This window comes from Gossypium arboreum, chromosome 5 (genome assembly GCF_025698485.1).
Source record: "Gossypium arboreum isolate Shixiya-1 chromosome 5, ASM2569848v2, whole genome shotgun sequence".
NCBI classification, from domain to species: domain Eukaryota; kingdom Viridiplantae; phylum Streptophyta; class Magnoliopsida; order Malvales; family Malvaceae; genus Gossypium; species Gossypium arboreum.
In genome coordinates, this window is record NC_069074.1 from 12,789,593 (window position 1) to 12,859,881 (window position 70,289).

General features: G+C 33.6%; 7 protein-coding genes, 1 long non-coding RNA gene, 1 other non-coding gene and 3 pseudogenes across 13 annotated transcripts; 4 read left to right on the forward strand and 8 right to left on the reverse strand.

Moving 5' to 3' along the window:
* Window positions 1-235: 235 nt before the first annotated feature.
* Window positions 236-1,452, reverse strand: LOC108451253 (bidirectional sugar transporter SWEET2a-like; annotated as a pseudogene).
* Window positions 1,453-2,696: 1,244 nt separating this feature from the next.
* LOC128292733 (uncharacterized) lies at window positions 2,697-4,979 on the reverse strand. Its single transcript, XR_008282654.1, has 3 exons — window positions 4,838-4,979; window positions 3,878-3,919; window positions 2,697-2,995 (listed from the first exon to the last, which is right to left on the reverse strand). It is a non-coding gene; the product is annotated as an uncharacterized LOC128292733 (long non-coding RNA).
* Window positions 4,980-16,215: 11,236 nt separating this feature from the next.
* On the reverse strand, window positions 16,216-16,990 carry LOC108452469 (uncharacterized). The gene has a single exon (XM_017750262.2). The coding sequence runs from the start codon at window positions 16,796-16,798 to the stop codon at window positions 16,397-16,399; it is 402 nt and encodes a 133-aa protein (XP_017605751.1). The 5' UTR covers window positions 16,799-16,990; the 3' UTR covers window positions 16,216-16,396.
* Window positions 16,991-21,883: 4,893 nt separating this feature from the next.
* Window positions 21,884-25,065, forward strand: LOC108489951 (pentatricopeptide repeat-containing protein At4g18975, chloroplastic-like). 5 transcript variants are annotated; one of them, XR_008283325.1, is made up of 8 exons: window positions 21,885-22,066; window positions 22,169-22,290; window positions 22,374-22,470; window positions 22,578-22,721; window positions 23,076-23,288; window positions 23,424-23,629; window positions 24,098-24,208; window positions 24,497-25,065. XR_008283325.1 is itself a non-coding variant. In XM_017794718.2 (7 exons), the coding sequence occupies exons 1-6, from the start codon at window positions 22,007-22,009 to the stop codon at window positions 23,616-23,618; spliced, it is 831 nt and encodes a 276-aa protein (XP_017650207.1). In that variant the 5' UTR covers window positions 21,885-22,006; the 3' UTR covers window positions 23,619-23,629; window positions 24,041-24,379. The 5 variants fall into 5 exon arrangements, 4 of the variants coding, with proteins under 4 accessions (XP_017650208.1, XP_017650207.1, XP_017650206.1 ...); XM_017794718.2 differs by lacking the exon at window positions 24,497-25,065 and having other exon boundaries at window positions 24,041-24,379; XM_017794717.2 differs by lacking the exon at window positions 24,497-25,065 and having other exon boundaries at window positions 24,098-24,379.
* LOC108489950 (alpha,alpha-trehalose-phosphate synthase [UDP-forming] 1-like) lies at window positions 24,456-30,698 on the reverse strand. The gene is made up of 18 exons (XM_017794714.2): window positions 30,354-30,698; window positions 29,874-30,267; window positions 29,669-29,766; window positions 29,178-29,566; window positions 28,976-29,090; window positions 28,748-28,849; window positions 28,430-28,580; window positions 28,106-28,194; window positions 27,784-27,832; window positions 27,572-27,672; window positions 27,294-27,481; window positions 26,899-27,016; window positions 26,570-26,746; window positions 26,353-26,475; window positions 26,179-26,266; window positions 25,925-26,055; window positions 25,743-25,841; window positions 24,456-24,984 (listed from the first exon to the last, which is right to left on the reverse strand). Exons 1-18 carry the CDS (start codon window positions 30,402-30,404, stop codon window positions 24,562-24,564), a joined length of 2,886 nt encoding a protein of 961 aa, XP_017650203.1. The 5' UTR covers window positions 30,405-30,698; the 3' UTR covers window positions 24,456-24,561.
* A 3,688-nt stretch (window positions 30,699-34,386) lies between these two features.
* On the forward strand, window positions 34,387-35,338 carry LOC108451947 (uncharacterized). Its single transcript, XM_017749663.2, has 2 exons — window positions 34,387-35,009; window positions 35,087-35,338. The coding sequence occupies exons 1-2, from the start codon at window positions 34,539-34,541 to the stop codon at window positions 35,249-35,251; spliced, it is 636 nt and encodes a 211-aa protein (XP_017605152.1). The 5' UTR covers window positions 34,387-34,538; the 3' UTR covers window positions 35,252-35,338.
* Window positions 35,339-37,376: 2,038 nt separating this feature from the next.
* LOC108450075 (GDSL esterase/lipase At1g29670) lies at window positions 37,377-39,388 on the forward strand. Its single transcript, XM_017747520.2, has 5 exons — window positions 37,377-37,785; window positions 37,979-38,103; window positions 38,205-38,450; window positions 38,546-38,801; window positions 38,904-39,388. Exons 1-5 carry the CDS (start codon window positions 37,542-37,544, stop codon window positions 39,125-39,127), a joined length of 1,095 nt encoding a protein of 364 aa, XP_017603009.1. The 5' UTR covers window positions 37,377-37,541; the 3' UTR covers window positions 39,128-39,388.
* A 185-nt stretch (window positions 39,389-39,573) lies between these two features.
* On the reverse strand, window positions 39,574-39,733 carry LOC128293408 (U1 spliceosomal RNA). Its single transcript, XR_008283590.1, has one exon. It is a non-coding gene; the product is annotated as a U1 spliceosomal RNA (small nuclear RNA).
* A 1,148-nt stretch (window positions 39,734-40,881) lies between these two features.
* LOC108451254 (UDP-galactose/UDP-glucose transporter 4-like) lies at window positions 40,882-42,025 on the forward strand (annotated as a pseudogene).
* Window positions 42,026-42,640: 615 nt separating this feature from the next.
* LOC108450293 (MACPF domain-containing protein CAD1) lies at window positions 42,641-47,368 on the reverse strand. The gene is made up of 6 exons (XM_017747852.2): window positions 46,831-47,368; window positions 45,567-45,805; window positions 45,079-45,274; window positions 44,729-44,912; window positions 44,458-44,612; window positions 42,641-43,533 (listed from the first exon to the last, which is right to left on the reverse strand). Exons 1-6 carry the CDS (start codon window positions 47,128-47,130, stop codon window positions 42,886-42,888), a joined length of 1,722 nt encoding a protein of 573 aa, XP_017603341.1. The 5' UTR covers window positions 47,131-47,368; the 3' UTR covers window positions 42,641-42,885.
* Window positions 47,369-47,493: 125 nt separating this feature from the next.
* On the reverse strand, window positions 47,494-54,900 carry LOC108451777 (probable LRR receptor-like serine/threonine-protein kinase At1g07650). Its single transcript, XM_053028548.1, has 24 exons — window positions 54,578-54,900; window positions 54,115-54,298; window positions 53,715-53,786; window positions 53,543-53,611; window positions 53,388-53,459; window positions 53,222-53,293; window positions 53,039-53,110; window positions 52,881-52,952; window positions 52,726-52,797; window positions 52,512-52,583; window positions 52,339-52,410; window positions 51,962-52,030; window positions 51,466-51,531; window positions 50,999-51,064; window positions 50,858-50,893; window positions 50,698-50,738; window positions 50,210-50,586; window positions 49,943-50,138; window positions 49,623-49,769; window positions 49,371-49,489; window positions 49,055-49,265; window positions 48,586-48,823; window positions 48,162-48,312; window positions 47,494-47,996 (listed from the first exon to the last, which is right to left on the reverse strand). Exons 1-24 carry the CDS (start codon window positions 54,717-54,719, stop codon window positions 47,637-47,639), a joined length of 3,048 nt encoding a protein of 1,015 aa, XP_052884508.1. The 5' UTR covers window positions 54,720-54,900; the 3' UTR covers window positions 47,494-47,636.
* A 3,809-nt stretch (window positions 54,901-58,709) lies between these two features.
* The window catches only part of LOC108451255 (probable LRR receptor-like serine/threonine-protein kinase At1g07650), a 13,598-nt pseudogene continuing 2,018 nt past the window's right edge, over window positions 58,710-70,289 (reverse strand).

Sequence of the window (70,289 nt, forward strand, 5' to 3'; positions counted from 1 at the left end):
CATTTTTATGATCTTCTAACCGGAAAATAATCAATAAAGTCATAATTGAAGTGACAATGTTATTGTTCTTATAGACTAAAGTTCGAGTCATGTATCGCCCTTCCCCTATCCGATATGAAAAAAAAGGATAAAAGAACAGGGAAAGTAAAAAACTTTCCAAGCCAAACTATCTGGGAAAGCAACCGAGTGGCGAATAATATATATATAACATTATATGCACAAGTTGAGCCCCGTTTCAGGGATCTATGAGGGGATGCTTCAACTCCTCCTGGGAAGCATCGTTAAAATAAGCATACAAGGCCAATTGGAGAGTCTCCAAACCTGTTCCAATTCCATTTGGAACCTGTATCCAAGGAAGAACAATACTCTGCTAGTTATTGCTGGAAGCCAAAATTGAGGTGATTCATTGAATCAGTTTGCACTGCAACAAAATTTAGAACGGAAAAAAGGGGAAGAGATTACATAGATGAAAGCATCATGCTTGAACATTCCATACACAAAGAAAGCTAGACTCATCAAGAACGTTGCAAGAGAGAGTGAAACGGCCTGTACTCAACGCTTCTGGTTTTGATCACCAGTTTCTGCCACAGAAATGTGCATAAAAGAACACAAATGAGAAGGAATTTCGCGATCCGAAGGTCGAAAAACTATCTATTATGAAACTTATGAGGAAATTAAGATTATAATCAGAGGAGAAGCAAACATGGAAATCAGAGATGCAACACTTAAGTAACCGACGAAAAGTTGTCGCGACGGAGAGTCCAAAAATCGCATACTCGCGAAAACTATGGAAGCAAATGTTGCAAAAACCGATATCAAGAGCCCCAACATCTCCAACTGCAACATTAGTGTTAAAAAGTCATACAGAAAGGTATTTCTTGTTGGATCATCATCGCTCCATAGCAATTTGTTAAAAGCTCTCAAATACCTTCATTGGCTTTTCAGCATATACAACAAAAACGCTTATATATATCAATTGGAAAATTGCTCCAATGGAATTGACCGTTGCCATGAGGATAATACCAGGAGATACAATGGGCATGCCATACCAGAGACATATCAAGCAGTTCAAGAGAGCATATATGTAGGGCATGCCTGAGAACATTTCGGTCGATTCATTTCTGATAATTCTCCTAAATGTTGGTCTGGGAAAGACACAGCAAGAAAGTTGGTGTAAATAAGCCCTGCAGTTCAGCTTTTTTTCATATGATCTTTGTTTCAGTCCAATAGAAGTTTGAAATAACTTACATAGGTGACAAGAACAGCACAAAAGCAAAGATGTTACCTGAAAAAAGAAAAGAACTCATTGAAATCAACTGATTTAGAGTTTTGTTCTGATATGAGAGTTGAAAAAGGAGTTTGAGATACGGGTAAAAAGAAAAACATACTACCTGCAATCCCAGCTGCATCACTGCAAACTACATAAACTGAAGATACCACTGTTGAAGACATTTACAAATATTAAAATCTCCCTTTCTCCCTTACCAAGCTTTTCGCCTCTTCTCTCTTCACCTTGTTGTTTTGCAAATAAATCCCAAGAGAAAGCCTGTAGATATATAAGACACCAGCGAATTAATCATTCCCAAAAAAGAAAAAAGAAAACTCCACGTGGATGGATTTTTGAACCACTAGCTTTCATTGTCCAGTTAATTACTTCTTTTTACTATTATTTTGGCTAATTGATTGTTTTATGTTGAGTCTGTTCACTGCATTCTTAATTATATAGGGGTGACACCTCAAATCAAGTGATGGAGAACTCATGTTATCATGTAAACTAAAAACCACAAAAACTGATAAAAGAAAGCGAAGTCTGTTTTGCCCGCAAAGAAGCATAGTTAAGAGCTACGTGCATATGGTGTAGAATGGATTAGAGTTTTATGGTGTAGGATTATAGACAGCTTCAAATGGTTATTTAACTCATCTGGATGTGACACAGTAAGAGTGAGATATTCGTACTTGTATATATTAGTGTAGGCAAAACGCTCTATACTTGCCTATTATTCGGTGGATATTCGAGTATATCCAATTCTCAACCTCAAAATTTAAAAAAAAAAAATCATAATTTACATTAGTGCTAAATTTAGAAAATAAGTAATTCATTTTTTAGCTCTTGATCATAATTAAATCAATGATCAACATCAAAACATTTGTTACAGGCCAATTTTGATCCACCAAACCCCAAACCCAAATTGAATCAAACTAATCCAAAACCCTTAACCCATCACACCCACTTAAACCCATTTACATCAAAACACAACAGAAGCCTAAATAAATAACCTAAACCCAACTACCCAAATCCAAAATTAAACCCTAGCCCAAACCTAAGAAGCCCAATTTCTGACCCAACTCTAGACTTAGGGTTTCAGAAAAAGTTGAATGTAGCACCCCGAACCCGGCCTAGACGGTATGACCGGATCCGACATGCCACATTGAAGCATTCAAAACATTTTATATTGTTGATCCAGAAAAAACTTACTTAGTGTTTTAAAAGATAATTCCATTATAGGTTAAAGTGAAAGGAGGCTGTGCACCAGGTAGGAAACCGGAAAAGAGGTGGTGAGTCCATCGGACTGCTTAAGTACCAAGCTCCCTTCGGATCCAATCCTAGACATGCATACGCCATTGCCACACCTTAACGTCATGGATATTTCTAGAAACCGATTTGATTAGGTCATTTTTAGGAAAAGTGATTAATTTTGGAAAATACTTACATTGCGGAAGCTTTACTTGTTGTCGTGTTATTTTGAAATCAATTGTTGTTTTTGAAAACGCCTAAAGCTATCCAATTTCAACAGTTAAAATAAGTATTACCTATCTTAGTAATACATATTAAAACCATAAAAAATAATTAAGCGGCCTTATTACATTTAAAAGCTCAAAAACTTCAAACGTAAATAAAAGGATGTCTAGTTCACCAGAAGAAAATCAAACTTTCAGAACGGGTGGCCACTCCGAATTCCCTCACAGCTCCAAGCCCACTATGGTTGGGGATTTCCTGCGTGGATGAAAATAAAAGGGGTGAGTTTGGGAAAACTCTGTGTGTAAGGAAAACCCATTCAAAGCCCAAGTCAGCTTAAGCCTATTGGGCCTAAGCCAATTCAGGTAATAGTGGTACTGGACCAGAGCCCTTTTCAAATTACAATAAACTGGGCCTTAGCCCGTTATTCAGATAACAGTATAGCCCATAGGCCCATTTCAAAATACATGCAACATCAATAACATATGCAAGCCCATTTGGGAGACTACTCAACCCACCAACCACTATACTCCACCGTACCAACCATACACTCCATGTGAGGATAGCTCAACCCACCCAAATTTAACACTCCACAGCTTGCGAGATTATCGCTCGATTAACGATGAATTGAGGCAAAGCCTCCAAGATATGGACAAGCCACTTTCAAGACTTCCTCCGTCAATATCCCATCCCATGCATCGATAATAATAACATGGCATGCAGTAAATAACAACAGTCAAACATGCATTTAAGTCGATTTAACCCTAGGGGTATTTCGGTAATTTATCTTCTAAGGGTAAAATTGTAAATTTTTTACTTTTAAAGGTATTTCAGTAATTTATCTATTTTAGGGTTTTTCATGCATATTCCTACATTTCACGTACTACAGAATCACTACCGAGGGTTCTTACCGAATTGGGTCCGTTGGCCCATCATTCCAATTTTGGCCCATTAGGCCCAAAAATATCGAGGCACGTAAATCATGCACTTTGCGGTCAAACATTGCAGCTTACCAAAACATTAATCGATTTACCTCACGAGCATTCGCACACTCGCAAATCTACAAAATATCAGTTTTCGGCATTTCGGCTTTTCGGCTTTTGCCAATCTAGACTAAGAAAGAGGGTGTTAGTTACACACCTGTTTGCGACGATATGCTAACGAGATCCACACACGAACCGCCTACAATTGGATTACTAACACGTTAATCTAACTATTCAAATACAAACTACGTATTAACCCCTTACAATATTCGGCCAACCACACCTACAGATCATAGTAAGCTTATAAGAAATCAATAAGCAACTCATTAACAAATTTTTGTCAATGTTTACCACATAATCATAATTTTACTGCAAGCTGTCTTCCTGAGCAGCAGTCATTAAATTATTTATAACTGGAGCTACGAAACTCCAAATCAAGTTCCATTAATTTTCCCTAAAAATAGACTCATATATCTTCTATCCATAAAATTTTCATAATTTTTGGTTTAGCCAATCAATACTAGATTTTTCTCAAAGTTTCCCATGTTTCACTGTTTGACTAATCTGACCACTCTTCATTACGAATCAAATTTCTCATTGTACAGAATTCAAAATATGTTATTGTTTAATTCATTAGAAACTAGACTCAATAAGATTTAATTACATCATTTATTCAGCTTCTAATTCATCTCCCACAATTTATGGTGATTTTCCAAAGTCACGTTATCGCTTTCTTGTCCCAAGCGATTTATTACCAAATCACTCTTTCACACATACCTTGCATGCATGTTATTTAAACATGTATATCACCAATCAATCATCACATATCTGTGATTTTACTTAAGAATAATCTCTATTTCATCATTTTAAAGCACAACATGTTAGCTGATTTTTTCCCTTTAACATCTAAGGCACATGCATGCTCATTTGTTTGGCTTAACTTCACATATCTTTCATTTTTCATCAAAAGAACATGAAACAACAATCATTTCCTTCATTTTAATTCATGACCAAATGCTCACATCACAACCAAAAATCAAAATATACTTCAAGAGTTAAGGTAGAATCAAGAAGAACTCATGAACCTCAAAATAGAAGCAAGGTACCAAGAACTTACCTTCAATTTTCCTCCTCCTAATGACCGAATACTCAAGAGCTTTCTCCTCTCCTTTCTCTTCTCTAACTTTCAGCTATGATGAACAAAGATGGACAAAACTTTGTTCTTTTCACCCTTTTCTTTTAATAAAACTTCATATTTCATCCATTTAATTCTTTAATACAAAAGACATGAAATTCTTATCATGAAACATTTACCTAACCCATTATCATGAAACATTTACCTAACCCATTATCATGGAACATTTACCTAACCTATTATCATGGAACATTTACCTAACCTATTATCAATTTGTATCAATTTGTACCATAAATTATGGATATCAAGTGTACATTTTGTCTACAACAACATGATGGCTGGCCACTTCATGTAAAATGGGAGGTTTGTCATGCAAATCCTCCTATTTTGCACTCCTATTTATTTGGCTACTTCAATTTAGCCTATAGCATTTTCAAACATTTTCACATAGGTCCTATTTCATAATTTCACTCCCTTTTCTTATGGAACAAAAATTAACTAAAATTACGGGTTCTATCTTAAGCTTGGGCCTTCTAGAGGCCCACTAACATAATTAAACCTATGCCAACATTCACGGATTCCCGAAAATTGGGGCGTTACAACTCTACCCTCCTTAAAGAATTTTCGTCCTCGAAATTTACCTAATCCAAACAGATGAGGTATTGTTGTTGCATCGTCTCTTCCGCTCCCAAACTCGAAGTTTCCTTCCTTAACTTGTTGAAAACGAGCGACCAAAGACTCATCGTTCAACTGTTTTTCCTTAATCTGATCCACCTAGGTTGGCCTCACTTGCAACTCACCAACAGACTTCCATCATCATCTGAGACTCAGACGAGCAAACATTGCTCTCGGATCGACATCTGACTCTACGACTTAGAGCATCGACTACCACATTAGCCTTGCTTGGGTGATACTCGATCGAGCAGTCATAATCCTTAAGCAACTCAATCCATCTCCTTTGCCTAAGGTTCACTCTTACGAGTCAACAAATACTTAAGACTCTTATGGTCGGTGTATATAATTCACCTTTCTCCGTACAAGTAATGTCTCCAAATCTTAAGTGCAAATATCACTGCTGCCAACTCTAAATCATGAGTCAAATAGTTTCCCTCATGAGGCTTAAACTATCGTGATGCATATGCAACCACCTTACCCTCTTGCATTAACACGCAACCCAAACCCACGTGTGATGCTTCACTGCATACGATAAAATCATTCCTGGACTCATTTGAATTAACACAAGTGCTTCAATCAGAACTTTCTTCAACTTCTCAAAAGCTTTCTGCTGCTTCTTAGTCTATACAAACGGTACTCCTTTCTTTATGAGTTTTGTCAAATGTGCTGCCATCACAGAAAAACTTTCCACAAACCTTCTGTAGTATCTTGCCAGTCCTAGGAAACTCCGTATTTCTGACACTGACCTAGGCGGCGTCCACTCCAAAATCACTTCAATTTTTCGAGGGTCCACCTTAATCTCTTCAGCAGAGACCACATGTCCTAAGAAGGTTACCTCCCTCAACCAAAATTCACACTTGCTGAACTTCGCAAAGAGTTCCTTCTCCCTTAATACTTATAGCACTATACGGAGATGCTCATCATGTTTCGTTTCAGTTTCAGAATATACCAGGATATCGTCAATAAAGACGACTACGAATTGATCCAAAAATGATTGGAACACACTATTCATCAGATCCATAAACGCTGCAGGAGCGTTCGTTAGTCCAAATGGCATAACCAGAAACTCGTAATGACCATACCGAGTCCTGAATGTCGTCTTTTGGATATTTGCCTCATTGACCCTTAACTGATGATATCCAGATCGAAGGTCGATCTTGGAAAATACAGAAGCTCCTCCAAGCTGGTCGAATAGATTGTCAATCCTTGGCAGTGGATACTTATTCTTAATCGTCAGTTTGTTCAACTGGCGATAATCAATACACATCCGCATCGTACCATCCTTCTTTTTCACGAATAGCACTGGTGCTCCCCATGGAGACACGCTTGGCCTAATGAAGCCCCTATCCAACAACTCTTGAATTTGAGCCTTTAACTCCACTAACCCCTTCGGTGCCATCTTATACGGTGCGATGGACACAGGCGCCGTTCCATGCAACAAATCTATTCCAAACTCAACTTCTCGGTTCGGAGGCAATCTTGGAAGCTCATCCGAAAAAATATCTTGGAACTCCTTTACGGTCCTCACCTTATCCACTGTCAGTCCCTCCTCTTCTGACTGACTTACAAATGCCAAATAGACCTCACAACCTTTTCGAATCCACTTTTCGGCCCTTAATGTCGACACCACATTGGACAAATAATCCCTTCGCTCACCTATCACCATAACCTCCTCATCCTTTGTGGTTCTTAACACTATTCGTTTAGCAACACAATCCAGAGTCGCCTTATGCTTAACAAGCCAATCCATTCCCAGAATGAGGTCAAACTCTCCGAACGGTAACTCCATCAGATCTCCAAGAAAAACCTTGCCTTGAGTTTCTAAGGGTACATCCCTATACAGTTTGTCTACCTTAACCGAGTGACCCAAATGACTTAGTACAGATACCCTACTTACAATCTCCTCAGAGCAGTCCAAGTCATCCATAATCTGTTCTGTGGCCTCCAACCAATATTTCGCCACATTCTGGGCTATACCAGACACGTCCTTAAAGTTCTCCATTCCGTTAGTCCCGAAGTCATTCAGAAATAGATCCCTGAATTTCGTTGCCCGAACTTACTCCGGCAACCCTTTCCAGAACACGAAGCATTGCCTGTGACAGGGCATCATCCTCGGCACCGCGGTCATGAGACTCTACCTCTATTGCCAGTGGTACCGGTGCATCCACCGCCGGCATATGTCTCGAAGACGAAGATCTCGCTCGAGCAATTCCTCGGCTTCGTCCACGGCCTCTTGTACTCATATCGTATTATCTGGATTACGAATTTTTATGCATCAATTAATATTCCAGTGTTTATTACAGATGTTTTATGAATCGACAAGAGTTCGAGTTTGTTTTCGCAGAATCGAAGTCTAGCTACGCTTTGATCTCTTATCGATTTTCCTATGGTTTCAGATCATCCTATCTAGAGTATCCTAGCAGATTTCAAGATGCAGATAAGTCGAAAAATATTCGAAGAGTTCGAGTAATACTTACGAGACTTGGTAGGAGATTCTAATGCCACCTTCTAAAGATCTAAATTTTGAAAATCGAGTTTTTCGCATTCTTTATAAAATTTTCGTTTTCGAAAATCTTTGTTTTTGTAAACTCATTCCACAGCCGAGTTGTTGCAATCTAGGCTCTGATACCACTAAATGTAGCACCCCAAACCCGACCCAGACGTTATGACCGGATCCGACATGCCACATTGAAGTGTTCAAAACATTATTGATCCAGAAAAAACTTACTTAGTGTTTTAAAAGATAATTCCATTATAGGTTAAAGTGAAAGAAAGCTGTGCACCAGGTAGGAAACCGGAAAAGAGGTGGTGAGTCCATCGGACTGCTTAAGTACCAAGCTCCCTTCGGATCCAATCCTAGACATGCATACTGCCATTGCCACACCTTAACGTCATGGATATTTCTAGGAAACCGATTTGATTAGGTCATTTTTAGGAAAAGTGATTAATTTTGGAAAATACTTACATTGCGGAAGCTTTGCTTGTTGTCGTGTTATTTTGAAATCAATTGTTGTTTTTGAAAACGCGCCCTAAAGCTATCCAATTTTAACAGTTAAAATAAGTATTACCTATCTTAGTAATACATATTAAAACCATAAAAAATAATTAAGCGGCCTTATTACATTTAAAAGCCCAAAACTTCAAACGTAAATAAAAGGATGTCCTGTTCACGGAAGAAAATCAAACTTTCGAGCGGGTGGCCACTCCAATTCCCTCACGACTCCAAGCCCACTATGGTTGGGGATTTCTTACGTGGATGAAAATAAAAGGGGTGAGTTTGGGGAAACTCTGTGTGTAAGGAAAACCCATTCAAAGCCCAAGTCAGCTCAAGCCTATTGGGCCTAAGCCCATTCGGTAATAGTGGTATTGGACCGAGCCCTTTTCGATTACAATAACCGGGCCTTAGCAGTTATTCAAATAATGATATGGCCCATAGGCCCGTTCAAAATACATGCAACATCAATAACATATGCAAGCCCATTTAGGAGACTACTCAACCCACCAACCACTATACTCCACCTGCACCACCATACACTCCATGTGGGGATAGCTCAACCCACCCAAATTTAACACTCCACGATTCTGACATTGCCGCTAGTTAACGATAATTGAGGCAAAGCCTCCAAGACGTGGACAAGCCACTTTCAAGACTTCCTCCGTCAATATCCCATCCCATGTATCGATAATAATAACATGGCATGCAGTAAATAACAACAATCAAACATGCATTTAAGTCAATTTAACCCTAGGGGTATTTGGTAATTTATCTCCTAGGGGTAAAACGTAAATTTTTCACTTTTAAAGGTATTTCAAGAATTTATCTATTTTAGGGTTTTCATGCATATTCCTACCTTTCACGTACTACGAATCACTACCGGGTTCTTACCGAATTGGGCCCGTTGGCCCATCATTCCAATTTTGGCCCATTAGGCCCAAAAATATCGAGGGCACAGAAATCATGCACTTTGCAGTCCAAACATTGCAGCTTACCAAAAACATTAATCGATTTATCTCACGAGCATTCGCACACTCGCAAATCTACAAAATATCGGTTTTCGGCATTTTGGCATTTCGGCTTTTCGGCTTTTGCCGATCTAGACTAAGAAAGAGGGTGTTAGTTACACACTTGTTTGCGACGATATGCTGACGAGATCCACACACGAACCGCCTACAATTGGATTACTAACACGTTAATCTAACTATTCAAATACAAACTACGTATTAACCCCTTACAATATTCGGCCAACTACACCTACAGATCATAGTAAGCTTATAAGAAATCAATAAGCAACTCATTAACAAATTTTTGTCAATGTTTACCACATAATCATAATTTCACTGCAAGCTGTCTTCCTGAGCAACAATCACTAAATTATTTATAACTGGAGCTATGAAACTCCAAATCAAGTTCCGTTAATTTTCCCTAAAAATAGACTCATATATCTTCTATCCATAAAATTTTCAGAATTTTTGGTTTAGCCAATCAATACCAGATTTTTCTCAAAGTTTCCCATATTTCACTGTTTGACTAATCTGACCACTCTTCATTACGAATCAAATTTCTTATTGTACAGAATTCAAAATATGTTCTTGTTTATTTCATTAGAAACTAGACTCGATAAGCTTTAATTACATAATTTATTCAGCTTCTAATTCATCTCCCACAATTTATGGTGATTTTCCAAATTCACGTTACTGCTACTGTCCCAAGCAGATTTATTACCAAATTACTCTTTCACACATACCTTGCATGCATGTTATTTAAACATGTATATCACCAATCAATCATCACATATCTATGATTTTACTTAAGAATAATCTCCATTTCATCATTTTAAAGCACAACATGTTAGCTGATTTTTTCCCTTTAACATCTAAGGCACATGCATGCTCATTTGTTTGGCTCAACTTCACATATCTTCCATTTTTCATCAAAAGAACATGAAACAACAACCATTTCCTTCATTTTAATTCATGACCAAATGCTCACAACACAACCAAAAATCAAAATATACTTCAAGAGTTAAGGTAGAATCAAGAAGAACTCATGAACCTCAAAATAGAAGCAAGGTACCAAGAACTTATCTTCAATTTTCCTCTTCCTAATGACCGAATACTCAAGAGCTTTCTCCTCTCCTTTCTCTTCTCTAACTTTCAGCTATGATGAACAAAGATGGACAAAACTTTGTTCTTTTCACCCCTTTTTCTTTTAATAAAACTTCATATTTCATCCATTTAATTCTTTAATACAAAAGACATGAAATTCTTATCATGAAACATTTACCTAACCCATTATCATGAAACATTTACCTAACCCATTATCATGGAACATTTACCTAACCTATTATCAATTTGTATCAATTTGTACCATAAATTATGGATATCAAGTGTACATTTTGTCTACAACAACATGATGGCTGGCCACTTCATGTAAAATGGGAGGTTTGTCATGCAAATCCTCCTATTTTGCACTCCTATTTATTTGGCCACTTCAATTTAGCCTATAGCATTTTTAAACATTTTCACATAGGCCCTATTTCATAATTTCACTCCCTTTTTCTTATGGAACAAAAATTAACTAAAATTACCGGGTTTTATCTTAAGCTTGGGCCTTCTAGAGGCCCACTAACATAATTAAACCTATGCTAACATTCACAGGATTCCCGAAAATTGGGGCGTTACACTGAAACCCTAGCCACCCTCTTCCCACTTGCCTCTGACGACTCTGCCACCACCACTCACCGCCACCTGCTCCACCACCACTTGCACCTGCAAAATCAGAGAAAGAAAAGACAGCAAATATTGAAAAAAATTAATGTAAAATGGCTATAAAAAGCCAAACAAAATATTGTAAAAGGGGGGCTGAATCTATTCGGATTTTTCTTTCATCAATACAAACAGTAGATTTCTAGAGTACAAAATCGATCTTCGCAATATCAAAACACCAGATTCAAGCACATAAACAAGACAACAAATAGCAAACACGAAAGGTTGTTGATTTTTCTTTTTTCTTTATTCTTTTCTTTCGAACCTACGCATATATTCATAAATATTTTATTTTTATTTGTATTCTATGTATATATATAAGATATATTAATAAGTTTAAAAAAAAAAAGAAAAAAGAAGCAAAAAAAAATACAGTGCCCGGTGGTGGTGACTGGCCGGAGTCTTCACCGGCGTGGGGGAGTCTCTACAGAGGAAGATGAGAGGAGAAGAGAATTTTTTTTTTAAAATAGGAGAAGAATGAATTTTTTTTTAAAAAAAATTGGATTTAAATAGCCCTTCAAAACGACATCGTTTTGGGGCTGCCTTTTAACCCCAAAATGACGTCGTTTTGATGCGACCCTATCCGACCCGACCCATATCCGCTTAGGATCCGCATTTTTTTGATGGAAGGGCTAATTGCACTTTTAGCCCTTCCGCTTTTTTATAGTTTTGAAATTCAATTTTTCATATTTTTAATTTTGCCCAGAAATTTTATTTTTGTTTCATTTTGGTCCCTCTGCTGCTGTGCGTTTCAGGCTGAATGGCTTATTGCCCGATCTAGTCCCTCTTGTTTGTTTGTGAGTGCAATTTAGTTCTTTCCCCTTTATTTCCTTTTAAATTTGCCCCAAAACTTTGTTATTAGTTCAATTTTAGTCCTTTCTTATTTATTTTTGTTTCTTTATTAAATATTATTATTTCTAATATTATTAATATTATCAATATTATTATTTTTTATATATTAATGTATATTTTCATTATATATGCATACGGTATTATTTTTAGTTACTTTAATTTCATATTATTATTATTAGTATTATAATATTATATTTATTATTAATATTAGTATATATATTTTATTATGTATGTATATATATAATTTTATATAGTATTATCGTTTCTATTATTATATTTATTATTTTCACTATTATTTTTTTATCATTATTATATGTATATACATATAGATGTTTTAAGTACTTATTATAAATATATTATTTTCTTACTATATTATTATGTATATTATTTTACTCATTTCTTTATTATTTTTATTTATTATTTTAATACTCTTATATTATGTATATTATTTTTTAATATTATATTTTTATATATTACGTATATATATATTTTAAAATATCATATTATTTATATACTTTATCATATAGGTGTATATCTTTATGTAATATTAGTATTGTAATTAATATTAGTATGTGTTTTCAACATTATTATTATGTATGTATATATTATGTAAATATTCTAATATTATATTATATATACGTTTTTATATATTACGTATATATATACCTTTTAATATTGTATTTTATATATCATGTATATATTTGAATACTATATTATTTTCTTCTTACATATTATATTTTTTATATAACTATATATTATGTATGTATTTTTAACATTATACTATGAATATGTTTTCATACTACGTATATACTTTGTAATACTATTATTATGTTCATATTTTAAATATATATACGTAGGTATGTAGGTAACATTATTAGTATTTTTAATATTACGCTTACGCCACTTCACTCGTTGTTATGTGTTTGTATATCGTTCGTCTCTATTTCGCGTTTAACGCTATTGTTATCATATTTAATATCGCATACATTGTTATTGTTTTTAAAATTATTATCATATTTATTTTGTTTCGATGTATTTCTAACTCTTTGATTTTTTGTTTCCCGCCCATTTATATCATTTTGCTGTTCACTACTTTAAAGATTTTTATTCATTTTTTATTAATTTCAATAAATAAAGCATTGAACCGATTTAACATTAAGTCATCGATTTCAGCGCTATGTTGGGTGAAATTCGTCAGCTTGTGTTAAAAACGGAACACCCTTCTAAACTTAAAACTAGAAATTCTCATTTTTTGATCGAATCACGATTAGATGTCAAATTGAATTCGTATTTTTGAAAATCAAGACAACACTTGTTTAATAAAGATACCAATTTTGGACGCCGCGAGGGTGCTAATACCTTCCTCGCACGTAACCGGCTCCCGAACCCTATTTTTCTCTGGATTTTCACGTAGACCCAAACTTAACCTTCATTTTTGTTCAATAATAAATTTTCTTTTCAAAAAAGATGATTTATTAAGTGTCTAATCACACCTAGAAAAAATATCAGTGGCGATTCCTTTTTTTTAATAAAATCGAAAGTCGATTTTTCAAATTTCCAATAAGTCACCTCAATTAGAGACAAAAACAAAATTTTTACGTCGCTACAACATTATTTAGTTCAAATTTATCTAGATAACTTATTTCCCTATATAATTCTCATCTTTCTTGATTAACTTTCTATTCTTGTTCTATGAAACTGGAAATCCTTTTTTATTTTTTTTTAAATGAATAACACTGAGTCTCCTTTTCATTGGATATAAATGGTAGGGTAGAGAATGATTAAATGAAGAAAAAAATGTGGAAGATAAAGAAGCAGAGATGGTATTTCCTGAGAGTGATAATCCTGGTTGTCATGCTTAAGGGACTGACTTGGAAAAGGAACAACTTTCTCACCTCAATGTATTGAAACAGTCGGTGCTTTCGCCTTCTTTTCTTCCTGGTTTCATAGTTCTTAATACTTTTTTCCTCCTATTTCTGGATTTAAGATCTAGCTTTTTCTGGAAAATGTGAATCCCAAGCAAATCCACACTTATTTATCCTGTGAGGATAACGGTAAGCCATAATCACAAAAATCTTCTAATGATACTATATATTTGAAAGTTGGTTACCCTGGTGATCTTTTTGTCTGAATCCGACTAACGTTTATGTTTTGTTATTAGGACTTGTGTAATAGCGTTTAAAAAAAAATTCCTTTAGCTCCAAAAGCACTTTTCAAAAAAAAGACAGTAATACTAAATATTTAAATTTTAAATTAAATTTTTTTAAATTATTTTTTAAAAATATTTTTCCGTAATACTTTTTAAAAAAATTATTAAACCAGCTCTTATTGTGGAATCAAAGGGCATTTTTCTTTTTTCTTTTTTAAAAAAAATGATTCATTATTCTTTCTTTCCTTCCTTTCCCAGATTTCATTGTTACCGTTATTCATCCGGTTGAAAAATGTCGTAAAGAAATGCTTTTAAAATTTGACAGTTTTACTTTAAAAATAAAATTTAACAGTTTTTATTAAATTACTGTAATAAATGATTTTGAGATGATAAAATGTTTATTTTAGATACATTGTAACATAAAAAATATGTATTTAATTATTATTTATATTAGTTAATATTATAATATATGAGATATATAAAATTTAAATTATAAAAATATTAAAATAAATTATTAAGTTATTAATATTATAATATAAGTAACATATGGATTATATATAAACTTTAATCGTTAATATATAAAATATATAAATTTAAATTATAATTAATTAGAATAAAAATTATAATTGACTAAAAGGTAAATATGATTATTTTCACTTGTTATTATTAATGCCATGTCAAGTTATTATTGTTGGTAAACTATACAAATGGTCGCTTAATTATGTTAGTGTTCCTGCTTTAGTTACCCAATTTTAATTTTTTTTTAATTTGGGCATTAACATTTGAATCCATTCCTGTTTTGGTCACCCTCCGTTAAATTAATAATGTGAAGCCTTTTTTTCAACTGGTATAATAATAAATTTAGTCATCAATACTTTCTAATCAAATTTATTGATAAAATTTGTAAACGTGAATGGTTAAATTTATTGAATTATTTAGAATCAGTATCAAATTGATAAACTGGTTAAAAAAAGGCTTCCTATTATCAATTTAACCGTAGGTGACCAAAACAGGAACACAAGTTTAGTTGAGTGACATAATTTATGATAACTAATTGTCAATATTGCAGTATATGAAATATAAATTTTAAATCTTTATTTAAATTTAATATAAGTTATTTGTAAAGTTTAATTTGAATATATAAATTATATTTATATTTTATAGTTAATATAAATGAAGAGTGAATTTATAATTTATCAGTTTTGAAAAGTTAAAATTAGAATTTTTAATTTTTGAGTTTACTTAAAAAGTGAAAAGCTGGTGTATTACCTATTTACTATTTCTTTGAAAAACACTTGAAATTCAACACTAATCACAGCCTAAACCCATTTTGGTAGTGCTAAATTTATAGGTTTTTAGTTGTAATTTATTCATTTTGTAGGCCACGGTGATCCTATTTATGGAGACAGAAGCAGGACAGGCAAAAATTGGATCTAACATTTAACATTTAGGCCGTTGCTCTGACATAGCAGGGAAATCCATAGAAATATTTGTTGGATTAATATCATGATTTAGATTTTCCTCACCTGGTTCTCGTGCTAGCGGTCTTCCAGCCCCCCTGAATGATGCTCGAAACACATGTAATGAATTGCAGTTAAAAGGTTATTATATTCCTGGCATTCATCGGTTACAATTTGGTTTCCATAACTTGAAGGTCATCATTAGCTGCTGTGGATCTTAACCAGAAAACGAGGCCTCATCATTAGCATCACGCAAAACTTTGTAATAAGAAAGCAGTCCATCTCTCAAGAAAATGCCAATCTCACTTCATTCACGTTTATGTAAATGGAGCTCCTGTGTGAATAAAATGGCAACAACAGAGGTTTTTGTTAACTGTTATGGTTCTTTAAAGTTGCAATTCCGGCTTAAAAATCTGAAACCCAAAGCTTTTTTTTTTTTCTTGATTAACATTCTGATATTTTGGAAGTTTAATATCCATTAAAAGAAAAACACTCCTAGCAATGTCGCAGAATTTTGCAGCTGAGAATAACTCCAGTTTTCCCTGTCTGCTGGTAACAAAGGAACTCCGTCTTTTTTTTTTTTAATTCTGAAATGAACACTACAAAAGGAATAATAGGAAGAAAAGATTTGAACAATGTTTATGCTTCTAAAAACCCAGTCATTCTAAGAACCGAATTTCGAACTTGACACAAATCCCTTCCTTTAAGCGTCCTTCCATTGCCACTACAAACCGAAAACGCCATTTTCCCAGCAACTCTGCTCTCCAATATCACATGCGGTGGCACTAATTCCCCTCCCTCCAATTCATCGGCTTCGCCGCCGTAATCAAAAACAGTAAAACAGTGCCGACGGCGGCGCGAAACGTTAACAGGAAGCGAACAGTCTGCCATCTTCTTCTCGGTACTGTTTTTCTCGAACTTACCGGAGTTCAGTCTTTTAGAGAATCCGAAGCACCCATCATCAGCCTCCTCGTAACGGCAGCTACGGAGATCGGAAAATATAACCTCCGACTCTTGGAATTCTTCTACCTCTTCAGCCATGAAGGATATTAGATTAAGATTGTAGTAATCTAGAAATGTAAACGAAGGGAATTAATTTATAGGAGAGGATATGACTCGTACTTAGCACAGCATCGACTTTTTCTTTTTTTAAGTTGTGGTGTTTGAGAAAAGATGGCGTCATCCAAAAGTCATTTACGCAGTCGCGTTTTTCTCTCTTTCTCTGTATTAATTGTTAAGACTTGTTGGGACAACAATTGAACGAAATTATAATTTTTATAATTATAAATCTCTTATAATTACAAAAATTGCGGCTTTTTTTTATGAGTTTAGTTGATTAAGTATAATTATATTGTAATTTTCTGGTAGTATAAATTATAATTATATAATTATATAATTTATATTTTTAAAATATTAATTATTATAAAATTATTAGTATGATAAAAAATTTAAAGCAAATAACAAAAACTAAAATCAAATCATTTATGTATTATGTTAGTTCAACGATTACTAATAAAAATAATAAAAAATAAACATCATATACAATTTTATCTAATTGTTTTAATATTCTATATTTGTAAGGTTATTTCCTATTTAATATTTAATATTTAACATAAGTTCTTTTTCGTCAAATGTTAGTCTTTTACTGAGTTTATCATCATCTGAATCTGAATATATATCATTAAGATTATCAATATCTTTTTCTTCATATACTCTTTGAAGTATGTATCATTCCAAATTCACCTATGAATGAAGCTATAATGTACACAACATGTTAGTGTAATGGGTCGTGGATCAAAGCCCATGACAAATGCACACATAGCGTTCTATGAAGATGTGAATTAACCGGATTCGTAGAACATATGGAAGCCTTAGAAAACTTTCTTTGTGAATTTTTCTTGTTGAGAATAAGGTTGACTTAAAAGGATTTGAAACTAAAGAATCGCCTAACATCGTGCGGCTTGCGATACTAAAATTCTAGCCTCGTAACACTAGTACGATCTAACCTTTTTTTATGCTATACAAAGGTGACATTCTTAATATAGGAAATATTCTTTAGAACAACAAATGTTCTCTCAACCCTGTTTTTAACCCTTGAATGTCTAAAATTAATGAGCTTGCAAGCCATCTATAATGCTTGTGATTAGCTCTAATCTCTTAAATAGTATCATACACTACGATATGGTACAAGAAAACATTTTCTACTTGCAAAATCAATATCTACCATATAATATTTGAGTTTACAGTATAAATAATATGTATCTTTAATCATAAAAGCTTATATTTATTTATTTTGAAGAGAGAATTATGCTAAATTTTGTAATATATAGCATGAACACATAAAAAGTAATATATATACCCTTTCTATAATATGTAAACTAAGTTAAAAATAATATAAGATCTATAATAAATATACCCTTTGTAAAAAGAAGTTTTTATACTTATAAATAATATATATTTTTGTCTTAATTTTAGAAAGTTATTTTTACAAATAAGTTATGATAAAACTATATCTTTTTACTAATAAGCATATTATTTTTATAAAATATAGCATTCACACATAAATAAATTATGTTTAAATTTATTTGCCATAACTTATTATAAATAAATAATTACAATACTTTTAACTGTAAATTATTTTTCATGACAAACTTTTAGTTCATAACTTTTTAAAAAATAGGATTTAAATAATATAAATTTTTGTTATGACTTTATAAAATACATATAAATTATTTTTATAATATAATTTTTAAGATTTTATAATATAATAATCTTTGGCTATAATCATCACAAACACTCATACATGTTCATGCTTATAATATAAAAATTATAATTTAAACTTGTATAAAAATATTTTTTAAAACTGAATTTAGATGTAATTACCGTGTAATTACTCAAATTCTCACCCTAAGATTTGAAAAGTGTAATTTGGGTGCTCCAATTACACTAAATTAAATGGAACCTACAAATTACAACGGTTACTTAAACATGTCACTCTTGTGTAATTAATTACAAGTAATTACACAAAAATTTGACTACCAGGCGACTTTCAAACACTACCTTGATAAAATTTAATTATTTAATTCATTTTTAAATATCATAAAAATAAAAACATTTAAAAATCTAAAATTTTATAAATTCATAATTTATTTTATAAAATTATAAAATAATTTTTAAAATTTATAATTATGCGAAAATGTTCTAAGAATTGGGAAGAAAAACATAAAACAGCCAAATTAAAAAAAAAAAACTCTTAAATCATAATCTAGAAAGAATCTAGATAAAATGGTGTCTAGATTTACCTAATCTAAAATGAGTACGGATATGTATTTGCCTAGATTCAATCTATTGTATTTAATAAATTTATAATTTTTATAATTTTATTTTTTTTTAAAGAACTAATGTTTACAGAAAAAAAATAGATATTTTCAGAGTTTTAGTTTTTGGAACTTTCTAATATTTTTAGAATTTTTATTCTTATTTTTGCATTTTTAAGATTTTAACGATTTTATAATTTTAAACTTTTTATATAGATAACATCATTTGATTAGATGAGGTTATATCAATTAGAGTAACATGATGGACAAAATGAAAATATAATAACTAAATTAACAAGTGTTAGGTATAGGGATAAGTACAAACTTTAAATATAAATCGTAAAAGCGGATATGAAAAATATCAAAACAAAATATAATAACTAGATAAAAATTTCTTGAAGTGCTATATTGAGGATTTATGTATAGTAGAAAAAGGTTGAAATGGGTATTAAAGCAAAACAATAAGCTTAATTAATTTTAATAAATATTTACAACTAACTTCTTAGAGTCAAATTTATTTTTATTTGAGGTCTTACTTTCAGGGGATTTGGGATTTACTTACATGTGTTAGGTGGTCGATATTCTCACGATTATATGTCTTGAACTAGTGAATAAAATTCCCTTCATGATGGCTGCTGGTAGAACTCTCTGGTATAGTTCGGGCTAGAATAAGTTGGGAGGTGGAGTTAGAAAGTTTTAAAGTTAGAATTAAACTATAAATTAAAAAATGTAATTTTATTATCGTATGAATTTAAAATTTAATTTTTTTAAAAATAGTGTATAATTTACTTAAAATTTAATTATAAATTTTAAGATAAAATTAATTTTATCATTTAATTAATTTAAAATTTTAAAAATTTTAAAAGGTTAAACCATGGTCATATTTGCGATCATGGTTAGTGCCTCTCTCTTGATGTGTATATTGAATTGAATCTTGAATAGAGATTTTATTAATTTAAATTAATTTAATTTTATATTTAATAATAAAAAATAATTTTATTTAAATATGATTGTAAAATTATATAAATATCAAATGTAAAAAGAATCATTAAAATTTTAATATTATTTTAAATAATAAAATTGAACTTTTGTCTAGAAAAAGTTCTGATTTATGACTAACTCAACCATGAGAAACACAATGTTGTCATCCTATTTTGTAAGCATTTAAATGCGCAAGAAAAATAGTCTGACACTGTCATGGTGTCAACATAATCTCCCAAATCCTAATCATACACAAGGAAGAAAAAGTATTTATTACTAAAATCATTTCATAATTTCTTTTTATTGTTAGTTGAATTAAGGTAGCAAGGTTAACTTGTTAAGGTTTTGGGAATTTTAAAATTACAAATTTAAATTTTACATAAGTAAATTATATGTAAGTTCAGAGTTTATATTTATTTTAATTTATGTTTAATCATGTGTGTCATGTGTAGATTATGGTTATCAGTTGAATTATACTTTATAAGATAATTAGATTCTATTTTATAATGATAAATTTTAATTCTAGTTATTTGTAATTATAATTTTATTTGTATTTGTAATTTCTAGACAAAAACAAATTTGCACATATTAATTGAAAAATAAAATAAATTTAATGTTAATTAAAATATTTTATAACTATTTATATTTTATTATTTCTAATTTAAAATTGTTGAAAATAAATATTTTATTTAATAAATCAACCTTAAGCTGTTAGTCTCTTTTCATCAAACCTTAAGGGAATGATATTTTTCCAAATATAATGGTACATTTGCTGGTAAAGTCATTCATACTCAATTTTGATATTGAGTAAATAGGTTTTATTTTTTAAATGGGTAAATTAATCCTTATTAATTTCAAAATGAGTGACTAAAGATAATTAATCACGATGTTAATGTTTTCTTTCAATAGTACATAATATTGCTTGGTACAATAACAAAATTAGCCCTTGATGTTTATGTATTTTGTGTAAATGATGATAGAATATACAAATGTAGGCTAAATTTGTTAAATCATGGTCAATTTTGATAGAATATGTAAATTTTGTAAGTTAAAATTATTATTATACCAATAAAATGTATAATTAACAGAAATATTAACATTGAGATTAATTGTTTTAGTTGTTCACTATTAAAATTAATAAATATTAAATTGTTCGATCTTTTAGATGATGAATTTGTTGAACAGATATATAGAAAAATCCTTTTACCATTTGTTATCAAATCTGGAGGTTTTTTAATCTTATTATTTAAAAATTTGGTTAAAATATGTTATAACTTTTGTATATTTAAAAATTTAGAATTTAGTTTTTGTATTTTTATTTTTCAAGAAATTAGTTTCTTTACTTTTTAGATTTTAAAATTCAGCATCATTGTTAAAACTATTAATTTTTCTTTAAATTCTTTCTTGTGATAAAATCAAGTGATTTTTTTACTCATTTAGTAGTCATGTATTTAAAAAAATTGACTCTCTAATAATTTTGAATTTAACAAATTAGATTTAAATTTTGAAATCTAAAAGTAGAAAGACTTATTTTTAAAAATGAAAGTATATAAATTAAATTCCAAAATTTCAAATAATATAGAGAGTTATGATATATTTTAAACTATTTTTTCCTATTTTAGTATCCAAAATATGATTTTCATCTCATTTTTTCACTTTAAAATTTATCAAATTACTTGTTACGTTGTTATTAACAACCTTTTATGTTGGATAAACCTAAACAAAAATTATAATTTAAGTACTAAAATAAGATAAAAAAAAGCTTGAGTGACAAAAATGTAAAAACGATTATAGTTGAGGGATTAAATTAAGAGTTAATGAAATAATAAGAATAAAAAAAGAATTCCTCCGACATTCATTTTAATCTCTCCGTGGAACTAGATAGTTTTTACTCCTTTTTTCTGACCAAAACTTCAAAGTGAATTCTCTTCAACAGGGAAGAAGTAAATCAATGGCTTATGGTTGTATTCATTCAAGAAGTTATCCATTATCTACATGGTCCAAAAACAAGGTTTGATAAATTGAAGCTTTCAGGTTTCATTTTCCTTTTCCAGGTTGCCATCTTATTTTTACGGAATATTTGTAATTGGAAAAAGTTGAATTTTTTTTCCAGGTTCAAGGAAACGAAGTAGCTTTTTCTTTAGGTTATGGGTTTTCAATTTGCAGAACTCCCAATGTTAAATGTTCACAAAAGCTGGGTGAACAATCACTGAGCATTTCCAGAGCTGTTGAGAAGTGGGTCTCCTTTAAAAGATTGAATTCAATTTATCAAAATCTTAAATTAGAAGCCCAAAGTTACTAAAATTTTGAGGGTGCAGGAAACCAGTGAAGAAATCTGGAAAGAACGAGCATCACTTGTGGAAGAAAAGAGATTCAGCTGGCTCAGGACAAAAGGCACTCAATCTTGTTAGAATTGTAAGTTTAATTTGCTCATTTGTTCTATATTGAGTATAGTTTTCAGTTATAATATGTATTTAGTATTTGAAGATAAAGCTATACACTGATTCTATATGTAAAAGCAGGTTTCTCAACTTCCCAGTGAAAAAGAGACTGTTTATGGAGCATTGGACAAATGGGTGGCTTGGGAGACTGAGTTTCCATTGATTGCAGCTGCAAAAGCTTTACGAATTTTGAGGAAGAGGAGCCAATGGCTGCGTGTTATTCAAGTATGTTGGTATTCTTGCTTTGTGTTTTCCAGCTTCTTAAATGCATTCATTGATGCAGGGAAGCTTTATATGTTCAATAATTTTCCATTAATATATTATATTAAAATAGCCCTGTATTATCATATTTGATTCTATAGAATACTCTCAATCGGTATTTTAAAGGAACCTTAATGCTATTCTTTGTGAATAGATACCTTTCTCACGCTGAAAGATTCATTGAATGGTTATTTGGTGTGCTTCTACTGATTCAACCTGTTTGTTCAAGATGCTATAATTTAAGCTGTGGCTGCTGGCTTGGTTATCCTCAGTATTTTCTTGGGTTAAATTAGATTTCATGAAGTCGCTAATACTCAGGTGGCAAAGTGGATGTTGAGCAAAGGCCAAGGAGCTACGATGGGTACATATGACACCCTTCTACTTGCTTTTGATATGGATAATAGAGTGGATGAGGCTGAATCATTGTGGAACATGGTTTTACATACACACAATCGTTCTATCTCAAAGCGATTGTTTTCTAGGATGATTTCTTTATTTGATCATCATAGCATGCCAGAGAAGATAATAGAGGTATGCCAATCACCATCCCGAATGCCATACAAAACCAATTCTGATGTTTTTACTTGATACCACTAATCTGTTTGTGAGAATTTGTATCAAATGAAGCACAATTATGTTGGTTCTGAGTTATTGGTTTTTTTTAAGGTATTTGCAGACATGGAGGAGTTATGTGTCAGACCAGATGAAAACACAGTCAGGAAAGTAGCTCGTGCCTTTCAGGAACTCGGCCAAGAAGACAAGCAGAAGTTGATTCTTAGAAGATACATAAGCAAATGGAAATATATCCACTTTAATGGCGAACGGGTTAGAGTGAAAAGACATACATCAGATGAAGAATGACGTTCAATTCAGTGAGTGCATTCTCTTGGCATCAATGGCATAATATGAGTTTGTATCTATTGCATTAGACCTTGCCAATCAGGTATTGCAGCAACAAGGCATCTTATTCACTTTCCTTGAGATAGGCAGCATACACTTGAATGCTATATGAATAGTTCATCATTTCTGGGGGTTGTTCCCTGTATATAACTGTAGCTTGCATGTTGCAAGCCTCTTTTTAATGTCTGGGGATATATATATGCTGTGAGAGGGCCGAAAAGGGTTTTTGCTGTTAATGTAGGACAGTGTTTTGGGATTTTGTCCTTATAAGACTCTTATGTCTTCAGAGTTCAGATCATCATTGGTTCAATTGAAATATTAAATAGTTTTTGAAGAAGTCTCTACTATGAATTATTAGTTATTTTCTTTGGGTGTCATCACAGTGTTTCTAGAGTGGCATAACACAAATTGATGACTGTGATGTGTGCTTGCAATGCCAGTGCACTAATGGTTGACAATGAAGGCTGTGGTGGTTGGCAACTCCTGGTGGCAGTTTGGCCTTAAAGAAGTATATACCATTGCATCTGGCCAATATGTGATTTTCAATGAAGGTATAATTGGTAACTGCAGTCTTTGAATTGGTTTTAGCTTTTAAAACTCTCTTCAAAATTTGCTTGCCATGCCTTCTCAAGGCCTAGCTAACAGTTTGGTTTGTTTTTAACTGTTCTTGCCATTGATACTGATGGGAAACAAGTCAAAAAGAAGAATTGAACTGAAATAAATTGATTGAGAAATCAAAAACTAAAATTTTATTTTGAAAAAGAAAATAAAACTTTCTGGAAAGCTTTACTTGTAATGTGAAGAATGATCAAATTTAAAAGAGATTAAATGAATTTCAGTGTGAGAAACATGAAAGGCCAGTTACATGATAGTACCACCAAGATGTCAATGGAAGTTGCTGCCTCTAATTTCCCTCCATTGTAGATCCATCAGTGTTCATACCGTTGATCCATGAATTTGTCAGCTCTGTTAAGAGTTTAACTACATCATCTGATGATCCAAGGAGATACCGAGCATTAGACCTTTTCCGAGCTACAGAGCAAGAAAAATAGTTGTCCCCCTGAAGATCAAGTACTGAAGAACCCTCTTGCAACGACATTCTATCTACCACCCTTGATTGAAAAACATCTGTGTTTACATGGTAACTTTTGCTTCTCCCAATAGTTGGCATAGGACGATGTTTCTTAAGGCGATCTTCCCTGGATAGACTTCTACTCGTCGATAACTTTGAAACAGATGTCCTGACTGGTGGTGTTACATGGGATCTGACAGGGGCTGGCACTTCTGAAGGAAGCTCTGGCTCAAAAAAGGTATAAATGTCTTCATCCTGAACCAATTGCAGAATGTTTAACTTCCAATTATTCACATTTAAGGGTGAAGAATGAGCATCTTTCTGTGTTCCTGAACATATGAGTTCCTTGCCTTATCGTTGGCTCTATATTTCAGAATTTATTCAAGCAATGCTAGAAAATTTTCAATTATAGGTCATAATAGCTAGTGGTGCTAAAACCCCTAAAGCTTTACGCGGTAGAGTGAAAAAAATTAGAAAAATGGATAATTGAAGGTGTAGAAAAACAGAAAGATAAAAAAAAATATATATATTTTTCCATAGTTGTACTAGATAGAAAAGATTAAAAATTTGAAAGAAATTTTTTTTTGGTAGAGTTGAAAAATGAGAGGATTGAAAATAGAACATTAGAAAAATGCATAATTTTGAATTATCATACACCTTTTTCTCATTTTTCTCCTCTGATTATTCCAATTTGGAAAGATTAATTTTTATGTATTGGAATGAAAAATGGATATTTTTATTTCTTTCTTTTCCTACCAAACCCATTCAAAATTTATTTTTTTTGTCTATTTTTCTACTCCCTCTTATCCTTCCACATTTTCACTCTACCGAACACACTTTAGAACTGTTAGGTGATCTTATTGCATATTCAGGTCTGTTCCCATTTGAACAAACAGTTTGGAATTGCAGCACAATAAGATATAGTTAATGCAGTGTCTTCAAACTAAATATTTCCATGCGGGGAATTCCTCAAAATAAAGGGAAACAGCTTAAAGTTGGTAATTGAAACACACCTTAGCTAGAAAGTGGCCAATACATAGGACATAATCAATGGGTTCCTTCATGCCTTTGTTATGAACAATTTCTCCAAGGATTCGGTCGATCGCTGCACCCTGATATATATTCATCGAAGCACGAGATAAGCCAGCCTGTGATGCTGAATGAATAGCAGAAGAGTAATACCACCAATGCATACCTTTGTAACACCGACAGATCGAACCTCAATGGACCGGCTGCCTTGGACAACGTCTAAAGATGCATTAGAGATTGGACCTGTCCAAAGATGCTGCAACAGATCCCTTGCTTGAAGTCTTCCAAACTCGACATCTAGAGTTTTAAGTTGTTAGACCAATAAACGCCAGAAACCAACATTTAGCTTAAATCTGATGTGATTATCATATGCCAAATAGAAGAGACAACATGAATTAGTTGAAGTTTATTGATGAGGACCTGCGTATTTATAGTTCCATATAAGTGAAGTTTCCCGGAGCTCGAAATGAGATCGAGGAGTTCTTTCAGTAAAATATTCGAATACATGCTAAGATCACAAATAAGCATCAGACTGTTTAGAACCTGCAGAACTCAGTACGCATTAATCTTTTATTTATCTAACTAACGTATAACCTTGACGCTATCCACCCATTCCATGTTTAAATTTTCCGGCATTGTCGTCATCCAATCTCCTTTCGTAGCCCGTAAGAACATTCCGTTTTCTGCTGCCAACCACATGCTGTAATCACCAAAGTTCTGCAGAGCAAATTATTAGTTCAACGATTTGAGAAAGAAAGGGAAAAGAGTAGATGAACTAGAGTCATATTTAGAAAAGTAAAAAGAAGCTTACATCATCCAGGACACTTCTATCACTTCCACTGAGGACAACAATTGTAGTCTTTGGATCATCACAAAGCTTTCTCAAAGGTTCCTGTAAATCCGGGCGTAACTTGGGCTCCATTTCTTTAATTTGGCTGCCCTTCCTCCCAAGGGTATCCACTGGTTCAGTTAAAGTTGCATTGAATCCCTGTATGGAAGTTTGATCATGAAAATGAAAGGGCAAACCAGAAGGAACTCATTTTCATAGATTCTCTTCATGAAATGTTCCAAGAGTTGGAGAGTCTAACAGCTTTCTCTACCTTGTCAAATAAAGAAACAAGTTGTAAGAAATTAAAATACCAGTATGAGCAATCGGTTATTAGACTTTGCGTAACGATCAACTGCAACCTCAATTGGAAGCGGTGGTGGGATTTGTCTTGTCCTTAATTGAGCTTCAACAATGGTATCATTAAGTTCACTACAAGGAAAAGTTTTTGTTAAAATAAAAATTGAAACAAGAGAAAGACATAAGGGAAACCAGCCAATCATCCTTTACTAAAATTCCAGGATCTTGAAAAGGAAAAAAAACTAGTGTTCTCTTTTTTGTTTTTTAACAAAAACATGAAGGCAAAGGGTGTTGCTAGTAAGCCTTATTTTCACTCTTTCCTGTCACATGATAAGCACCGGTTGGTCCTGCCCTCACTTCCTCAAGTTTTCATGAAAGAAATTACCAGTACTAAGCTAAGATCAAACACCTTACAAAGGTAGCAGCCCACTCTTGTGATGTGTGTGTAGTTACATGCACGAAGTTATGGTGGTGGCGTTTCTCTCTCTCATCAGCTGGCATATTCAAAGCATAACCGATCGAAGAAGCAACTTCGGTGACGTTCCATGGATTAACCAAAATGGCTCCAGCACCAAGAGATTGAGCAGCCCCTGCAAACTAGAATTAAGCAGAGACGTCTTTACTCTGGAAATTTAAGACTTCAGGAAAGGCCATGAATAGATTTGATTCCTTGTCAGATTCAAGTACCTCACTTAATATGAGAACCCCTTTCTTGGAAGCTTGGCAGGCAACAAACTCATAGCTGACAAGGTTCATTCCATCTCGCAAAGATGTCACAAGAGCTACATCTGCATAATTAATTAATTTCCAAAAGTTTGGACTTGCGTGAGAAAAGTTGTCATAGAGAGAAAAAACGAGAGTAGTGATTGAAAATTGTGTTATGGCACAAAAGTCAGTACCAGTAACAGCGTATAGTGCACATAATGCATGAAAATCAAGAGAACGATCCTATAAAAGAGTAAGGAAATGCATTAGAAATCTTTACACAATAAATGAACACAGAGGCGTGTTGAAAGTAACAATAAAGGGTAGGATAATGTTGTCTTAAGCAGATAAAAAACAATGATCCCGTGGGGAAAAGAAAAACTTCTCCTTAATGTCTTGATGGCAGTGCATGCTATAAAATTGACTAAATAGTGCATTGCTAAGCTTGACGGTAAGCACAATAGTTCTTTCATCATATTACAGTGAAATACAAAGATGATAAAGGTATAGCCGAACCAGATGATGTATAGGTACAGCAGTAAGAGTTCCAAATCTTCCGTTAATTCGCCCAACAATCTCATGAACCTGGCTAGTAAGCTTTTGATCTATGAAATCAGGAAAATCAACATGTAAGATTTTGACAAGTGGGGAGAGGGGGAGGGAAGAAAGCAACATCCACATCAGCGAATCTAAACGAGTAGTGCATCTTGAGATGCTAGTGTATTAGTAAGATAGACCATGTCAATAGTTAATACCCTTAACAGTACTTGTAGCAAAAGTCAAGGCAATCTTTTAAAGTAATCTAATAGAATTAGAAAAATGTTGTTTAAAGGAACATACACTCAGGAACATCAGTCCTGGTAGGGACAGCAATTTGCAGGAGAACCACCTTATCACGCCAATTAGGATTTTCCTCAAGGAATTTTTCAAATGCCAAAATCTTCTGTGGTATACCCTTGATCATATCAAGCCGATCAACGCCTAACATTACCTTGCAATTGTTAACATTAACCATGAGTAACTCAATAAACTGTTCGCAGATTTGCATTAAAATGCCCTATGGATGGTATAGACATATTAACAAATATCATCAAGTGTAATCGACTATGGTGCAAAGAAGACACAGAAAGAAAGAGAGACAAACGAATCAATTCGTACCTTTCGGCCAGCAAACCTTTCTTTCAGTTCTTTCATGTGATCTTGAACTTGAGGGAGTTCAAGAGCTCGAATGAACCGATCAGAATCAATCCCTATTGGGAACTAAAATTTCAAGTTCCCAAGAAAAAAAAGGAAGATGTGAAAAGGAATAATGTATTTACAATGCTAAAAGAACTCTGCAAAAAAAAAAAATTTATATATATATTGCATTTTAAAGCTAAGACATACTGCAGCTACACGTGTCAGCCTTCCTTGATCCTCTACTCCTTCAGGTGTACCTTCCAGCCCAAGAATACGAGTACAAGCACTAACAAAATGCCTTGCATAGTCATATGTATGGAAGCTGGAAAGTTAACATGCCAACAATTAAACAAGATATATGTATTAGCTTTCAAATGTAGCAATGCTGGTAACAGAAAATGATCTTTACCCTACTAAATCAGCAGCAAGTACTGATCTGAGCAGCTCCAACCTAGACGGTAGTGTCCTATGGATTTCAGAAGAAGGAAAAGGAGTATGCAGAAACCAACCAACTTTCATTTTTCTGTTCCGCTCTTTCAAACATTTTGGAAGAAACATTAGGTGGTAATCATGACACCAAACCACATCCCCTTCCACATAATGTTCTTTAACCACTTCAGCAAACATCTGGTTTGCTTTCTTATAAGCATCAAACTGAGATTGAAAGCTTCTAGTAGTTGCAAGGCGGTCTTCTTGTGGGAGGCCAAGGTAATGAAACAACGGCCACAATATGTTGTTACAATATCCATTATAATATTGATGAACAATTTCTTCATCAAGAAATACTGGTATACATCTCTGCATTATGTAATGAACATGATTAAACATTTACCCCAAAATCTTCTTTATCAATTACAAGTTAAATTGTTCAAAACATCAAGAACTTGATTTGTCTGTAACCTTTTCAGCTAAAGCTTTAATTAATGCCCTTTGTCCAATTTCATCAGGGACATTTACACCAGCCCAACCAATCCACCTTGTCTCAAATTCCTTCACACCTTTGTAAAAAAATTGTAAAACATTGCAATGTGAGAACTCAACAATTGAAAATGAATTCCAAAAAATGTAAGCGATAGAGAGAAAGAAGTGATCATTTATGTTATACCAAGGAGTGCACTGACTAAGCCTCCTACACTTATCTCAAGATGCCATGAATCCACCCCACGTCGTACTGCAGAAACCGGAAGCCTATTAGCAACCACCAAGAGGCGCTCTCTGGAAGCCCGGGAATCTTGCCTTTCGCATCCATCAGTAGAATTTCTATTAGCTGAAATGGTTTCCAAGGATTCTTCATCGTTGAACCAGCTGAAAGCTTCAAAAGAATCGGGTGAAAACGAGTCATTGTTCAATAACTCAGTTTCACCATCATTCAAAGACTTGTTGAATTTCCTTAACTCCCTCTCCCTAAGAAGCCTTTCCAATCTTGTTCTCGGTGTGCCACTGTTGTTACAGTTATATTTATTCCCTCTCATTCCGTTGCTTTTATTCGACAAATTAGGCTAACAAATCAAATAAAAGAACATTTACAAATCACAAACCATAATCTCACTAACGATAGAAAAGAAAATGGTTTATTCTATCTCACCAGATTGTTATTGTTATGCGAAATGCAGGTATCTGGAGATGAAATCGACATTGGAGGTAACGAGAAAGGGTGAGATTGGAGAAGATGAAGAGGTGAGATAGCAGGTTGGGGTAAACGCGGATATTTGGGATGCTAAGCCAAAGGCTGTGGTGGCTAACTCCAATGAGTTAGTTCATAAAAAATCTATAACCCTACATATATATATGCACATATATATGCATTTATATATATGCCATCATCATTTTCAGAGGTCATTCCTAGACCATGCAACCATGCTATATCCGTAACGTACGAATCCAGAATGGCTTGTCGAATGAGTAAACTTTGTCGTGTATAACCAACCATGATATTTCTAGGAAAAAAACCATTGGGATTTAAACTGTGAAATCATCATTCATTCTCAATTACGTTGATGGGTCACCTTCTTCATTGACATGAACTGTCATTTTATTTATTCTTTATCCAAATAATAATGTTGTTATTTTTATGAAAATCATTAAAATATAATGGCTGAAAATAAAGTATGTGGTTTATAAGCTAACTTCGAGTCAGAAAGTGAAAGAGATCATATATTGGGGTCACAATCACTCTCTTTTCCGTGCTGACACAACTCTATTAATGTGGACTATTGTATTTATATTTTTGTTTTAAAATGATTTGGTACTTAATTCCGACAATTAAGGATTTTATTTATAAAATTGATATCTATTAATCTAAGTTATTTGTAAGATAATTTTTATCATACTAATTAAAACAATTTTAGATTTAACGAGAATGATAAAAAATTGTTAATTTCAATATTATAATAAGATTTTAGCTGCTTGAATTTTCAATAAAAAATATTGAAAATAATTAAAAAAAAAAGGAGCCAAGAATATTTCGATAAAATGTTGAAAATAATATATGAATAGAGACCTATTTATTAATCTAAAATAGGTTAACTTAAACAATGTTTGAAAATCTTAATAAGCAAATAAGCTGTAAGTAGGTAGGAACTATTGAAAAATTATTGAAAATAATACTTAATATTTTTATTTTTCTTAAATTAGAGATAACAATTTGGATTGCGATTTAGATGTTAAAATTATTGTTCACTTTTCAAGCGGATGTAGATAGACCTCATCAAATAACCGATTCGAATCTAATAGTTAGAAAATAAATACTTTTAACAAAGTTTGAACCCAATACCTCAAATATATAAAGTCATGTTTAAACTATCAGTACTTGCCTTAAACATTGGTTATAATATACAAAATTAATAAATAAGATATAAAAATAATAATATATTTTTAAAAAGTTAAATATAATAATTCTTTTTATAAAAATATCTTCTTTAACATATTTTCCTCTTGTATCTAATTTAACTTCTCTTGAATCATATTCTTTTATCTTCGTAAACCTAACCGAATAATTAATGTGGTGTGATCATTAGAATACCTAAATTTGTGTTTATCCTCTTTATATTCGATTAATTCAATTAGTTAAATTACTTTTAAAAATTAAAAATATTTATATAATTCAATTAAATATTATAATATGAATTTATTTTATGCTATGGTATACAATTATATTTAGCACATATTATATTAAAAACAATATATATACATATGATTTAAAATGTTAAGTTCAATTTTTTTTATGGATTCAAATATTCGAAAGATAATAATATTTAATTTAAATTGGATTTAAATAGTAATACTTATATAATTTACAAGTAAATTTGCAGTTTCAAATTCAAATAAACCAAAAATTACATATATATGATCCGTAATGAATTTTCTTTGTATTTTTATTTAACATTTGATTTTGTCTTGTCTATATTTTTAAAATTATAATATTTTATATTTTAATAGAACAATTTATTTCAAATATTTTGTATTAAAATTATTTAAAATTTGACTTTGTTTAAAATAACATAAAATATATTAAAAAGGATAAATTATAAAATATAATTTTTTATACAATGAAAATTTTAATCTACAACTAGATGTTATTATATATAGAAAACATGTGTTGTCTTTTTAAAAATGTTAAAATCTTATTGCATAAATTTTAATTTATAATAAGAGGTAAAATTGTAAATGAAAAAAAGAGAGCAAAATTGTCGTTACTATCTTTTTTATTTTTACTTCTTTTCGTATTAGTAGGAAGTTGGTTAAAATTATCTCAATATTTTCCGGGAAGGTCGAATATTCAAAAATGAACCCAACAATAAATATGTAGTCACTTTGTAAATATATGATTTAAGAATAAAACTTAAAGCAAAGCTCATTTTAAGAACTATATTCAATATTTTGTAAAATTTTAAAATTTAAGGATCAAAATATAAATTAATTAATAGTATAATGACTTTCGATGTAATTTACTCAAAAAATAATTCTAGTTTTTCTGGTACACATTCTAAAAATAGACTCCATTTCAAGCCAAAAAGAAAAGCTAACTTCCAATGGCAGACACTTAAGCGGGTTTAAGTGGAGGCCATTATGGGATTTTCCTTTTAAGGAAGTCTATTTTTCGTCATAAGTTGACTTCGGTTTGTCTAATTATCTGAAAATAATTTCAAACCTTACAAATTTGAAAAGGTTGTAAAATTGGCATATAAAATTACAACTTAACCAGCGAGAATAAATTAGAAACAAAAAGCATGTAGTTGAGGTAGAAAGGTGGAATACATGGCAAGTTTTGTTTAGATCTGTGGCTAACTTTGAAGAAGGAAGATGTAATTATGAGCAAGTGATGGATATATTACAATGAAATTCAACAAATGTAGTTTTCATTACTAACTAAGCAAGCCAAAACCCACGTTTTTAATTTATTGATTGGTATTCACTCAAAATACCTTTTCTTTCTTGGTTGGTTAGAAGTATCTTCAGACGATTATACGGAATTTTTAATTTTATTTTTACTCATTGTTGGTTTAACTTTTCAGCATATTTTTATTATTAATACTCGTATAATTTATAACCAATTTTAAATGTATAATAATTCATATCATTTCGAATTAATCTTGAAAAATAGTCCAAAGCTCAGTCTCTATTTTGTGTGGATTTGAAAATTTATTTGAAAATTTTCTTTTGTATATAATGTATATGTATGTGATATATATATTTTTACCGTGTATGTAAATAATAACCTTCTAATTATACAATATAAAAATATAATAAATAATTAAAAGATATTTTCTATCTCAATCATAATCATGTTCTAGTTACCATAAAAATAAGTCTTCATGTGAAACAAAATAAATGTTATACTTATGCTTATATGTCTACCCATTAACGAGTAGAAGAACATACATTGAATTCAAGCAGATCGGAAAAAACAACTATTTGAATTTTTTGTTAGTAAATTCTTGATGTCCAAAGTTGTTTCATGAAAAAAATAAATTCTAGAAGAGAAGAGGAAAAAGTGCTTTCATTTGGTGCTAACAGTGCAGATAGAGAAAGTCATATAGCATTGACTTTAATAACCCAGTCTTAAATGAAAACTTTTGAATACTTTAATGACCAAATTGTAACTTCTTTTTTGTTAAGTGACCAAAACGAAAGCTTACTCATGGTTTAGTGACTAATGGTGTAGTTTACCCTAAAATTTAACTATAAAAATTATAGGTAAAAGTACCATAAAAGTCCTTAGTTAGATTGCATTTTGCACATTCTACTAAAAAATGGGCAAATTAACCCCTACATATTAGATTTAAGAGCAAATTGACCTTTTTTGTTAAAAATTTCATTCATTTGTACTATTAAAAACAGGTGTAGCTAATAGAATAACCAAACAATAACACATAGGGTGCCAAGTGTACTTGTGTTGACGTACATAGACTAATTTTTAATAGTAGAAATGGTCCAAATGGATGGATTTTTTAACAAAAGGACCATTTTGCTTGTTAATCTAACATATAAAAACTAATTTATCCATTTTATTAGTAGAAGAGATAAAATATAACCCGACTCTATAATAATTTTACCACAAATTACTATCATATATGTAAAACTTTATGGAATTTGAGGTATTAACGTCTAAAAACCCACAATATACTTTAAAATGTCGAATGAATTCATTTAAGTGAGCCCAGTCCAATGATAGGTTTTATTTCGGCCCTAAATTAGCCGACTTCGCCTCCTTTAAAATTCACGGCGGAACATCTCGTCGACGTAAAAAACCGCCTTAAAATCAACGGCCATGATTTTACCACCACGTGGAACCGTAATATTTTTCATCCTTCTCGCCGTGACCTTCCCCGAAGCCGTTGATTCCCTATCCTTTTCTCAATACAAAACCTTAGTCTCCCTCTCCCAATCTCTGCTAACGCGCGTGTCCAATTTACGATCCGCACGCGGGGACGCGGATGGCTCGAACCGCGCGAGGCTCATCGCCGAGAAGCTGGAGCGATGGCAAGGGGTAGGATTTTGGGGCGCGGCGTGGTCGGTAGGATGGGACTACGTTTGGAACTACGCCTGGGGTAGCGATTTGGATTACGCGGAAATCTTCGGTGTCGCATCGGATTTGAACCAGTTAGGTAGGATGTTAGGCGAGTTGACTCGGTCTAACTCGGATACGGAGAGGGCTAGCTGGGTTGCTGGAAATTACAGAAACGCCCTCGCGATTTCGAAACGGATTTTTAATCGCCTTCTCAAAGTGTTTAAAAAATCGGTACGTTTCTTTTACAATCCGTTTATTTTCTTAAAAATGTGGTAGTTTAATTTGGATCGATTGTTAAAAACGGGCAGGGGGCATTAAGGGAAATAACTGAAACGATGCAAAGAGAAGTATTGGAAGGTGGTCTACTTAGGGACTGCATGGAATTAGGGAGCAACGACTTGAAAGGATTGATTCAAATTTTCAAAGATTTAGCGTCACAGTATTCTACTTCTAATCACTCCCAAGAGCTGTGATATAATCAAACAAGTTGGACATTGATTGTATCTTACTGTAATTTTTATTTTCTTTCCAACAATTTAGATTATCGCTTCATATTCAAATTGGGTTTCTTAATTTCTTCTTTATCCAGTCGACTTGTGCACTCACTGTTCTTTTTCCTCCAACTATTAAATGATACTCATTTATGGTTCTATCCTTGATAAATCAATTATCACTATTTGCGCCACTGTATTTGAAAAAGAGAAAAAAATCCGTAAAACGGAGGCCGAAGGTCAACAAGGAGCCAGCTAGTAGTGTGGTGATGAGTGAGCAGCAGTGCGTTTGGGCTGGGAGACTCATGCTACTCGGCACGACTTTAGTGTGTCCTAGAGGTCACCAGCATTAATGACTTACTTTTCCTGTTTCCACTCACTTAAAGTATGCATTTAATGAATTGTGGAGAAAATGAAGATCATCAAAGTAAACCCAAAATTAAATAGGAAAAGGCCGAAAGGTACTTCGATATATTTTCTTACGAACCTGGCCACGACAAAGTCTAATGGCATGTGATTGAGTTCCAATTTTTCGTCTGTGGACCAAATTGATGATCTGATGTCGCGAACTTTTCTGAAATTGTCTCTTGCTAAAGTCATTTTCCATGCATCAAAGTAATAATACAGACCTGGACTCTACTTTATCATCAACATAATACATATTTATCCCATCCAGATTTAAGGATACATTTGGCCATTTTTAAACATAAATTGAAAAATTATAGTGTTGTGTGTGGTATAAACTTTAAGTTAAAAGATTTAATATTTTTATTTCGTTTTAAGAAAAAGCAAGATGTGGTTAATGATGTATTAATTTAATAATAAGATTGAAATTTACAAAACTTTAGCATCTTAAATTTGAATCCTGTCAATTTTGAATTTTTCTTAAATAAAATTGTGATTCTCTTAATTTATTAAATTAATTATTTAGCTTAATACTAATGTATTAAACTTTTATATTCCAAAAAAGAAAAGAAAAAGAAAGAAAGATGCGATTGGAAAAAAAGTCAATGAAACAACTTAATTGGTGTTGGTACAATATTAATTAGGCCAGCAACTAATTATTATAAATTATGATTTTCACTATTGATAGTAAGGCAATGATCCAATGGTTACTCTCTTTGACAAATTTATCATCATCGTCCTCATCGTGTCAATATCATTATAAGATAAAGTTGGGAAAATATAAAAAGCTTCAATTTAAAGTAGATTAATTGAAATCAATATTTACCATATAATAAAATGAGAGTGTTTCATATAATAATAAATAAAAAAAACAGTTCCCTCCCGAGATGATTAGTATTCTTTTAAAGTTTATGGATAATGATATAAGGCTTTTAAACTATAATGGAAATGTATAAATATTGACTAGAGAATCAAAGAATAAGAATAGTCAACATAAATGTGATCTTTAATTTCATGAGCAACACCGCAAACAGAATCAAGATGATAACTCGAAGAAATTAACCTATCTTTAGTTGGTAGCCTATTTTGAATTGCTAACCAAGAAATAAAAAAATGCCTAGGAATTGAAAGCCCTCCCCTTACAACTTTATGCCAAGGTACTTTGTCTTGCTTGTTCCTTATAATCTCCCAAACTTTACTTTGTAAGAACCTTGTATCTCACCAACCTACAGGATAAGCTCCCTTAACTTCAACAGTTTTTACCAAGCCCAACTATGCCATGAAAGAGGTTGAGAATTCCAAACCGGAACTCCTTTAATGTGACCCTTCGGTGCTTTTATTAGCAGTATAAAAAGCCACAACAATGTAGACCAATTCCACATTCATACAATAATGTATTCTTTAGACTAAATTTTATGCCAGATTATAGATTGTACTATACTACATTCCAGACAAGCCAACTATATGGACCGACATTTTTTTTTCTTCGAGTAGAATCAAACTCCCAGCTCAAGAATTGAGAGTTGAGAGAGGTGAGATTGGAGCATTGGATTGCAATCTAACCAGACTCTCACGTTATCTCCGCGTGAAATTAATGCATGCCTCTAACTCTAACCTAACTTCTTCAACTGTAAAAGCTAAAAGACATTATCAGCTGTCATCTTTTTGATGATTGATTCTACAATCTTTTATTCTTTATATATACTTATGGAATACCATTTATATTACTCACCGGTCACCATAACCCATTACTTACTCCCAGAGGCTTACTCTTACTCCCACAGGCTTACTTATTCTCACACGCATTTCCATCAATATTCATTTAGTCATTCACCCTTTTCCTTTCTTTCATCTTTTTGATAGTAAAATGGGGAAATGGTGTGGGGTGTTTGGGGTTGCTGCACTACTGTTGGTTTTGAGTGTGTGTTTAGGGGTTAGAGGTGCTCCCCAAGTCCCTTGTTACTTTATTTTTGGGGATTCATTGGTGGATAATGGGAATAATAATCAACTGTCGTCATTGGCTAGAGCTAATTACTTGCCTTACGGGATTGACTTCCCTAATGGACCGACGGGTAGGTTTTCTAATGGTAAAACTACCGTCGATGTCATAGGTGAGCTTCTAATTTCGTTTCCTTTTTTTTTTTCCTTCATTTGTTTGACTAATTATCAAACTTTGGGTTTCTTTCACTTGAAAACAACAGCGGATTTTGGATTAGATTATTTTAGACCAATTTGGTTAACTTAAGCCTTCTAAAAAGTACCATGATATTGTTATTTGAACATTGCTTTTATTTTAACCTACAGCTGAGCTTTTGGGCTTCGACAATTACATCCCGCCTTACTCAACCGCAAGCGGTCGACAGATACTCGGAGGAGTTAACTATGCATCCGCGGCTGCCGGAATCAGAGAAGAGACCGGACAGCAACTGGTAGAAATAAAAAAAAAAACCAATAATTACTTAGCATTAAATTAATATGGTTTCTTTAATCAGTACTTTTATAGTTACAGTTGCAAACTTGTACTATACAGGGAGCTCGGATCAGTTTCAGTGGCCAAGTTAGAAATTACCAACGAACAATTTCACAAGTGGTGAACCTGCTTGGGGATGAAACTACAGCAGCAAATTATTTAAGCAAATGCATTTACTCGATCGGACTCGGCAGCAACGATTACCTTAACAACTATTTCATGCCCCTTTATTACTCCACCAGCAGGCAGTATACCCCCGAGCAATTTGCTGATGTTCTTATTCAACAATACACTGAGCAGCTTCAGGTTACAGTATTTTGACTATTCTTCATTGAATCTTTTACATGTATTAATTACCCAGTTTTTTTTTTCCTCCACTAAAACAATTTGTGCATATATAGGCTTTGTATAACTATGGGGCAAGGAAGTTTGCGTTGATTGGAGTGGGTCAGATCGGTTGCAGTCCCAATGAATTGGCTCAATACAGTGGAGATGGTAAAACATGTGTGGAGAGAATCAATGCTGCAAACCGGATTTTCAATGACAAGCTTAAAGGGCTCGTTGATCAATTCAACAACGACAATTCCGATGCCAAATTCATCTACATCAATGCTTATGGAATTTTCCAAGACATAACAAGCAACCCCGCCACATACGGTAAACCCCGACGATTACCTGTAAAAACCGATTAGGCCTCGATATCATACTGTTACTAATGGTTTTTGATTTTTTTTTTCTTTTTATCTTTTTGAATGGCAGGTTTTAAGGTAACAAATGCAGGGTGTTGTGGAGTGGGGAGGAACAATGGGCAAATTACCTGCTTGCCTGCCCAAACTCCATGCCCAAATAGGAACGAGTACTTATTTTGGGATGCTTTTCATCCCACTGAAGCTGCAAATGTGATAATCGGGAGGAGATCTTACAGTGCTCAGTCTTCGTCAGATGCTTACCCGATCGATATCCGCCGTCTTGCGCAGCTCTGAAGACGGGGGAAGATAGGCTTTTGAGAAAAGAAATCAATTAAGTTATTTATATTAATAGATTCATTCACATGAATTATACTAGTTTTGTGTGGTTTCTATAATTTTGTTACACAATCATTTGTAAGAGGTGTGTCGTTTGTTGCTATTTAAAGTGTAGAGTTTAACTCGTTGTTGGTATTTAACATAAAATTTTGGTTGGTATCATCGCTTATGTAATGCTAATGGTTACAGTATTTAATATAAAATCACCTAGTCTTAGAAGTAGTTGGTTTTTAATTTCGAAGAAGACGTTCCATACATTCTATTTCCATGAATAAAAGGAAAAGAAACTATGTGCGAAACAAATTACTATTTATTTACAGTAGAGATGTAACATTGGAATTTTTTCAATATAGAACTCTAAACCAGAGCTTATACATAAGTAAACATTGAACTACAGAATAGTGTAGGGACCGCGCGAACGCAGGTCCCCTCTGCCACAAATTATGACGTAGGCTCTCCCACGTGGGGAGACCTTAGGGAAGCACCCCTCCTGAGTGCAATGGAGGTCACTACCCTAGGCCATGGATCTTGGTGATCATCCATTGACCCCGTCCAGGTAAGTATGTTGCAATGTGGGAACTTGCCTCATATTTGTAGCTCCAGCACTTTGCTCCACTTTCATCGCTAGGCAATGTGGGATTTTGACAAAGTGACATCAGTAACTGAAATCCTATCATCCACTCATCAGGCTCTCTTTGAATGGATCTAATCCCATTATTTTTTGTTTTCTTATTATTGTTTAATTCTTTAATCACTATAAACCTTTTTTTTAAGAGAAGAGCACCACCAAAGTTCTGCATCAGTCACCGTGGCATGTCCGATATTCCTTGCAAATCCCACAAGCCATTGCCCACGGTAGTCCCTGATTGCACCACCTGAAGTAGCCATTGCGGTTTCTACTTCTAGAGCACCATTAGAATTGACCTTGAGCCATCCTAATGGTGGTGGACTCCAACTGATCATCATCCACTTCTCCTCACGTTTCTCTTAGCATCAACAAGATTAACCCTTTGAGCATCGCAAACTCCCCCCCCCCCCCCCTTTCAAACTACTCACTTAATCATTTTTAATACATATATTGCATTTATGTTTATAATTTTGACATATTTGATGATTTATATTATCTTTGACACATTTTAAACAATTTGTTAAGTTCAACTAAGATTATTTCATTTTATATTGTCATTTAAATTCACCATGATACAATAATACTAATTAACATTTTTGTTACTAGCAAGAAAAACTTATACTATACTTGGTAAGAATTATATATTTTATCGGAAAATTAATACCTATGAAAATTTAATCAAATCCAAAGAAAATAATCAAGGAAAGCAATCAAGCATATGTTTTGAACAGGAATAAAATTAATAGAATGTTGAATGGTAAGTTGAATTAAACAATATAGATTGGATGCAAGAAGGATTGACAATTAATAAGTAATATTAACATTTTACAATAGAAAAAAAAATAAAGTTGTTATTATATTTTATCCTAGTTTTGAATTATTTTAAATTATCGTTTTATCTTGTTTATATTTTAAATGTAAACATTCATTTATGTTCACCTTTGTAAATAGAAGATTATGTTAATAAACCAAATGTAACCCTCTCAAAAACCTTCCGTTATTTCATTAGGATATCCAAACCTTTTGTCTAATGACTTGTTAATCTTGTCTTATATGCTTTTTTTTTTTTTGTTACCCTGTTGTTCAAACGAGCATATTCTGTTTTGCCTAATGAATCTTGTTTACGTTAATGAGTTGGGAACAAAGCCTGATCTTGAATGACTCTTTTCTTTTTGTTTTTCTCATAACTTGTATATTTTATTTCTTACCCCTTTTGAGTCGTAAGTTTTGTTTGCCAATTGCCACCTCCATAAATCTCTCTTTCACCCCTAAATCTCATACAACTTTGGGAGAAAGACTAGACAAGTCTTCTATAACTTTCCTTCTTGTTATTTTTAATAATTAAAATCTTTCTTTTCAAGCTTTCTGTTCAGGGTAGTAAAATTTAGAAAATACAATATTTTATTAAAAGCTTTTTTATTTCATCTGGCTTCTGGGTTTAGCTTCAATTCTTTGGTTAGATGTTCGATTTTTGTTTTTTTACGAGTTGAGGTTTTTGGTGCTTTGTAATTAAACATTCAGGACTTGTTGAAAGGAGATGAAAAGCGAGGATCAGACAAGATTTTTGTTTGGGATTTCCCTTTTATGAGTTACCTTGCTAATGGCATTTGTGAGGAATATGTTTATAATAGGCTTCAGTTCAGCTATGGATGGTATTTTACTTTCGTACAAGGATTTCTTTACTTGATTTTGATATGGCTACAAGGCTTTACTTTGAAGCAAATGGTGAATCCATGGAACACATATGTCAAACTATTGGGCGATCTCATGGGTTCTCATGGATTAACTAAGGGTTCATTGGCTTACCTTGATTATCATAGCTAAATTATGTTTAAATCTACAAAGGTACTGCCAGTTATGATTATGGGTGCCTTGGTTCCTGGCCTAAGAAGGAAATACCCATTTCATGAATACATCTTGCTTTGGTTCTTGTTGTTGGTCTCGTCCTTTTCACCTTAGCAGATGCAGAGACATCTCCAAATTTTAGCATAATTGGTGTGATAATGATTTCGGATGCTTTAATCATGGATGTGTTTTTGGGTAATTTTCAAGAAGCAATTTTCACCATGAATCCGAAAACAACATAGATGGAGATGTTTTGCTCAATTTTCTTTGTTGTAGCTTTGAAGGCGTGGAGTTCTTGCTCTCAACATCCGTACGTCAGTGTAGCTACGACTGCCATGAAAACTACTGTCAGAAATCCTACATTATATTTACAAAACCATTAACCGAATGCCACTCGTCAAGACTGTTGTTGATATCCATGGGAATTGTGTTGAAGATCTTGCCAAATACTAAACCATCACCTAAAGTTTAGAGATCAAATGTAAATGCCAAAAAACCAAAAGCCTCTTCTAAAGAAGTGGAAAGTGTAGTAGATGAACGAGATGAAAAGAGAAACCCCTGCAATGAAGAAAATAATGTACCATTGTATTCAGGGGTTTAACTCCTAGTTGAAGATTGCCCTTTTTTTTTGGTCTATTCAATTCAATATTTTTCTTTTCTTTTTTTTTTTTTTCTATTTTCTTACCGGACCCTAAGTATTGCCATTATTGATGAGAAGAAAACAGAAATAAAATAAAGTTATGACCAATAATGGTCTAATTTGTATATATATGCAAGCATCCATCGAGAAAAATTATCAGCAATATAGACAACCGTTTTTGGTTAGTAGCACGGTTCATAGCAGCAGTTGCGGAAAAGCTAAGCCTAGGAAGGCAAGTTAGCCATGTCAAACGTGCAATTGAAACCGGTCTAAATATAGGGATGAAAATGGCTAAAAGACATGAACAGAGACCATTAAACTATGATATGCAATGTTCAAGCAGAATAAGAACCACCACTTCACATAACAAAGCTGTGTTTATTGGATAATAATAGCCTGATTTTCTGAAAATCAAATAAATGGAGGAAAAGAGTTGTCATAGACCTAATAATCTGACTATCAACTGTAAGGACAAATAAACAAACAAAAAGAGCCACAATGTACACAAGAATGGAACTAACAAGGACCGCCTGTACTGCAAAGAATGCTTCGAGTATGCTTACACGTGGAAAAGGAGTAATCCTACCAAAAGAAAATAATGGATCAGTAATTCAGTAATGAGTACTTAATACGCAATACAATCTTCCCCTTATCCACCCCAAGCTTAGCCCCTGTAACCAACCAATGGCCTGGACTATCCTGTGGTCCTTTCGACATTTCAGTTGAGTCCACAATCTTTGCAAGTTTCCCAACATGGCTTGAACTATCTTCCTTTTTATTGTCAGAAGTTCTCTCACTTGAAACTGATGATGAAGATCCGTCGGTCCTCTGTGCAGTAGAAAGGCTGCATGGACTATGATCCCATACAGATCGCCTTATTGTGCAGCCTGGTACTTTAGAGAAGAGAAGTTTCAGGTGTAATACGTTTTTGGAACCAAAGTCCCATACACCAAGCTGAGCTCCTGTGACAATGTGGACACCAGAGAGGTCTCCAATGCAAGTGTCAGTGTGTTCTATTGGTGCAGTGCTTACATGGGAGAAGTTTTTCCACTTGATGGGTTCAAACCAACGGCTGTCTTGCTCCTCAGGACCTTGCCACTTGGGTGCACCTATGGCCATGTGCACATCCCAGTGGGGTTGAAGGATTTTTGGAAGGGACACTAGGTGCTGCAAATGAATTGCTAGTCTGTTCTGCTTGTTGCCTTCTAAGCTAAGCCTAAGCCCAGTAACTGGTTTACGGCCAACTGTTACCTGCAATATCATTGAACATAAGTTAATTTAGCAGGAGAAAAAACCTATTTGGAGTGACCCCAAGAAATACTCATCATTATTTACCCTTTTTTCCCTCCAGGAAAAAGGGAAAATGTCGACAATTGTAGTATTCTATTAATAAGGATGGAGGTAGCATAACTAAATATTCCATCAAGCATGCATCTTCATTATTCAACTTCCTTCTCATGCTCATTGTTTGCTTTTAGTGAAATAACCTATGATTAGAGCCTCACATATGTCAAGCCTCTGTAAGGCTTTGCTTATTAGAGTGAAAAGAACATTGGGAAGATGAAAAATTATAAGAGTAGAAAAGTAGGACAAGATATGCTTTTTCTTTTCATTGGAGTGTTTGGTAATTGGTAGGAAAGATGGAAAAATTGAAATAGAGTTAGAAATAAAAGGGAAGAAAATGATTTAAAAAATACATACTTTTGAACACTTGACTCATCTGTTTCATTTTCTCTCCTCTTATCATTCCAATTTGAAATGGCTTATTTTTATGAATTAAGATGGAAAATGAACATCTTTACTATTGTCTTTCCTCTCACTTTCCTCTCCCACTAAGCACACTTAAAATTTATTTTCTTTCCTATTTTCCTTTCTCCTCTTCCATCCTTCCACTTTTCCGCTCAACTTAGCACACCCTAAATGATGGAAGAAACATTTGCAATAAATCACGTGACAAAGAAAACAAACCAGATTAGGGGATTCGTGTCCCCCAGGTGCTTGTTCGTTTTCCATTTATTAGTAGTGTTTCTTTTTCTTTCTTTAAGTGGCACTAAATATTGAACTCCAAGGAGAGATCCAATATAATCATGCACTTGATAAAGCAACATTCTATAAAACCTCTGTACACCTTTCCTCATAACATCCAATCATTTAGGTTTTTGCTTTAGATAATACCTGATCCGGGCTGATATAAAGCTTGGGGCCCATTAAGCTAAACTGAAGGGATGAACACACCGGTTCCTTCCTTTGAATGTTGCTCTGTTCTGGAGCCCAAACACGAGCAATTTGAAAATCCAGGAAATATTGTAAATCCTCGATTGGTGGCTTGTCTGGTAAAGGCAAATAAGGAATTGTTACTAGAATCCAGAGAGGAAGAAGGAAAACATCTTTAACATCTATGTAAGATAATCATATTGCTCATGAAACAGTAGAAGGAAGAACTTACACTCCAAGTATAGTTCGATTGCACGGGCCAAATGTTTTATACCAGGCACTCCTTCAAGAAGAGAAACAATGGGCATAAATGTCATGTTAATGACATCCGGTGCCGCTTGCACAGTCTCTGCCCACCTTGCATGACTCTGCTCAAGGTCATCACCTCCTCTCCTCCTAAAGATGACTGTAACATCCTACAGCAGGAACTCTTTTAGCAACGGATTTCTTCACATTTAAGGCAAACATAAAAGACAAGACATTTCCCCAAAATTAAACATTAAGGGAAGTTACTTAGAACGCTTAGGATTAGCACAGGTTTAGACATAGAATCCGTAGAGTTAACAACACCGTGATACTAACCTTGTCTTTGTATTTTAAAGGTGCAGCACTTGACTGGCCTTTGGAGTCCAGAAACCTTTGATCCCCAATGTCTTTCACATAGTTCTCAATGTCTGTTAGTGATAAAGGAGATGACTGGTGCTGTCTGACATAAACAACATCTCTCCCACCAATTGTAGCAGAAGTAACAATGTGCGTACCATAATTTTCAATAAAACTGGAACAAGGAAAAGGAACAGATCAATATCAACAGTTATAATTTGAAGCTGTTCACTAATGCAAAATTATCTATATTTCCTTGTTCCTATTATACCTCAGCATAAAGAAAAGAGAGATAAGATTAGTGATACATATAATACGTAGCTGGCAGAAGGATTTGAAGATGAAATTAGTTTGACTACCTCAGGGCACGGAAGCAACAAATACAAAGATACAAAATTAAAAAAGGTATAGAAAGAAATGTAGAGCTGCAGTAACAAATGTTTACACTTTAAAGATGATGCATTTACCTTGCCAAAGCTGCAGGATCCCAAGTGTAAGGAACAGCGCGCCTGACATCTTCATGCAGAATTAAATTCTGCTTAGCTAATTTGACGGTGCATAGGGGAATTAAGTATCCAACCATCGCAAGGGATTTTGTAGCAGCTGCATCAACTCGTGAAGAACCAGTGAAATTGAACATTGCATTAAAGCTTCCCAGCGGAACACGCCCTGCTATACCAGATTTCTCATTAAAGTATCCTGACATCTGGAATTCAAAAATAAAGATGTTCATTAAAGGTGGTTTCCCAGCCTGTGCTAAACCATTGGCACTAGAAGTAGAACCTTTGAAATACATCAGTACATCAATACATCAACACAGGCACAAAATTTCCAACATATAGGACATTCAACCTGGAGATGCCAAAACCAAGTATTATGGATAATGCCTATGGCATTACTCATAAGATATCACCAACAATGGGAGTCAAGTATATATCAGAGATGAGAGAATGCTTAAGCAGTACCCTGGTAGAAATATCACTTCTAGTCTACTTATGAAGATTGCATCTCAAATTGCTATATGAAAAAAAAAAAAAGTGCGCTAGTGGCACACATTTATTCATAGAATGCACCCAAACCATATATTACAATATTTGGAAGGAACATATCATCACACTAGAACAGTATCACCAGTATAAGAAAACTATATTTAAATGGATCCTGCCCATGTATCCATAAAGCAAATTCCACTATTTCAGCATGGCTAAGTGTGCAGAAAACTTTAGCAATCAATAACCACAGGCACAACATGCCGTAAAAGCAAAAAGATAATAAAAAAAAGGAAGTTATTCCACACATACACCATAGAAAATACTTGGTCAAGTGGATTAAACTGTATCCAGTTCATATTGTATATACATTGAGGATCAAAAGATAGTCTCCCTTGTAACTATTCCTTTCACTTTTCACTTTGTTAATCAGACCATCTAATGCTCTGGATAGGAAATATTTCAAACAGTTGATTTTTGCGAGCAAGAAAAGGGAAATCCCAGTATGTCCACACAATTATCGAAATTTAAGCTTTGAAACAAATACCCAATCAACCCAACATCCATCCAATTAAGACAGGAGGGCCAATAACGCAGCCAAACTTGGAAATTAAAACCACACAGATAACGATTCAAGAAAAAGGGGGAAAATATATGAACACCTCAAAAGGAAAACAAAATCAGAAAAAAAAAAAAAACCAACAAATCGAAAACAGATCAAAAGGGAATAGCGGCGGCCTACCTCATGGAAGCTACAAACTGGTTTTCTCTCGATGTCACCCTTTCCCATTGACCACTTGATATCAGCAGACACGTTGGGCACAATAACCCTACCAGACAAAACAAGATCGTCGGTATGATCTTCATCAAGCTGAACCAACCTTGAACCAGGTGCCCCTTTGCAATATAACAGCCGTATATCTGAAGTGACATCAAAGCCACGACCCAGAGCTTGAATTGAGCTGCTTAGTGTTGTAGTCAAAGCATCTAGGCTAGAAGATGAGCACAAGGGGCTGCCACTTCTTGTTCTTGGGTTTTCCATATAAAAAAAATTTTAAAAATAAAAAATAAGAAAGGTTTCTTCTTTGCTTCAGAGGACCCTCGAAAATGAAAGGTTTTTAATTTGGTTCAAGCTTCTGTCTCATGTCGTGGCTTATTGAAAAGAAATGTAATTGAGAGATATGGAGGTTCGCGAGAGTTGGTGAGTTTTGTTTATGTTGCTGCTGCTTTTGTTCTCGTTCTAAAGGCGGATGTTGAGTTGACTACAATAATCGCGAAAAACGCGTAATTTTTGAGTTGTGTCTGAACATTAAAGGATTCTGAGTTGACTGGTCTTCCTTGGGATATTTTTATCAGATAAAATATGCCCTACTAATGCTCTTTTGACTTTTAGATGCGTTACCAATTTTGATTGATCATATTTCATTCATTTTTCAAATAAATTACACTTTGTCTCACAATAAAGAAACTGTATACATAAACCCAGATTATTATTATTATTATTATTATTTCTTGTTTTTAAAGTATCAATCAAGTTTGCTTTGAATTTCATTGATGTTCAACAAGTGTTGAGGAAGAGCCAAGCCATACTGTTGAAGTTGAATCCGATGACTGAGTAATCGTGGTGGTTTTACTACTCCGAGATTGCATTCGATTTAATTGGTCTTTTACTGCTCCGAATCTCGACTCATCAGCAAATATACTTGGGTCCAAGATTAGTTCAGGAACCAGGGTTCGACCTTCAAGCATGTTTACTACTTCAGACATGGTTGGTCTAAGTGCTGGGGATGAATTAGTGCAGAGTAAGGCTACTTTTGTCATCCTAATTGCCTCTTCTTCATTGAACTCCGTCCCCAACCTTGGATCCACCAGCTCCATTAAGTTTCCCCTTTGTTGTAAAACAAAAGCCTGAAATAGATTGATGACATAATACAACATTAGATTAATTAAATGGAGAAAGACGTTAATGAATTTGCCCAAGTTTAACCCACCCGTCAGACTCAGTTACAACTACATGGATATTTCTATGATGATATTCCCAAATTATAACTTAAGACATGAATCATATCTTACCCAATCTTGAAGGCATACATAATTCTCTTCAGGTCGGTATTTTGTATTGTTCTTCCCAGCAACAATCTCTAATGCAACAATCCCAAAACTATAAACGTCTGCCTTGTAGGTGAGATAGCCCCATAATGCATATTCAGGGGCCATGTATCCTCTGCAAAAAAAGGAGCTTTAAGCGCAACATTCTCATGCATATCAACTTGGTTCACCTCTCCATAAGCAAGGTTGGAGGCTTTGATCTCATTTTTACTACTTTATAGTTTAAAGATTGATGCATCATTCTATTTGCAGAAACTACAGTTTCAAGAATGTACGTATTATTTTGTCTATGATGGTACCAGCTTCACAAATCTATTGTTTTGTTAGATTCAACTAAAATATGCAGTGATGATCAGCAGATGAAAACAGAGGGAAAGAAGTAGCTCACATAGTTCCAGCAATTCGGGTGCTAATATGGGTGTTTTCCTCCTCATCAAACTTGGCCAAACCGAAGTCAGAGATTTTAGGATTGAGATCGCTATCAAGTAGCACATTGGTGGTTTTGATGTCTCGATGTACAACTTTTAAACTCGATTCCTCATGCAGGAAAGTTAGGCCTTTTGCTATGCCAAGACAAATTTTCTGCCTAGTAGGCCAGTCCAATTTCAGCTGGCTTTCTGTAGGACCTATTCAATGACACAGGCCAATCCAGTGAAATTCAATTCATCATACAGTTGTCAATACATAGTGTTCAGATCTTTTCTTTCCATAACTGTTATACAATCAACATTACCATTTTCTTTTCTTGTGGGATGTAGAAGTAATCAAAGGAGGAAACAACACTTGCATTATATGGTTCCAATCACAGAACCATCAAAGAAAGGAGGAACAAAAGAGTTTTAGGGCAATAAGCTTACTGAATAAAGCATGTGCAACGCTATTATTTTCCATGAATTCATATACCAACAACAGCTGAGTTCCCTCAACGCAACATCCATACAACCTAACAACATTCGGGTGTTGTAATCCTGAAATCATGCCTAGTTCATTCAAAAATTCTCGATCTCCTTGTCTTGATTTTGAAGAAAGTTTTTTAATTGCAATTATGGTGCCATCAAGCAATACGCCCTATAGCAGATGTATGACATAGAACTTTAGTGATATATTTCATCACATAACGCATACTCCTAAACATCATAAATTCAGTAAAGAAAAAGCAAGTGATGCAGGTACCTTGTAGACGGCCCCAAAACCACCTTCTCCAATTTTATTTGCAGCGTCAAAGTTGTTTGTGGCAGCTTTCATTTGTTTGAAAGTAAAAAAGCCGGTCTGCAGATCTAACCCCCTCAAGACTTGGACAAGATTGGGGGAACCAATTAAATTACACAATTAATAAGCTTGGAAAACACGCATTCATTCAAATAAATCTTCCTAGATAAATTTATTTGAAAGTTTTGAATTGTAGATTGAAGTCCATTAGAGTACCTTGTTCCCTTGATGGCTCGGATCGAAAATAGCCTTTCCACCACAGAATGCCTAAGATTATGAAAACCAGGCACAGAACAGAAACAACAGCTCCCACTATGAACTTCATATTCTTATTCCGGCCACTAAGAACTGGAGGCTTGATATCTACCAACAAAAGGGACAAAAAAGGACAACTCCGTTATTGCTTCACGTCATGAACACGTCAACACACTTTGAATTGAACAAATTCGATGGTTAAGAATAGAAGTTCCCAAATATAACCATGAATTGAGCAAGCACTAAGATGAATGAAGGGTTATTTTAATTACAGATCATACCAGAGTCTACTGAGATAGCTGATATCGAGGGACCATATGTTCCTCTTCTTGGGATTGCAGTTGTCCCCTTCCCAGCCCAGTGAAAGCGTATTGTCAAAGTTTTGTTCCTCACAACTGTTTTAAATTTCCTTATGACTGCTTTATCGACCCCCTTTGCCTCATTTTTAATATTGAAATCTTTCAATTCAAGTTTCTCCTGCAACAAGCTTATTCGATCAATCTGGCTTCAATAACATGCAAATTACACTACATATTAACATGAACTACCTGTACATAAATATCAAATATCCTCCTTCCAAGACTTTGATAGGATCTATTGTCTCTGATAACTATCTCTGCAAAGTGAAGTGTAACCGTATAATTTCCATTTGCTAAGCAACGGAAGTAATACGTGAGAGAAAGAGGAGAAAGGCGTGCTCTTGTGTATAATTCAGAGTTGTTTGTTCTGAGAATAGAAACATTTTGAGCTATAAAGTCCATTGAAGTAGGAGTGGTATCCCAGAAAAGCCCAGTGCTACTAGTTTCCCAAGTCTCTTTGAGTGGAACATATTTTGCTCGACCTCCTAAGTCTTCATCTGCCTCATAGTCGACTCCATTAATAGTTGTTGCTCCTCCACCACAATTTATATTTACTGAATACCAATCTATAAAGAATGAAAAAAAAAAAAAAAACATTTCATGTTGAGTATGAGAAAACCTTACTTGAAACATGTTTCTAGAGTCTATAGATTTGCATTTTAATGCAAAGGAATTACCTTTCGAACAAGGAAAGTTCTTCAGGCAGCTATCAGATCCTCTACGTCACAGTAGTATGAAAAAGAAGCATCAGTCTTGTTAAAGAGTGATCAAAAGGAAAATAAAATAAAATAAACAAAATGCCTGGTAACATTTTTGAGCAATAAGATACAAACTTACAAGTTTTTTCCTCCTGAAAAGCTTTGGAACAAGTTTCTGATGAAGAAATAGACCAACCAGGTTAACATTTCGACACTTCTTACAAAAAATTGGAAAAGTAATACGTACACAATATAGGAAGTCAAGAGGTTGTTTTCTTACAGATTTTCCCGACAAGAAGGCGACTGAGGGCTTTCAGAAAAATTGTTATAAGAAAGATCTATCTGGCTGCAAAAATTGTATAATATATTATAAACAACTAGAATTGAAATATTAAGGTACATTAATTTTGAGTAAAACTAACAATATTATAAACAGCATAAGTTACCAAGAATGGTAATTTTGAGCAACTACAAAATGGATAATTTGGGTTATTTTTGCATTGTTTGAAGAGAAATAGGTAGTTTGGAAGTATATCCTTAAGATTGTCAAAAATGAAAATCCTGAAGTGATTGTAAACAACTTAAGAACTATGAATATTCTTTGTAGAGTTAGTTAACAAAATGCAGAAAATAAACGGATAATCATGGCTAAGAAATATAAACACCAACATCACCACCACCACCACCACCACCACCACCAACAACAACAACAACACTAATAATAATAAGGGAGGATAGTAGACATACTAGCGGCTATCTCTAATACTCATCCAATCTGGAATGCGCCCAGTAAGAGAGTTTTTTGTCAGGTACCTGATCAGTAAGGAGCACACCACAGTTAAGCACTTCTGCTGGAACTATATTGGAAGGATTTAATTGGAACTTAGAAGTGAAGTAAGTTCAAGCAAATTTAGAACTTATATGAGGATATTAATGCATGACAGATTTGTTCTTTCCTTCCTGATTCTGAAGTTGTGAAAGTATCAGTAAGCTAGTTTTATTTTGATCTTATCCCTGATTTTCCAAAATGTGCGTTGTTCATATAAAATAAACAAATGAAAATGTTCTCTATTACCATAAGAAAAAAAAAATTCTAATAAACTTAGAACTTTTGATTAACTAATGATAAGAACAAAAACACTACCTAGATTGAGTATTATTTCTACAGCATGCTATGCATAGGGATCTTCATATGGTTAATCTGGGTTTGGGTGAGTACATCTCAAGAATTCATAGCACTTACATGTACTGTGTTTTTGTAAGGCTTTCAGAATCTGAAACGCTACCTTCCAAATTATTGAAGCTGAGATCTCTGGAAGAAATAGACAAATCAACTATTTCACAGTTATAAAAATATAAAATTTTAAATGATAGGTTAATTGAAATGTGAAATCCAAATAGATAGATGAGTCCATTTATGAAGAATGAATTCATGAAAAACAAGCAAACATATCAGATTTTTAAGTTCTCAAGATGCTGAGCATCGCAGATTCATGCACATTATTCTAAATGTTCTTTAAAAAAGATTGAAGTATGAAAAATTTATTAAACCCACAAAATAGCATGTCCAGCACAGAGATAAATACTGAAAATTGAGGTGAAATAAGAAAGCAGAATTACAAAATTTGCAGTCGCGAAAATTCCCATACATAATCTGGGATTGGTCCAGATATATTGCAGCCACGTAACATCCTGCAGTATGAGTCCCTATCATGTGAGCACAATTATAGCAAATGGATGAAAAATATGAGTATACGACCTTGAAGAATTCTGAAAGCCTGTGGATGACTTACAGCCTGTACATGTTGTTCATATTTTTTAAGTTCGGAAACTTTGATCCCTCTCCAGGTAGGTCACTGATCCTTCTGAATTATATTGCAACATAAAAAAATTGTTAAAAATGACCCTCAATGCAGCAATTTTAGTATCTGAATTGGAATGGAACCCGATTATGTTAATAGAAATTAAGGGCTACAAAATTTAGAGGGATAAGACACACAAACTCACAGTTCCACTAAGTTATGCAAGAGTGCTAAGCTTGAAGGAATTTGCCCTTCAAAACCACTAGCTTGAATCTCTCTGTCAGTAAAGGAATTCAAATTTATGATGTAATCATCACCAAAATTTTAAATGAAGATCTATAGAGATAAAAAGGCGTTTACAATTTCTCAAGTTGCTTCCAACTTCGAAAAATGCCGGGCATCTTTCCAGTGAAATTGTTACTGCTAATCCTACTGTATAAACCTCACATAAAAGTAGGGGTAGTAAACAAATCTAGCTTTATTAACAGTAAACTCTAGATAGTGCTTAAAACACTTACAGTTCTTTTAGGTTGGAGATATTAGCAAGGGACGAGGGAAACTTTCCGGTAAGATAGTTAGCATTAAGAGTACTGCATTCAAGAAAGAGGCAAAATCAAGCCAACCATACTATACTAAATATTTGTGAGAGAGAGTAGAGTGGTAAATCATGCATGGATATCTAACAGGGAAAGAAGCCTAACAGGTTTTCCAGGTTAACCAATCTCCCAAATTCAGGAGGAATAGTTCCAGAAAACAGGTTGTTCTCGATGCTCCTGAAAGTACAACACAAATAAGAAACCAGATCTTGCTTTTAAAGAAAAAAGGAAAGAAATAATACACAAGAAAACATCGGCAACCGAGGCATACAGATATTTTAGAGTGGTTATGTTCCCTAAATAGCTTGGAATTGGCCCTGATAAGCGGTTCATGGCAAGTGTCCTGAAATGTATTCATTCTTATCAGTTGAATGAAAATAAGATTCTTCTAAACAGGATAAAACATGAAGTGGTCTAGTAGCTTACACCGTCTCCAACTTTAGAGCAGCCCATTCATGTGGTATTGTACCCTTAAGATAGTTCATATGGAGATGTCTAAAAGCAACAGAGACAAAAAAAAAAAAAATGAACTTTAAAATGGATAGAAGGTCAGTTCCTAGTTAAAGAGTAAAATCATCAATTGTAACCTTCTTCTTACAATGTCTTAATATATGATAGCTTCCAAAGTGAGCGTGGAAGAACACCATCAAGATCCTGCCCTACAAGATAGCTTTTTCCGATGGATACAAAGCTTTTTAGAAGCATGTCCATTTCAAAATTTCCAAAAATATGTTGTCTAATAAATAAAATGGCAGCATTCATATTCTATAACTACTTAAATGATTAGATGGGATAAATTTGTATTCGAATTTGAAGCTATAGCCATACAGTAATTTATCTTGAATGAGTTATTAGCCTATGGGGAATTCAAGCAAATCATGTTATAGAAATGAAAGCTAATATAATGAAAAGAAAGAAAGAAAGAAAGAAAGAGGACTAGGTCTATGGTTAAGAAATTAGAAAAAACATCAATTTTCTTATCACCATTAAGGACATACATGCCATCAATATGACATTCGCCATTGGTGAAGGAGCAATTGCAGGTGACAGTACTGTTGTTGACGGCATGAGACCCATGCAGCGGCGGTGGAGTAAACCAGCTTGACTTATTGTTGCAAGGATTCTCACTGAAATTCCAATCCTTCTTTCCAAGTTCCGCAGCTATCTCACGAAGAGCTTTTACTGCAAAACCAAAAAGGAAAAGAAAAAGAAAGCCATTGGAGGAAGCTGAGTTGGATTGAAACACATTTACATGAAAATCACTGGAGTAATATTTTGGGGTGAGTTCTTAAGACATATATACGCAAACGAATCAAACCTGCAATATACCGTTTAATGCAGATTACTCAAGAACCAATAAAAGAGAAAACATCCAAAACATGAAATGAAATCTTAAGAAACAATGCTTATCTTTAACACAAACTGAGGTTAGAAAGAAATTGCAAGACAGTACTGAATTACCTTCAATCCGGGGAGGATAAGGCGGTTCCACTTGGGCTTCAACTTGGTTTGGTTCCATGCAAATGAGCACCAAGAGGACTGTAACAATGATGTACCCAAAGAGTATCTTCATGGTTGAAGGACACTGAGCAACTCTTCCCATGTTCTTTCTTCGTCAAATGAAGCAATTTTCTTTCACTTAAACATTTTGATGCTGCTACGGATCTTTAACTTACCAACTTTTGAAATTGCATGAGAAAAATAAATACCAATACTGACACATTTATGGTTTTAATGATGGTTCAGTTGACTGTCATTTATCAATTTACTTATTTACATTTTATCAAAAAATCAAAAAAAAAAAAAAGGGAATGGAGGTTTATAGTAACAAAATGAAGTAAAGTCATTGTTTATTGTTTTCGATAGAGAAATTTGTGCCAACACTCAACCAGTCAATTTGAAAAAAAGAAAAGAAGCAAATGTCACATGGCTACCAGTTTTTGAATTGTCCACTAGTTGCAAAGGATCTGGAAATAATACAAATAAAATGAAAAGCATCAGATATAAAATCTACTACTTCATTTAAGACAAAAGGTAGGCCAGAGATTAAGTTAGACAAGATACTACCAGAGAGTTGGTAAGCAAATCAAATCCAAGATAGAGACATTATTATACAGTAATGTTAAAAAGTTTTCAGAAAGTGCATTAGGATATAATTGAGGAATTTGCTGTCCTAATACGTACAGGATATCGGTGTTAAAAGCAGAGTGAGATCTTTTATTTTTATTTTTGCCAATCATGAGAAAGTTTTTTTGTTTTTGATAATTTAAGTAAGTTTTTCTTTCCATCATGGCACGCCTTTATTATGAGTAAGTCTAACTCCTCTCCCTCAATATATATTTTTAGGCGAGACAGTTGACTTGGTGAATTTTTTTTAAATAGTAATTACCTTTAGTCGAGGGGGAAATTGTAATGTAGCTTCGCAGAGACAACTTTGGGTTCGTCGGGGTTAGCGGTCTCTTGGAGAAAAAAATCCTGTGTGCGGGTTTGGGTTTTTTCATACCTTTGTTGATTAGTACTTACCATTTGTACGGCAATAGGTAAAAACTATTTTTAAAAATATTTTAATGGATATTGAAACGATACAAGAATTAAGAAGACTTTTTAAAATAAGGAATAAAAAATAATTGATAAATCCAAGCGACTTTTTCTTAAATTCAAGCGATCTTTTCGTAGGCGTTTGCCCCCGATCCAATCGGGGGATCGAATTGATTATAGAAACACGAGTTTAATTAGTCGATTTATTAGTGAACAAGGAAAAATATTATCTAGGCGAGTAAATAGATTGACCTTAAAACAACAACGATTAATTACTATTGCTATAAAACAAGCTCGTATTTTATCTTCGTTACCCTTTCTTAATAATGAGAAACAGTTTGAAAGAAGCGAGTCGACCACACATATCAGAGTGAAAAATATTTTTAAAAATAGTTATATTTTTTGAATGATTATTTTTAATATAAGTTATTATTTTAGTGGGTAACTTTTTTAAAAGAGTAAAATATAACTGTATTATAAATAAATTGTGGTATTCGAATTGATGATATGATATTAAACTTAATTAATTGATGATTATATTTATAATTTATTTCCAAATAAATTACACTGTCTCACAATCAAAAAAGTGGGCAAAGAAACCCAGATTTCATTACTTTTTGAACAAGTCTTTCTACTAAGGAAAGTGTGAGGATATAGATTATCTGTTCCAGGAATGCAATTTTGTAAGAGCGGTGTGGTTCTGTTCCTCCACAAGAATCCAAACGTGTTGCCTAAACACTAACTCAATTCACGAGTGAATTTGTGCGAGCGTGAAGCAGATGAGTTAATGAATGGCAAGCAATAGAGAGACATTCACAAGTTTTGTCATTATCTTATGAAGCTTTAAGATCTTGTTTAAAGGAGGCTCCCCAAACCTGATCGCTGTCATTAAATTTGCCACTGGGCTAGCTCATCACACGATCATGGCATAGTCAAGTGGAACACCCCAAAGGCAAGGAAATATAATAGTCAAGCTGGAACACCCCAAAGGCAAGGAAATATAGGAAATCCCTAGTCATAGCAAACTCTGAACCAACCACATACTATTACATTTTCCTCAAATGGGAGAGGAGGAATGTAACACCCTGACTTATTTATTTCTGTTTTTGTAAATATTTGATACAAATGTATATTTACTTTAGTGGTTAAGTGTTTTGGGTGTGTGTGAGAGGATTTGGGTTTAATTCTCATTTTTGGCAATTTTTGTTATTTTTTATTCAAGTATTACCCTTGTTAGGTGGGCCTATATAAAATTGTCTGTTAGTTTATATTAGAATGAGCTTGTTAGTTTGAGTGGTAGGGGAGTTAGTGTGTTGGAGGTTTTGTGTTCGAATTTCTGCACAAGTGTGAATGTTATTTTTGACTCGGTTGTGTGTTAGTATTTCGGTGGTCTTGGGATTCTGAGGTGGTTGTAGGTTAGCAAGTTAATCGGAGAAAAATAAAGGATGTGTTATCATACCTCTATTCTTCTCATATGTTATTTTTCTTTTTAAATCGGTATCCTCGTTTTATCTTCCAAATTGTGGTTTTTCAGTTCACGGTATTCGTACGTGAATTATAATTGATTTTGGGGGTTGTTTTGTCGATTTTAGGTTTTGGTGGTCTTGGTTGTGTTCTCGCATCAAAACCGGAACAAGTGTCTACTCAAAACGCAGAAAATCAAGCTTCGAAAAAAGCCGAAAAGTACATTGTCGATGCCACACAGGTGTGTGCTTGGCCGTGTAGTTGGCCATGTGTGAGACACGGCCGTGTGGATGACGAGGGCATGGTCGCACGCGAGACATGACCATGTGGTGGTGTGAGTGTGGCCATGCGGGCCAACGAGCTAGGCCAAGTTAGGCGTGTGGGCCCACACGGGCTTGAAGGTTTGAGGCCATATCGTGTGGGCCACACGGGCAAGGCCAAACCGGCCGTGTGGGTCACATGGCCATGTGGTCCCATAATTCTAAAATTTTCCCTAAGATCGCACGGGTCGTTCCGATCAACTGTGGGCCTACTGTAGGGTTGGTAAGGGCTAACTAAATCCTAAGATATGTGATCTGTTAATTTGATAGTATGCTCTGAGCAGGACACTGTTATCTATGTCTGATCATTTTGCTATATATGTATTTATATTTGATATCTGTATGCGAGCATGTTAAACATGATAATTTTGAATGTGTAAGTATAACTAATTGGGGTGGGAATTGTATATGTGGAGGAAGTGTTATGTATGGCGACCTTCGCTTATATTCTGGTAGCTTGATTGCACTTTATCTGATATGTGTCGTCATGGCATGATATAGTGTGTAGGGATGAGTGGGTGTTTTTAACCTCACATGGTGTGATGGGATGGTCGGAGTTGGTATGTAGAGGATGGGGATAGGATCCTACATATCTAATTCTGTTATCTGTGTCTGAAATAGACATGAGTTTGAATCTGTATCTGATCGTATATGAGATTTTTTGTATGTTTTGCATGTCTATTTATGTTGGGTTACACAATAAGTTTACGAAAACTCACATTCGTTTGTCTGTTCTATTCAGGTAATCCATAGACTTAAACGGGTAGGTGCGATGGAGGCTCAACGGTAACCACTTGATTGTGAACTAGTTTACTTAGTAAGCTATGGTTTTTTTTATTCATAATTTTGGTTTTATTTGTGAGTTTATAATTTTTAGGACTCTTCGAACCATTGGTTTTTATTTGGTTTTGGATGTGTTTTTGACTCTTTCATTGCAATGCTTGTCTGAAATCACGATTTTACGAAAATAAATGGTTTTCTGAAAACATGAATTGCATTCCCACAATATAACAATTTGTGACTTTCGCTATAAATTATGTTTTGGCAAATGAACTAATTAAAGGACGCTTTCAATAATAATAATGAATGAACATGAGTTATAAAAGTTGAATGGTTTATTGAACCAACTTAGTTTTCAAAGCCCATTCTTTGTAATATCTTCGGATTCTACCATAATGTCTAAGCTGAATTTAGGTCGTTACAAGGAATTTAGAAGTGAGTGTGATTATCATTATTAAAACCCATGATCTTAGAACATAGAACATTGAGGATTCTTCGTGAAAGTTTGTGAAAATTTCAATCAGGAACACAAAATTACGTGCAAACTTTGTCTCACAATAAAAAAACTGTATACATAAACCCAAAATTTTACTAATTTTTATTGTTTTTAAAGTATCAATCAAGTTTGCTTTGAATTTCATTGATGTTCTACAAGTGTTGAGGAAGAGCCAAGCAATGCTGTTGAAGTTGAATCCGATGACTGAGTAATCGTGGTGGTTTTACTACTCTGAGGTTGCATTCGATTAAATTGGTCTTTTACTGCTCTAAATCTCGACTCATCAGCAAATATGCTTGGGTCCAAGATTAGTTCAGAACCAAGGTTCGACCTTCAAGCATGTTTACTACTTCGACATGGTTGGTCTAAGTCTTGGGGATGAATTAGTGCGAGTAAGGCTACTTTTGTCATCCTAATTGCCTCTTCTTCATTGAACTCCGTCCCCAACCTTGGATCCACCACTCCATTAAGTTTCCTTTTGTTGAAAAACAAGAGCTCGAAATAGATTGATGACATAATACAACATTAGATTAATTAAGCGGAGAAAGGCGTTAATGAATTTGCAGGTTTAACCCACCCATCGAGTCGGCCATAACTACATGGATATTTCTATGATGATATTGTCAAATTATAACTTGAAACACGGATCATATCTTACCCAATCTTGAAGGCATACATAATCCTCTTCAGTCGATATTTTGTATTGTTCTTCCCAAAGAACAATCTCTAATGCAACAATCCCAAAACTATAAACGTCGCCTTGTAGGTGAGATAGCCCCATAAAGCATATTCAGGGGCCATGTATCCTCTGCAAAAAATGAGCTTTAAGCGCAACATTCGATATGGACACTTTAATTGCAATAGGAGTTTTAGTTTTATTTATTTATTATATATCGTGTTTTACTAAGAGTTTTAGTTTTACTTATTTTATCTATTATATTAGGTTTTATTTCCTTCATAAACTTTAAGTTAGAATTCTATTTTATGTCAATTAGGACTATTTCCTTTGTCATTAATACTATAAAAGGTCATCAATATGAAATAAAGAGGTAAGCAATTAATCTATCAAAAGAAACGTTATTTTGAGAGGGGTTCATCAAGGAGGAATCGCTTTTGAGTAACCATAGGTCGAAGCAACAATTCTTTCTCGTCTAGACTGTGATTAGATCCTACGCCAAGGCGCATAACAATTTGGTATCGAGCCACCGTCATGGGTGACGAAAAAACTTTGACACCAAGTTGGAGGCATTCATGGAACAAATGGCTACAAGGCAACAAGCGTTAGAGGAGCAGGTGGCGATGTTATCTCTTTCGGTCCAAAAGACAACGAAAGGGGATTCAGAAAAAAATAATAAAGAACAAGGCAACAGTGGAGGCAAGCAAAGAAATTCAGATTCGCAACACAGTGGGGGCATGGTGCCACGATACTCTAAGATGGAATTTCCCACTTATGATGGGGTTGGAGATCCTTTAGGATGGTTAGAAAGATGCGAAATTTTTTTTGGCAATCAACGGACCAACAAAGAAGACAAAGTCGGCCTAGCTTCATTCCATCTTTTAAGAGAGGCACAATTATGGTTTGATCAAATCGAAGAAGAGGAGGCAAATCTGGATTGGAAACGCTTCAGAGAGTGTTGTCATATCAGGTTTGGGACACCTATGAGTAATAACCCCTTGGGGGAACTTGCAAACTTGAGACAAACTGGGACGGTAGAAGAATATCAACACCAATTTCAATCACTACTCGCTAGGACTACTGATCTTAAACCTCGACAACAAGTAAACCTTTTTACTGCTGGATTGGTAGAAGAACTTAGAATTGATATTGAGATGTAACAACCGCGAAACCTTGGAGTTGCAATGAATATGGCACGAGCTTTGGAACGTAAACAAAAAGTCTCTTCCAAGATGTTATCTCGCACCAATCTAAACTGGTCAACTTCCCAAAACACCGACAAAGAATTCAATCATTCCAACAACTCGTAACATTGCAAGGGAGGGGACAAACAATAGAACCAACAGGAACAACGGTAAAATAGGTTCTTCGCACCATTTATTAAAAGATTGACACGGATAGAAATGGCGAAAGAAGGGCTAAAGGGTCGTGTTATAATTGTGACGAGTCTTATTCCATGGGACACAAATGTAAAAGGTTATTTTTATAGAAGTACCGGACATTGAAGGCAAGCAAGATGATGATGAGATAGATGATTTTGGATAAGTTTTGAAGTTTATTTTGAATTTGAACTTGAGGACAAGCACAATTCAGAAGGGAGTAATGATATGGACACTTTAATTGCAATAGGAGTTTTAGTTTTATTTATTTATTATATATCGGTTTTACTAAGAGTTTTAGTTTTACTTATTTTATCTATTATATTAGGTTTTATTTCCTTCATAAACTCTAAGTTAGGAATTCTATTTTATGTCAATTAGGACTATTTCCTTTGTCATTAACGTCTATAAAAGGTCATCAATATGAAAAAAGAGGTAAGCAATTATTCTATAAAAAGAAACGTTATTTTGAGAGGGGTTCATCAAGGAGGAATCGCTTTTGAGTAACCATAGGTCAAGTAAGAATTCTTTCTCGCTCAGACACAGAACTAGATCCTACGCCAAGGCGCATAACACATTCTCATGCATATCAACTTCGTTCACCTTCCCATAAGCAAGGTTGGAGGCTTTGATCTCATTTTATTTCTTTATAGTTTAAAATTGATGCATCATTCTATTTGCGAAACTACGCTTTCAAGAATGTACGTATTATTTTGTCTACGATGGTAGCGACTTCACAAATCTATTGCTTTGTTAGGTTCAACTAAAATATGCAAGGATGATCAGCAGATGAAAACAGAGGAAAGAAGTAGCTCACATAGTTCCAAAGAATTCGGTGCTAATATGGGTGTTTTCCTCCTCATCAAACTTGGCCAAACCAAGTCGAGATTTTAGCATTGAGATCGCTATCAAGTAGCACATTGGTGGTTTTGATGTCTCGATGTACAACTTTTAAACTCGATTCCTCGTGCAGGAAAGCTAGGCCCTTTGCTATGCCAAGACAAATTTTCTGCCTAGTAGGCGGTCTAATTTCAGCTAGCTTTCTTTAGGACCTATTCAATGACACAAGCCAATCCAGTAAAATTCAATTTATCATACAGTTGTCAATACGTAGTGTTGAGACCTTTTTTTTCTATAACTGTTATAAAATCAACATCACCATTTTCTTCTCTAGTGGGGATATGAAAGTGTTCAAAGGAGGAGAAGAACACTTGCTTATATGGTTCCAATTTCAGAACCATCAAAGAAAGGGGGGTTAAAAGAGGTTTAAGAAATTAAGCTTACCGAATAAAGCACGTGCAAGGCTATTATTGTAACACTCCTAACCCGTATCCGTTGCCGGAATAAGGTTATGAGGTATTACTTGACTGAACAAAACTTCTATAAGGTCAAAGATATTTACCAGACATAAATTATCAACAATGCAACCTGTCTCATTGATTTTTCATAAGAGCTCTTATAAATTTCCAAAATGACTAACTATCAAAACATAACCGAATATCTAATAACAAATTAACTACTATCAAGTTATAACTAAAACATTTCAACACATTAGTTCAATTATAAGGCTTCTCTAAACAAAATAAGCGAGCCATCTTCGCATGGCTATAATGTATACAAAGTCAAAATATCATTCTACCTATAGTCTATCCTATACATGCCTTAAATCATGATGATATACCATCTTCTCAACTCACATAATGACTCGATAGTGTGATGATATCTCCGCTCTTCCAACTCGAACTAAAGGATAAACCTATAAGGAATGAAAAGAGAACACGGAGTAAGCTTCAATGCTTAGTAAGTTTTAAGCAATGCAAACAATTAATTTACTTATAGATCGATTATTTCAAATTTTCAAGAAATCATTCCTAGGTAATTGCCATTTCGGCCAAGTATCCATGAACATAATGCATATTTAGCAAATTCACCTCACTTGAATCTGAACTCAATTAAAACCAAATATTGAAATCACAAATAAGATCATAAGAACTCGAAAAGTATCTCATTAACTAGTTTTAACCATGTTTGCAACAAAATCACAAATTTACTACAAGCTGTTTTCCTGAGCAACAATCACAAAATTATTTATAACTGGAGATAAGAAACTCCAAATAAAGTGCCGTTAATTTTTCCTGAAAATAGACTTATATATCTTCCATCCATAAAATTTTCAAAATTTTTGGTTTGACCAATCAATACCAGATTTTTATTGAAGTTTCCCCTGTTTCACTGTTTGACTATTCTGACCACTCTTCACTACAAATCAATTTTCTCATTATACAGAATTCGAAATATGTTATCGTTTACTTCATTTGAAACTAGACTCATTAAGGAGTCTGAGAATATAAATTTTATCTTATAATCATCATTGTACAATTTACAATGATTTTCTAAAGACAGAACAGGGGATTTCAAAGTCATTTTGACTCTGTCTCACTCCACTTCAAATATCTCATTTTCTAAAATTCTTTTGCTTACACGGTTTCTTTTATAAGAAACTAGACTCGTTAAGCTTTAATTTCATAATTTATTCAGCTTCTAATTCAATTTCCACAATTTATGGTGATTTTTCAAAATCACGCTACAGTTGCTGTCCCAAGCAGATTTATTACAAATTTGCTCTTTCACACATTCCTTGCATTCAGATTATCTAAACATGTATATCATGTCATTCAAGATCGAACTCATATAACATAGGCATTAAAATGCTTCACTATCAGCTTTAGTTCAATTGAAACGAATGAAATACAATATCATATTCACATTTAATTTTCCAAGATCGTAATCACCTAAAAATAAAATCATATACTTCCACAAACCTTTCCACAAGGACCAAGTGTTTATATTTGAATATAAACATAGAATCACTTCACATAACTTCACACATTTACCGAATATATCACAATCACATTTATAGTCATAACACTTATTCACGATGCATCACTTTATATATTTATAATTTAATTCAAATCAAAATCGCATACAGTACATGATACATACCGCCAACTTAATATGTAATGCACTTTCAATTTGTCAACTTAGTGTAGGATCTTGTAATTGTATACTTTTATCAAATTCATCGGCACTTGGCCTACTAGGTATAAAACCGAAATTATATTATCAAGACAAAGCTCATGGGACTTTAACCGGATACATTTCAAAGACGAAGCTCATGGGACTTTGGCGGATATATTTCAAAGACGAAGCTCATGGACTTTAGCCGGATACATTTCAAAGACGAATCTGCGGGACTTTAGCGGATATATTTCAAAGACGAATCTGCGGGACTTTAGCCGGATACATTTCAAAGACCGAAGCTCATGGGACTTTGGCCCGGATATATTTCCAGTGTCTTGTATATTTATTCACATGTTAACACATTTCACATAACATTTCACATTAGCAATTTAATTGCTTCATTCGAATATAAGCACAAAATGTACACCTACCTTTTAACTTTCGGTTCAATAATCATACACAAGGAACACATAATCTTTTCATTATCCTAGTTTCACTTTTAATAACCATTTGACTATATGCCATATTCACAAATTATTTCACACACAACCTCGATCAAGTAGGAACAATAGTCACAATTCATCTATTATACAAATATCCCATTCTTTGACTTTGTTTCATAATAGCTATTCTTTCACCACATATATACCATTCAATTCACATTCGACTTTATACAAACAAGTACAATAAAATTGTATACACATATTACACACTTTCACATCATCACTTAATAGTCATTCGGCCACATTATATACATAAATCATCCATTTCATATTCGGCTTTATAGCCGAAATTCAATATACTTATTGCAAATCGAACTTGTAAACGTCAAATAATTACTTATCATATTATATAATCTTAGGCGCGCAGCAAATCAAATATAATTACTTAAGGACTTACCTCGGAAGACAATAATCGGAACGAGACGACTAATCGACCATTTTGATTTTCCCCCCGATCCAAATCCGAATTCTACTTTTGCCAATCTAATTAATATCAAAATTAACTCACTTATTCAACATTTCATTAAATTTTATCTAAAGACACATAATTTGGGCATTTTGCATTTTATCCCCTAACATTTCACATTTTTACAATTTAATCCCTATTTCAAAATAACACAAATTACTCAAAATTTCATCAAACCTATGTTAGGCCGAATTTACCTTAGGTCTCTAGCAACCCATTTCTTTTATTTATTTCACGTTTTGACCCTTCAATTTACAAATTTCTAAATTTAGTCCTTAATACCCATTTTTATCAAAAATCACTTAATCAAACATGAAAATCAAACATCAAAGATTTATTACTCATCATCAAACAACAAGATACTCAAACATTCAATAATGGCATCATCCAAATACTTTAACAATTTTAAAATTAGAGGTACGGGCCAGCTAGATTACAAAGCAACGATCTCAAAAACGTAAAAATTATTAAAAACCGAGACGACATAGACTTACATGCATGAACAACCATGGCCGAACCTTCAAAGCTTTGAGAACATTATTTTCTTTCTCACATTCGGCTATTGATGAAGATGATAGCATGTAATTTGGCTTTTGTTTTATTTTATTTTATTATAATTACCAAATACCATATTTAACCTTAATATACATTAATAATTTCCATTATACCAAGCCATGGAATTCCACTATCAACAATTATGGAATAATTACCACTTAAGGACTCCCACTATTTAATTCCATAGCTATTTAATATCTTTAACTTATAGAACACAACTTTTACGCTTATGCGATTTAGTCCTTTTTGCTTAATTAACTATCAAAACAATAAAATTTTTCAACGAAACTTTAATATCATCTTATTGCCACTCCGTAAATATTTATAAAAATATTTACGACTCGGTTTATAGAAATGAGGTCTCGATACCTCATTTTCTAAACCCACTTGACCTTAGGGTCATACCACTTGAGCTTAATAAATCGCTTATAAAACAAAAATCACAATATCAAAAACCTTTTTTAAACTCACAATTAACTCATAAATATTAAATATAATATTTACAAACCTACTCATCGGATTTAGTGGCCCCGAAACCACTGTTCTGATTAACCCTAAAAACGGGTTGTTACAATTATTTTCCATGTATTCATATACCAACAACAGCTGAATTCCCTCAACACAACATCCATACAACCTAACAACATTCGGGTGTTGTAATCCTGAAATCATGCCTAGTTCATTCAAAAATTCTCTATCTCCTTGTTTTGATTTTGAAGAAAGTTTTTTAATCACAATTATGGTGCCATCAAGCAATTCGCCCTATAGCAAAGGTATGACATAGAACTTTAGTGATATATTTCATCACATAACGCATACTCCTAAACATCATAAATTCAGTAAAGAAAAACAAAGTGATGCAGGTACCTTGTAGACGGCCCCAAAACCACCTTCTCCAATTTTATTTGCAGCGTCAAAGTTGTTTGTAGCAGCTTGCATTTGTCTGAAGGTAAAAAAGCCAGTCTGCAGATCTAACCCCCTCAAGACTTGGACAAGATTGAGGGAACCAATTGAATTACACATTCAACAAGCTTGAAAAACATGCATAAGAGAAATTATTTCAAAGAATAAAATTGTAGATTGAAGTTTGTTAGAGTACCTTGTTCTCTTGATGGCTTGGGTCGAAAATAGCCTTTCCGCCATAGAATGCCTAAGATTACCAAAATCAGGCACAGAACAGAAACAACAGCTGCCACTACAAACTTCAAATTCTTTTCCCATGAATTGAGAACTCGAGGCTTGTAATCTACCAACAAAAGGGAAGAAAAGGTACAAACAGTTATTCTCAAACTTCATCTCCTGAAGTAACACTGCATGTGCATATGGCAGTAAAAAATGTTATGACTTATCCGACAATTTAAGTACTTAAGATGGTATCGGATGCTTAAAGTTTCCTTTTGTGAAAATTTAAGCACATAAATTGTGTCTTATGCTATGTCAGTTCACAGTAAGGTTCTAATACCTTCAGCTGCCAAGAATCTATGCCATGCAGACAACACTTATGGGCAACTCCATTATTGCTTCACATCATGTACATTTTAATCCACTTTGAATTAAACAAATTTGACAATTAAGAGAATTTCCCAAATATAACAGAGAGATTGAGCAAGCACCTAAGAAGAATGAATGGCTTTTTTAATTATAGATCTCACCAGAGTCTACTGAAATAGCTGATATCAAGGGACCATATGTTCCTCTTCTTGGGGTTGCAGTTGTCCCCTTCCCAGCCCAGTGAAAGCGTATTGTCAAATTTTTGTTACTGACAGCTTTATCGACACCCTTTGCCTCATTTTGAATATTGAAATCTTTCAATTCTAGTTTTTCCTGAAAGGAACTTATTCAATCAAACCAGCTTCTGTAACATGCAAATTACACTTCATATATAACATTATTGAATACCTGGACATAAACATCAAATATCCTCCTTCCAAGACTTTGATAGGATCTATTGTCTCTGATAACTATCTCCGCAAAATGAAGTGTAACCGTATAATTTCCATTTGCTAAGCAACGGAAGTAATATGTCAGAGAAAGAGGAGAGAGGCGTGCTCTTGTGTATAATTCGGAGTTCTTTATTCTGAGAATGGAAACGTTTTGTGCTATAAAGTCCCTTGAAGTAACATCGGTATCCCAGAAAAGCCCCGTGCTACTAGTTTCCCAAGTCTCTCTGAGCGGAAAATATTTTGCTGGACCTCCTAAGTCTTCATTACCCTCATAGTCGATGCATTAATAGTTGTTGCTCCTCCAGCACAGTTTATATTTACTGAATACCAATCTATATAGAATGAATAGATACACTCAATGTTGACCAGGATAAAACCTTACGGTGAAACATGTTTTTAGAGTCTACAGATGTGCATTTAATGCAAAAAGATTACCTTTTGAGCAAGGAAAGTTCTTCTGGCAGTTATCTAGTCCTCTATATCAGAGTAGTAAGGCAAAGGAGCATTAGTCTTGTTAATGAGTGATCAAAAGGGAAAGAATAGAAATAACTAAAAAAGTGGTAACTTTTTTGCTCAATAAGATACAAACTTACAGGGTTTTGCCTCCTGAGAAGCTTTTGAACAAATTTCTGATGAAGCAGCAGACCAATCAGTTTAATATTTCAAAACATCTTACAAAAATTTGCAAAAGTAAAACGTGCACAGCATAGGAAGCCAAGAGGAAATTTTTCTTACAGATTTTCCGGACAAGAAGGCGAGTCAGAGCTCTCAGTAAAATTATTATAAGAAAGATCTATCTGGCTGCCAAAAAGTATAATATATTATTACTAACTAGACTTGAAACATTAAGGTACATTGACTTTGATTAAAAATAACAATGTTATAACTGGTATAAGTTACACAGGACATGTTTCCAGGAATGGTACTCTTGAGCAACTACAAAATGGATAATTTGGGTCATTTTGCATGTTTTCAAGAGAAACAGGTAGTTTGGAAGTATATCCTTAAGATTGTCAAAAGAAGAAAATCCTTAAGTGGCTGTAAATAACATAAGATCGAATCCAGTAAAAATCATATTACAAATATTCTTCGAAGCATCAGTTAACAAAATGCAGAAAATAACAGATAATCATGTATCAAATTGAAAAAAAAAAAAAAAAAAGAGAAAGAAAGATAGTTGACATACTAGCGGCTGTCTCTAATACTCAACCAATTTGGAATGTGCCCACTAAGCGAGTTGTGTGTCAGATACCTAATAAGTAAGCAACATTCACAATTAAGCGCTTCTATGGGAACCATATTGAAAGGTTACGATTAAAACTTAAATTTAAATAAGTTCAACCAAATTTAGGTCTTATACAAGGATAGTAATGCATGCAGATTCCTGATTCTGAAGTTGTGAAAGTACGAGCAAGCGAGTTTTATTTTGATGTTATCCATGATTTTCCAAAATGTACATTGTTCAGATAAAATAAACAAATGAAAATGTTTTCTATTACCATAAGAATTAAAAAGTCTAATAAAATAGGAACTTTTGATTAAATACTGTTTCTTTTTCAATAAATATCTTATTAAATGATAAAAAAAATCTACCTAGACCGAGTATTATTTCAAGAGTATAATGTACCTAGGTGTTCTCCAGATTGGTTATTCTGGGGTTTGGATGAATAAATGTTAAAAACTCAGCACTTACATGTATTGCATTTTTGTAAGGCTTTCAGTATCTGAAATGTTACCTTCCAAGTTGTTGAAGCTGAGATCTCTGGAAGAAATAGAAAAAAGAACAGCTAATTCTTAGGCCATCCAAATATAAATTCTAAAAATGATTGATTAATGGAAATTTGAAATCTATAAAATATATGATGAGTGCATTTACGAAGAAAGAATTCATGGAAAGCAAGCAAGATATCAGATGTTGAAGTTCTCAAGATGCTGATTATAGCAGATTCATGTACGCTATTCTAAATATTCAACTTGTAAAAAAAATGAATGAAAAATCATAGTATTCCATTAAACTAGTGAAGATGTTGCTACAAATATTATAGAATCAGTCAACATTAGCACCGTTTTACCTAATGTGATATGGCAATTGATACAATGAGTGCAAAATTATGAAACACCTCTAAGTAGATTGCTGCTCTAGTCTCTACATGGATTTGTACAAAAATCTTTGTAAATATGAAACATAAACAGACATTAGTCGCAGAAGAACTGAGCTCGTGCACATGAACATCGTACATTTATATCATGACGAACATTTTCCGCAAATCTACACAACTGCTCCTAGTACTGAATTAAATACTTAAAAATGAGATGAATAAGAACAGAAAAATTACAATATTTGCAGTCACGAAAGTTCCCATATGTAATCAGGGATTGGTCCAGATATGTTGCAGCTAGGTAATATCCTGCGTTATGAGCCCCCATCATGTCAGCACAATTATAAAAAATAGGGATTAATATGACCTCGAAGAAATTTGCAAGTCTTGGAATGACTTACAATCTGTACATGTTTTTCATATTTTTTAAGTTCGGAAACTTTGAACCTCTCCAGATAAGTCACTGATCCTTCTGAAATATATAGCATCATAAAGAGTTGTTAAAATAGAAAAGGACCCCAATTCAATAATTTTAGCATCTACATTGTAATGAACCCAGATTACGTTAAATCATTAATAGAAATGAAGGGCTACAAAATCTAAAGGGATCAAGACAAACTCACAGTTCCACTAAGTTATGCAAGAGTGCTAAGCTTGAAGGAATTGGCCCTTCAAAACCACTAGCTTGAATCTCTCTGTCAGCCAAAGAATTCAAATCATCACCAGACAAACTTTCAATAAAGAGCTATAGAGAAGCTGTTGAGACAGAAAGGTGCGCTACAATTTCTCAAGTTGCTTCCAACTTTGAAAAATGTCGGGCATCTTACCAGAGAAATTGTTACTGCTAATCCTACTGCAAATACCTTGCATAAAGCAGGGTATTAACAAATCTAGCCTTATTAACAGTAAACACTAGATAGTGTTGAAAAATGA

What these genes read in the sequence shown, in the direction of transcription:
- LOC108452469 (XM_017750262.2), bottom strand. Translation starts at nt 16,798, where the DNA reads ATGGCTGAAGAGGTAGAAGAATTCCAAGAGTCGGAGGTTATATTTTCC.
- LOC108489951 (XM_017794718.2), top strand. Translation starts at nt 22,007, where the DNA reads ATGGCTTATGGTTGTATTCATTCAAGAAGTTATCCATTATCTACATGG. An exon ending in ATTTCCAGAGCTGTTGAGAA is followed by an intron (nt 22,291 to 22,373) that starts GTGGGTCTCCTT and finishes TTGAGGGTGCAG; the next exon opens with GAAACCAGTGAAGAAATCTG. An exon ending in CACTCAATCTTGTTAGAATT is followed by an intron (nt 22,471 to 22,577) that starts GTAAGTTTAATT and finishes ATGTAAAAGCAG; the next exon opens with GTTTCTCAACTTCCCAGTGA.
- LOC108489950 (XM_017794714.2), bottom strand. Translation starts at nt 30,404, where the DNA reads ATGTCGATTTCATCTCCAGATACCTGCATTTCGCATAACAATAACAAT. An exon ending in TGCACTATACGCTGTTACTG is followed by an intron (nt 27,673 to 27,783) that starts GTACTGACTTTT and finishes TTAATTATGCAG; the next exon opens with ATGTAGCTCTTGTGACATCT. An exon ending in ATAACCGATTGCTCATACTG is followed by an intron (nt 26,747 to 26,898) that starts GTATTTTAATTT and finishes ACTTCCATACAG; the next exon opens with GGATTCAATGCAACTTTAAC.
- LOC108451947 (XM_017749663.2), top strand. Translation starts at nt 34,539, where the DNA reads ATGATTTTACCACCACGTGGAACCGTAATATTTTTCATCCTTCTCGCC. An exon ending in TCAAAGTGTTTAAAAAATCG is followed by an intron (nt 35,010 to 35,086) that starts GTACGTTTCTTT and finishes AAAAACGGGCAG; the next exon opens with GGGGCATTAAGGGAAATAAC.
- LOC108450075 (XM_017747520.2), top strand. Translation starts at nt 37,542, where the DNA reads ATGGGGAAATGGTGTGGGGTGTTTGGGGTTGCTGCACTACTGTTGGTT. An exon ending in AACTACCGTCGATGTCATAG is followed by an intron (nt 37,786 to 37,978) that starts GTGAGCTTCTAA and finishes TTTAACCTACAG; the next exon opens with CTGAGCTTTTGGGCTTCGAC. An exon ending in AAGAGACCGGACAGCAACTG is followed by an intron (nt 38,104 to 38,204) that starts GTAGAAATAAAA and finishes TGTACTATACAG; the next exon opens with GGAGCTCGGATCAGTTTCAG.
- LOC108450293 (XM_017747852.2), bottom strand. Translation starts at nt 47,130, where the DNA reads ATGGAAAACCCAAGAACAAGAAGTGGCAGCCCCTTGTGCTCATCTTCT. An exon ending in CAGTTTGTAGCTTCCATGAG is followed by an intron (nt 45,806 to 46,830) that starts GTAGGCCGCCGC and finishes TTTGAATTCCAG; the next exon opens with ATGTCAGGATACTTTAATGA. An exon ending in CTTTAAAATACAAAGACAAG is followed by an intron (nt 44,913 to 45,078) that starts GTTAGTATCACG and finishes TTCCTGCTGTAG; the next exon opens with GATGTTACAGTCATCTTTAG.
- LOC108451777 (XM_053028548.1), bottom strand. Translation starts at nt 54,719, where the DNA reads ATGGGAAGAGTTGCTCAGTGTCCTTCAACCATGAAGATACTCTTTGGG. An exon ending in GCTCTAAAGTTGGAGACGGT is followed by an intron (nt 53,460 to 53,542) that starts GTAAGCTACTAG and finishes AATACATTTCAG; the next exon opens with GACACTTGCCATGAACCGCT. An exon ending in CCTTCTTGTCGGGAAAATCT is followed by an intron (nt 50,894 to 50,998) that starts GTAAGAAAACAA and finishes TTTCTTCATCAG; the next exon opens with AAACTTGTTCCAAAGCTTTT.